The 72,089-nt window shown below is 34.4% G+C and overlaps 1 protein-coding gene, 1 long non-coding RNA gene and 1 other non-coding gene across 8 annotated transcripts; 1 reads left to right on the forward strand and 2 right to left on the reverse strand.

Annotated features, from left to right (window-relative positions):
* Nucleotides 1-15,346: 15,346 nt before the first annotated feature.
* On the reverse strand, nucleotides 15,347-15,420 carry TRNAW-CCA (transfer RNA tryptophan (anticodon CCA)). The gene has a single exon. It is a non-coding gene; the product is annotated as a tRNA-Trp (tRNA).
* A 16,433-nt stretch (nucleotides 15,421-31,853) lies between these two features.
* On the forward strand, nucleotides 31,854-37,280 carry LOC107936083 (F-box/LRR-repeat protein At3g48880). Of its 3 annotated transcripts, none has more exons than XM_016868734.2 (4): nucleotides 31,854-31,969; nucleotides 33,636-33,755; nucleotides 34,564-34,971; nucleotides 36,320-37,280. In XM_016868734.2, the coding sequence occupies exons 3-4, from the start codon at nucleotides 34,613-34,615 to the stop codon at nucleotides 36,876-36,878; spliced, it is 918 nt and encodes a 305-aa protein (XP_016724223.1). In that variant the 5' UTR covers nucleotides 31,854-31,969; nucleotides 33,636-33,755; nucleotides 34,564-34,612; the 3' UTR covers nucleotides 36,879-37,280. The 3 variants fall into 3 exon arrangements, with proteins under 3 accessions (XP_016724223.1, XP_016724222.1, XP_016724224.1); XM_016868733.2 differs by lacking the exon at nucleotides 31,854-31,969 and adding an exon at nucleotides 33,402-33,537; XM_016868735.2 differs by lacking the exon at nucleotides 31,854-31,969 and having other exon boundaries at nucleotides 33,467-33,755.
* A 4,063-nt stretch (nucleotides 37,281-41,343) lies between these two features.
* On the reverse strand, nucleotides 41,344-51,424 carry LOC107936082 (uncharacterized). 4 transcript variants are annotated; one of them, XR_005901725.1, is made up of 6 exons: nucleotides 51,107-51,424; nucleotides 50,577-50,631; nucleotides 48,059-49,770; nucleotides 47,575-47,641; nucleotides 47,398-47,456; nucleotides 41,344-42,601 (listed from the first exon to the last, which is right to left on the reverse strand). It is a non-coding gene; the product is annotated as an uncharacterized lncRNA (long non-coding RNA). The 4 variants fall into 4 exon arrangements; XR_005901724.1 differs by having other exon boundaries at nucleotides 47,575-47,636; nucleotides 50,823-51,347; XR_005901722.1 differs by having other exon boundaries at nucleotides 50,823-51,347.
* Between the last annotated feature and the right edge of the window lie 20,665 nt (nucleotides 51,425-72,089).

A 72,089-nucleotide genomic window follows, 5' to 3' on the forward strand; every position in this document is an offset into this window, starting at 1 on the left:
TTTCATGGCCTTACACAAAATGAATCAAAATGTTAAAGTAAGCCAACACATTTGGTCAATTATCAATGACACAGAACCATAAGGTCAGGGTCCTATACATGTGACAGCCCTAAAGTGACCCTAGTCGGAAAGCGGTTTCGGGACCGCTAAACCGAGTCACCAAATTATTTGAATGTGATATTTATTGTCTAAAATATGTGATTATGAAGGTGTGAAAGTTTTAGGCTTCGATTTAGTAAATTGCATGTGAATTTAGTCAAAAGGACTTATGGGTGACATTTTTGAAATGTGATAGGCTAATCTACAAGGACCTAATAGTGCATGTAATCAAAAGGGAGGACTTGCATGTCAATTTTCCCCCCTAATATGTAGTGGCCAGCCTTGAGCATGGGTGGACAAGATGTTATGGCTAAAAACATGTCATAAACATGTTGGGGTAATGCATTATGTAAGGATTAATAAAATAAAGAGCATGGGCAATAAAATATTAGTGTTAGTAGGATGAGAAACAAAAAAAAAAAAGAAAGGATGTGTGTGATTGTCCCCCCTATTGCCGTGAGTGGAAGAAAAGAAAACAAAAAAAAAAGTGTTCATCCTTTGGTTCATCCTTGGCCGAAAATTCTAAGGAAGAAGGAAGGAGTTCTTGCTTCATGTTTGGTTTGGAAGAGGATTTAGAGGAGGTTCGGCCATACTTGTATCTAGATTAAGGTATGTTGATGTTGTGCCATGAGATTCATGCATGTTTTTAGTTGCTAGCTTGAGTTCTAATTAGCCATGGTTCAAATCTTTGCTATGTCATGGGGATGATATTCGGCCAAGGTGGATTTTGTGTTAATGTCATTGCATGCTAAATGTGAAGCTTGTTAATGATACATGTGATGGTGGATTGATTAACTCTTGGATTTTCTTTTTAGCATTTTTGAGTGAGACATTAAGTTCTTTGTTTAACCATGATCAAAATTGAAATGGTAAGGTGTTGTGATGTATTCGGCCATGGTATATCCATAAGTATGATTTATGCTTATTGCATGGTAGGTAAGATTTGTGTTTTGGATTTATGTTTATGTTTGGTTATAATCAACCTTGCGATTCGGCTCATACACACATATATATATATGTTTGCACATGATGTATTGGCATGACATATATAATATCTCAAGGTATATATTTTCATATGATGGTGTTTCGGTTATGGAGTAAATGATGGATGCGTATTGAGTTATAATATGTAATGCATTAGTTAGTAAAATGTATGCCATTTTTGTGTGGTATTAAGTATATAATTGGCCTCAACATAAACATGCATATTCGGCCACATGAATGAGTACATAGGTTGATGTGTTTGTTCGGCCATAGGTAAGCATATTGAAGGATTTATCTTGACTTAGAAAATTCGGCTAAGGAGAATACTAACTAATGTGTTGAGTTTGATTCATGATTCCGTACATATGTGACTTTGATGTCTAATGAATTATATATGGGCTAAGTACCTTGAGTTCCTCTTTTCGATGCTCAAATGATTAAATCAATTTATTTGTTAAATTAAGCTCAAGAGCAAAGGGGAACTAAATCCGATAAAGGGAAGGAAAAAGTGGTCGAATAGCCATCGAAATCGTTCGACAACATTCGAGGTAAGTTTTCGGGTAATGGAACTTAGATTATGATTTGATTAGATCATATTTTAAGCGAATCAAAATCATGCTCTTTGTATGTGGCTATTGAGCCGAAATTGCAAGTGTGATAAGTGTCTTGTGTTTGGCCTTTGGTAATGAAAATGAAATACGGATGTGTCATGATTTATTGATAAATGTGCATGGTTATTCGAATGATGTCCGGGCTAAGTCCCGAAGGCTTTGTGCTAAGTGACTATATCCGGACTAAGATCCAAAGGCATTTGTGCGAGTTACTAATTCCGGGCTAAGCCCGAAGGCATTGGTGCGAGTTACTAAATCCGGGTTAAGTCCCGAAGGCATTTGTGCGAGTTACTATAACCGGGCTATGTCCCGAAGGCATTTGAACGAGTTGCTATATCCGGTTAAATTCCGAAGGTACGTGATTCGGGAATGAGCGATCTTGCTGTAAAAATTTCAGTTAATACGCTTGTAACATCCCAACATTGAGGTATGTTTCGTATGTGCTTTGAATTAGTTGAGCCCTTACAAATAAGTATTCGCTCAATTGATAAATGAGCTACCGGCCTTTGGCTAAGTTGATCTTTGTGTATGAATATAAGGGTTGGTAATGTGAAGTAAGTATGATATTGAAAATTTGTGCATATGAAATTATCTGTTTAGCTACATGAATGCTATACTTTGGTTGTGTCTAAATTCTTTGCTCAAAACTTACTAAGCATTTAATGCTTACTCCGTTTCTTTGATTCTCTGTTTTATAGATTTTGGTTCTTCAGCTATCGGACTCGGGATTTTGAAGTCGAAGTCGCCCACACTATCAAAGCTCCTTTTGGTATACTTTGGTTGAACTTTGAAATGGCATGTATAGGACTACCCTTTTTGTTGTGGGTCATGGACCCTTTGGATTTGTATAATTTTGGATAGCCATGCGAAAATGGCTTATATATGTTTGAGCATAATGTTATAATCATTTGGTATGGATATGGTTATTGAGAGGTGTGGATATGCTTAACAAGGATTGGCCATGGGAATGGTTAATCACTATCATAATTTGTGCTATTTATGCTAAAAGGGCTAGTTGAATCATGGAAACTATGAAATAGGTAAAGTATACCTTAAAGGCAGATGCTGACAGCAGCAGTGATGTAGATTTGGAAAATCACTAAAAATAGTAGGAATTGAATTAAATAGTGAATAAATTATGTAAACGAACCTTGATGAATCTATTTTCATATGAAAGTAATGAAACGATCATATGAACAGTATGTTAAGAGATATTCAGGTTCTCGTGAGACAGGGCCAGAACGGTTTCTGGATTCTCTCTTCCGACTTTGGAAATTCATTATAAATTAACCAGAGATAATTAGAAGTCATTCCATATATTCATAGATTCCTTTTTGAGTCTAGTTTCTATAGAAACAAACGGCATCAGTATTGAAGCCCTGTACAGGGAGATATCCGAGTCGTAATGCGCAAAGGTCAGTGTAGTCGATCCCTGTAACATGGGAGACTTTGACTAATAAACTGTACTAATTGGCCAGACCAAAAATTCTAGAAAAAAATTATTAGATGCATATATGAGTCTAGTTTCAGGAAAAAATCATAAAACTGATTTTCGAGTTGTGAAACTCAAGATATGATTTTTAAGGTAACAGTGACGCAGTTAGCCAGCTTGCCTGGAAAATTTAAAATGGATTGTGCAAAGAAGTGATTTAAGTCTGCAAACCCCTCGTGTCCGACTCCGGCGATGGACTCGGGTACGGGGTGTTACAATACATGCCATAATCAAAATAAACAGATCTAACTATACCAAGTGCTTCGATTGATAATGTGATTGATGCCTTCGACGTCCGTCGATCCACATGCTAACTAGGTGGCACTATAAGAAAATTGAAAGAAAATAAGGTAAGCATAAAGCTTAGTAAGTTGCATGCAATAAATATAACAACAACTTTCCCATTCACCATCATGCTCATAGTACTTAAGTAGGCATAAGCACAACTTACTCATCACTAGCCAATACATTTTACTTAACATATATTGAGCTCACATCTCATACATTTCAAATAGGTACTTGTACCACTCATAACATGTTTATATTTTCCTTGTTTAACTTAAACTGTGACTCTCACCGTTGAACCACTTGGAATGCTATCGGATATTCATTAAGCCTCAAATATAGGGTGTAATTCCGATGCCATGTCCCAGACATGGTCTTACACTGGCTCATCCAACAAGTCGATGCCATGTCCCAGGCATGGTCTTACACTGACTATCGAAATCGAGGTCGAGGTCATGTCCCAGACATGGTCTTACATTGGCTCTTACATTTCTGTGCCGATGCCATGTCCCAGACATGGTCTTACACTGACACATCTCATAGCTGATGCATGTCCCAGACATGTCTTACACTGGCTTACATATTGAGGCTGATGCATGTCCCAGACATGTCTTACACTAGCTCTCGTCTCAATGCCGTTGCCACGTCCTAGACATGGTCTTACACTAGCTCTCATAATGTGGTCGATGCATGTTCCAGACATGTCTTACACTAGCGCACCAATGACCCAATTGTCATGGCACGAATATCCAATTTGTCCTTAAAGTTCACCCGGGAGTTCTATTATCTCAATTATCATCAAGTATTTTCATTACCAAAATTAAGCAATTTATGCTATATCAATTTAAACTCATGTAATAACAATGAAATTGTATCATTTACATACAACTTACCTCAGTATTCAAAATTTGGAGGTTATCTCGGCTTATTCCGCTAGTTTGGCTTTTCCCCAGTCTAGGCCCAGATTTTGTAATTCTTGATCTTTAATGATAAAAATTCACAAATTTAATCATTTTACTAATCTAAGTACTCAACAATTTAAATTTGGGCAAAATGACCATTTTACCCCTAGACTTTTAAAAAATGACCATTTTACCCCTAGGTCTGAAAATTGATTTTTATCATATTTTCTCACAAATCAAGCCTAGTCGATCACTTTTTATACTAAAAGCAGCCCACAATTCTCCTTATTTCACACATTTATCACCTATTTTACAACTTATACAAAATGGTCCTTAGTTAGGGTTTTCATGGAAACTACTTCACAAAAGTTGTTTATTAGACTACCATAACTCATTTTCTTCCATAAAATTTCAGAAAGCAACATGAACACACTCATGGTAAAAACCTAGACTTTCAACCATTTTGCAAAATAGTCTCCTCATTTGAAAGCTTATGTTACAAGGGTTCTAAAAGTACAAAAATACTCAAGAAAAACCTTCAAAACACTTACTTGCAAAGGCTTTAAGTTGCTGAAAAAATTTTCAAGCTTCCACGGCTATTTTCTTGGAGAAAAATCGGTGGAGAAGAAAGAGAGAGATGAAAAAAAATGTCAACTTTTTACTATTTGTTTTATTTTATTCAATTTCAACACCTAATTTCCCCAAATTTTCACTTTTGACCACCTTTGTCTCCTATGGTCAGCCATGCTATTCTAAAGGGTCTAATTTCCCTTTAAAGGCCACCAATTTAGGTTCTCTAGCTATTTGACACCCTTAGCTATCAAAATCGGACTTTTGCACTTTATGTGATTTAGTCTTTTTTTCACAATTAAGCATGAAATCATTAAAATTACTTCACCAAATTTTTCATGCACTAGTATAAACATGTTTTAACTTAAAATTAATAATAAAATACTTTCTCTGACTTCAGATTAGTGGTCTCGAAACCACTGTTCTGACTAGGCCCAAATTCGGGCTGTTACAATTCTCCCCCTTAGGGATTTTCGTCTCCAAAAATCTTATCGGTGAACAAGTTCGGGTATTGATCTCTCATAGTCTTTTCGGGTTCCCACATGGCTTCCTTGACTCCATGTCTATGCAACAAAACCTTTACAAGTGGTACACTTTTATTCCTCAACTTCTTGGCCTCTCGATCCAAAATCTTAATCGATTCTTCACTATAGGTCATATCCGGACTTATTTCAATTTCTTCCGGTGAAATCACATGCAGAGGATCCGAGCGGTATCGGCGTAACATGGATACATGGAATACGTCATGGATCTTTTCCAATTTCGATGGTAAGGCTAACCGATAGGCTACTGGCCGAATTTTCTCAATCACCTCATAAGGTCCGATAAAACGCGAACTCAGTTTACCCTTTTTGTCGAATTTAAGAACCTTCTTCCACGGGGATACTTTTAGAAATACCTTATCTCTGACTTGAAAGTCAATCTCTTTTCGTTTCAAATCTGCGTAGGATTGCTGTCTATCCAAAGTGGCCTTTAGACATCACGAATCACCTTAACTTTTTCTTCGGTCTCCTTGACTAAGTCGACCCCGTGAATCTGACTCTCTCTAAGCTCGATCCAATACAAAGGCGTTTTTGGCACTTACGCTCATACAACGTTTCATAAGGTGCCATTTTCAAAATCGACTGGTAGCTATTGTTATAAGCAAATTCGACCAGTGGAAAATACTTTTCCCAACTGCCTTGGAACTCCAGGACATAACGACGCAACATATCTTCTAAGATCTGAATTACTCTCTCCGACTGTCTGTCGGTTTGAGGGTGGAAAGTTGTGTTAAAGTTCAACTTTGTCTCCAAAGCTTCTTGCAACTTCTTCCAAAACCTCGAGGTAAACCTCAGATCTCTATCAGAAATAATCGATAAGGGCACCCTGTGAAGTCTCATTATCTCCAAAATATACAAATCAGCCAATTTCTCAAGGGAGTATTCGGTACACACTGGTATAAATGTGCCAACTTGGTGAGTCTATTAACCACGATCCACATGGCATCTTTCTTCCTCAGGGTTACTGGCAAACCTATCACAAAGTCCATAGTAATCAGGTCCTACTTCCACTCAGGGACCATGATAGGCTGAAGTAAACTTGAAGGTAGCTGGTGCTCAACCTTCACTTTCTGACAAACTAGACACCTAGAAACAAATTTAAAAATGTCTCTTTTCATCCCCAACCACCAGTACGTTTTCTTCAAGTCGTTATACATCTTTACGCTACCCGGATAGATAGATAAGCAACCACTAAGAGTCTCTCATAAAATATTCTAAATAAGCTCATTATCCTTTGGTACACAAACTCTATCTTGAAACATCAAGCATCCGTCGGTTCTAATTTGAAAATTTGATTCAACAGCCAACTCACACTGACTTCTCTTGGCTTGCAATTCACTGTCGTTATTATGGGCTTCGCAAATCTCTTGCAGGAACAATGGTCTAGCTCTCAAATCCGCTAGAATTGAACCATCACCAGTCACAGACAACTGAGCATTCATAGCTCTTAAGGCGAACAATGATTTCCTACTCAAAGCATCGGCGACCACTTTCGCCTTTCCCAGATCGTAGTCAATAAATAACTCATAATCCTTTATCAACTCCAGCCACCTTCGTTGCTGTAGATTCAACTCCTTCTGAGTCATCAAATACTCTAGACTTTTATGGTCGGCGAATACCTGACATCTCTCACCATACAAATGCTGCCTCCAAATTTTCAACCAAACACTATAACTGCTAGCTCCAAATCATGGGTCGGGTAATTTCTCTCGTGTGGCTTTAGCTGTCTCAAGGCATAGGCTATTACCTTACCTTCTTGCATGATCATGCACCCTAACCCATTCAATGATGCATCACTATACACCATAAACTCTTTTCTCGGTTCTGGTTGCACTAAAACTAGAGCTTCGGTCAACAAAGCCTTTAGTTTCTTAAAACTCTGTTGGCACTTATCCGTCCATTCAAACTTGACATCCTTTTGTAACAACCTTGTCATCGGAGTAGCTATCATAGATAATCCATTCACAAATCTTCTGTAGTACCCAGCCAAACCCAAAAAACTTCGAACCTCCATACATTCCTTGGCGGTTTCCACTCAACAACGGCCGAGATCTTACTTGGGTCAACTCTGATTCCATCTCTTGAGACGACGTGTCCCAGGAATCCAACTTCTTTAAGCCAAAAATCACTCTTACCGAACTTGGCACATAACTACTTATCTCTCAAGGTATGTAAAATCGTTCTCAGATGCTCTACGTGCTCATTCTCATCACGTGAGTAAATTAATATGTCATCGATAAAGACCACCACGAGCTTATCCAAATCCGGCTGAAAAATACAGTTCATCAAATCCATAAACACTGCAAAGACATTTGTTAAACCGAATGGCATAACAAGCAACTCATAGTGCCCATACCTCGTCCTAAACGCGGATTCGGTACATCTTGTTCCTTAACTTTCAGCTAGTCATAGCTAGACCTTAAGTCAATCTTAGAAAACACGATAGCTCCCTTCAACTGATCGAACAAATCATCGATCCTTTGCAAGGGATACTTATTCTTCATAGTCACCTTGTTGAGCTGCCCGTAGTCTATACATAGCCTCATCGCCCGGTCTTTCTTCTTCACAAAAAGTACTGGAGCTCCCAACAGGGAAAAACTCGGTCTCACGAAACCCTTGTCAGTCAAATTTTGTAGTTGAACTTTCAACTCTATAGGAGCCATCCTATATGGAGCAATCGAGATGGGTGCCATACCGGGGACTAACTCGATTACAAATTCAACTTCCCCCACGGGAGACAATCTAAGCAATCCCTTCGAAAATACGCCCGTGAACTCACATACCACTGGCACTGACTCGATCTTCAATTTAGATGCTTGATTATTCAATACAAGGGCAAGGTAAGCCTTACACCCTTTTCTTAAATAACTCTCTGTCGTCATAGACGATAACACTTCAGGAAATCCACCTAATTTACTTGGATCAACCCGAAGAACATTCCCATCTTCACATTTCAGCTCAATAAATTTTCGTCCACAATCTACTACAACCCCATGAAAAGTCAACCAGTCCATCCCAAGGATTACATAAAATTCATTAAATGGCAATAACACCAAGTTAGCTGAAAAACGATGACCTCTAATTGTCAAAGGGCAATTTCTGTAACACCCCTAATTCGCATCCGTCACCGGTGGGGTTACGAGGTATTATTGAAGAAAAACATAGTACTCGTACAATCACATAATTTCATAGATCTTATTCGTAAAATAAATATATTAAATTATTAATCACACTGTATGCACGAATTATAATTCCCAAGTTCAAATGAATTCAAATCAAATATTAAACCTTTGACTTCATAATTATTTACAAGTACTATTTAACCAAATAAAACATTTCACATAGCTTACTATTCAAATCATGTGAAGCATTAAAATTGGCTATTATAAAAAAATAAATAGAACAAACTTGACAATTCATTTAAAGACCAAACATGCTTATTTGCTAATTACAAAGCTATGTGCATTTGATCATCTTAATATAACCAATTTTAAGAACACATACCAACCACTAGTGTATTCAATTCCCATACCATCTATCATTTTTAGAGTATAACTCAATCAATTCATATAACAACAATGACATATGTGCAAATTCAAAAGTATATATGTTCTGTTAATTAACACCCTATAGCCGAACATATATATGTATCAATTATGCAAATTATAATCTATACTTATCAAATAGATTTAAATCGCAACTAAACCATCAAACCAAACATATCAAAACATCTAACCAAGAAGATTTTAAACCAAACATAACATATAATAACTAAGCCAATTTCGCATGGCTTAAATACACTTCTCATTCAAAATGGATTCAAAAGATAGAATAGCTTATACATGCCATAAGTTTAAACTTAAGCTTTCAAGGGTACCAAATTATAAACGATAGTGTGACGAGCTCCACTGACGATTCCCGAGCATGTAATGATTACCAAAACCTATAAATCAAAAACAATTATCCAAACACAATATAAGCTAATTTAGCTTAGTAAGTTACAAGAAATTAAACTCTAAAAATTAAACTTGATATCTCAAATACCATTTAAGTAGTTCATACTACTAAATCGTATAATCACTAGCTTACCATAGTATAAGGCACTTATTAATTGAATACTATGATTCAACTAAAATCAATATATAATTACTCCACCATAAAGCATTTCTTCAATTCCAAATACAAGGCCGAATACATTATGGCATTCCATCATTATGTAATATATTAAAAAATATATATGCATAATACACTTCTTCTCATTCTGCAATATAACATATATCTTCCAAACACAAACACCATCTTATTCAAACTTCAAAATGATTTTAGCACAAAGCTATTCACACATTTATCATTACATGTTCTGGAATAGCCAAGTCTCCATTGACATTTCATATAACATTCAATATGATATTTGATGCATTTCCACATATCATTTTATTTTCATTTAAATTATACAACTAAATAGCATTTCATCTATTCCCCAATTAATCTTATATATTTGATTTCAAATATAAGCACCACATAGGTTCAAGACTTTCCAAGCTCAATTTCAAACATAAACATAACGGCTATTCCTCACAAACTCAAAATATTTACTCATTCCACTATCCATGATTACTAGATAAAGTCGCACACTTAGTGCTAACAGTTATTCGAAAATATATAGTAAGTTTGCACACTTAGTGCTTAATAATCAAACTCGCACACTTAGTGCTATACAATTAAACTCGCACACTTAGTGCCAATCTCATAATCGTAAATATTTATACCTGCACACTTAGTGTCGAAAATCAACAACTCAATACATCTCACTTCTTTTTACATTCGATAATTTCATCACTACATGCATATATATATATCATTCAATTGGGAAAAATTACATAGATATTATGGTTATTTAAATCAATACAAAATATATGCTTAATAACTTACCTCGGCTATCGACGGACAGAGATTATCGACTATTCAATGATTTTTTATTCTTCCCGATCCAAACCCGATCCTTTTTGTTCTTGATCTTGAATTTTGACTCAACAATGGCCGAATATGCTTGGTCTTTCTTTCCCTTTTCTTTTTCCTAGTTTCAACTTTGATGAACAAAATAATGCATAACATTTTATTTTATGTTTTATTTAATATAATGTTATTAAACATTTACTAAATTAACCTTATTAACAAAATATAAAACCTTATAATATAAGTATTAAAACCATCCATCATTATTATTCATGGACAAATTGCAACATAAAGACTCTATGTTTAATGAACAAAGCAATTTTGACACTTTAATAATTAACCAATCACTTTTCATTTTTTTCGCGAGTAAACCCCTTTTTTATCAAATTGACATCTAAACGATAAAATTTTTAAATAAAACTTTCACACAAGTAAATTCATACATTTTAAGCATAGAAAATAATATTTAAATATTTTTCTGACTCGGATTCGTGGTCCTGAAACCACCGTTCTAATTAGGGTCAAAATCAGGCTGTTACAACTCTCCCTCCCTTAGGGATTTTCGTCCCTAAAAATCTTAGCAATGAATAGGTTTGGATAATGTTCTTTCATCGAATTCTCAAGCTCCCAAGTTGTTTCCTCGACCCTGTGCTTAAGCCAAAGCACTTTCACCAATAAGATTTTCTTATTTCACAACTCTTTCACTTCGCGAGCCAGAATACGAATTGATTCTTCCTCATAAGTCAAATCAGACTGAATCTCAATTTCGGATGGGTTAATCACATGAGAAGGGTTGGATCTATACCGTCGGAGCATCGAAACATGAAAAACATTATGGATCTTTTCTAGCTCAGGTGGCAATAGTAATTTATACGCAACCGACCCAATCCACTCTACAATCTCATACGGCCCAATAAATCTCAGACTTAACTTGCCTTTGCGACCAAATCTAAGAATTTTCTTCCACGGCGAGACTTTCAAAAATACCCGGTCTCCTATCTGAAATTCCATGTCTTTATGCTTCAAATTCGCATATGATTTCTGACGATCTAAAGCTACTTTCAAAATCTTACGGATCACTTTTACTTTCTGCTCAGTCTCTTTCACCAAATCAACCTCGTATATCTTATTCTCACAAAGCTCAGTCCAGTACAAAGGTGTATGACATTTACTACCGTACAAAGCTTCATAACGTGCCATCTTGATACTCGACTGAAAGCTATTATTGTACGCAAATTCGATCAGGGACAAGTATCTTTCCCACTTACCCTCGAACTTGAGAACACAACATCTCAACATATCCTCAAGTATTTGAATGATTCGTTCGGACTGACCATCCATTTGGGGGTGGAAAGCAATGCTAAAATATAATTTAGTACCTAATGCATCTTGTAGTTTCTTCCAAAACCGCGATGTAAACCTTGGATCTCTATCCAAAATAATAGATATAGGTACCCCGTGTAATCGTACAATCTGAGTAATGTACAATTCAGCTAGCTTATCGAGCAAGTAATCTGTACGGACCAGAATAAAGTGAGTCGACTTTGTCAATCTATCAACAATAACCCAGATTGCATCTTTCTTGCTCGGTGTTAACGGTAAACCAGATACGAAATCTATCGTGACTCGATCCCATTTCCATTCAGGTATCATAATCAGCTGAAGTAATCCCGATGATACCTGATGCTCAGCTTTTACCTACTGACATATCAAACATTTAGACACGAAGTTTGAAATATCTTTTTTCATACCATGCCACCAGTAGTACTGTTTCAGATCATTATACATCTTCGTGCTACCCGGGTGAATAGACAACCAACTATTATGTGCTTCATTACAAATCATCTGAATCAACTCAGGATCCTTTGGTACACATATTCGGTTTCTGAACCGCAAACATCCTTCAGCATCAACCTGAAATGGCGAGTTAGCATTCAAATTACAGTGATTCCTTTTTGCTATCAAATCCTCGTCAATACTTTGAGCTTCACAAATTTGCTGAACAAATAATGGTCTCGCTTTTAATTTTGCTATAATCACACCATCGTTAGTCATAGCCATATATGCATTCATTGCATGCAGAGCAAACAGTGATTGTCGGCTTAGGGCATCAGCAACCACATTAGCCTTTCCCGGGTGATAATCAATCACAAGCTCGTAATCTTTAAGCAACTCTAACCATCTTCGCTGTCTCAAATTCAAATCTTTTTGAGTCATTAAATATTTGAGACTTTTGTGATCAGAATAAACATGACATTTTTCACCGAACAAATAATGACGCTATATCTTCAAAGCAAACACTATACCGGTCAATTCGAGATCGTGTGTCGAATAGTTCTTTTCGTGCGGCTTTAACTATCTTGAGGCATAAGCTACAACTTTGCCTTCCTACATTAGAACACAGCCCAAACCATTCAAGGATGCATCACTAAAAATAACGAACTCTTTACCCGATTCCGATTGAACAAGCACTGGAGCTTTAGTCAATAAAGTTTTCAATTGGTCGAAGCTTTTCTGACACCTTTCTGTCCACTCAAATCTAATATATTTTTGAAGTAGCTTTGTCATCGAAGTTGCAATCATCAAGAAACCTTTTACAAATCGCCTGTAGTAACCAGCAAGTCCTAGAAAACTCTAAACTTATGAAACATTTTCGGGGATTTCCAATCAAGTATAGCCGAAATCTTACTCGAATCAACCCGTATTCCCGATGCCGAAACCACATGCCCTAAAAAGCTAACCTCGTGCAACCAGAACTCACATTTATTAAACTTTGCATACAACTATTTATCTCATAAAGTCTGTAATACTAATTTCAAGTGCTCGACATGCTCAATTTCATCATGAGAGTAGATCAGTATATCATCAATAAACACAACCACAAACCAATCTAAGTATTGTATGAAGATCCGATTCATCAAATCCATGAAAACAGCAGGTGCATTAGTAAGTCCGAACGGCATCACCAAAAACTCATAATGTCTGTACCTCGTTTGGAAAGCAGTCTTAGGCACATCAGAATCTCTAACTCGCAACTGATAATAACCCGATCTCAAATCTATTTTCGAAAACACAGAAGCTCCCTTTAGCTGATCGAACAAATCATCAATGCGTGGCAGCAGATATTTATTCTTTATGGTCACTTTAATGAGTTGTCGATAATCAATGCACATTCTCATAGTTCTATCATTCTTCTTCACAAATAGAACTGGCGCACCCCAGGGAGAGAAACGCGGTCGCGCAAAACCTCTATCTGTCAGCACCTGTAACTGAGCTTTCAATTCTTTTAACTCAGTAGGTGCCATTCGGTACGGAGCAATCGAAATCAGAGTCGTCCCCAGTACTAACTCAATGCCAAACTCTACTTCCTGAATAGGCGGCAATCCCGACAATTCTTCAGGGAACACATCCAAATACTCGCACATCACTGGTACAGATTCAATCTTCTTTTCAGTTACTTTAATATCAAGCACATACACAAGGTAAGCTTCACAACCCTTTCTCACATGCTTCTGAGCCCATACAGAAGATATCACTGCGGGTAAACCATTCAAATCAATAGACTCAATTTGGATTATCTCTTCATTCTGGCACCGCAAATCAATAGTCTTTCTTTTACAATTCACCACTACATCATGCATTGTTAACCAATCCATTCCCAGAATTATATCAAACTCATCAAATGAAAATAGAATTAAATTAGCCGGGAAACACGAATTTCGAATCATCAGGGGGCAGTTCTTACACACTTTATCAACTAACACACATCGGCCCAAAGGGTTTGATACCCGAATCACAAACTCAGTAGACTCAACAGGCAAAGTCTTACTAGATACTAATGTTTCACACACATAAGAATGAGTTGAACCGGGATCAATTAAAGCAATCACACTAATATTATAGAGAGTGAATATACCAGTAATAACATCAGGGGATGAGGCCTCCTCTCGAGCGCGAATGGCATATGCTCTGGTAGGGGCACAAGTCTCGAATCGAACTGGTGGGTCCGAAGCCCCTCTCTGAGTACCACTCCTACCTCCCGTGTTCCTGGGTGGTCTACCTCTAGCTGCAACGCCACTCAATCTAACACTCTGAACATTATCTTTTTCAACTGGCTCCGGGCAATCCCGAATGAAATGATCTCGTGGACCACATCTATAACAGACTCTATTGTTATACTTGCCCCAACATTCACCCACATGCCGCCTTCCACATTGCTGACACTCGGGTTTATTCGATCGAGTATTACCAACACTGGCAATCAAAGTTGCTTGTGAACTCACTAGTGGTCGATCTCGTATAGAAAGCCAAACAGTAGTCTTAAATAGAAACCCTCCACTTCAATTGGTATTTTTTCACGAAAAGTAAACATGAGATAACAAATCCAGTCTTTCACTAAGATTTTGAATAGTTGTCCCGAGTTCAAGTTGATTATGTTTCGCCTCTTACTCGGAGAAAGACGATCAAACAATTCCCAAACATGGTCCTTGCGGATCGAAATTAGGTTTATCGTTGGATGAACTGCATTGCTGATATTGACCCCGCGATCCCCCGATTGGATCGGGGGCAAACGCCTACGAAAAGATCGCTTGGATTTAAGAAAGAGTCGTTTGGATTTATCCATGGTCCCTTTTCTTTCTCTTTATGATTTCTTATGATAATAAATGACCTACTTAACTCAGTGGTTAGAGTATTGCTTTCATACGGCGGGACAGTTCTCCACCTTAACGACAGAAAAAAGGATTGATCAAATTCTATTGAGTCTGACTCATAGTGATCATTTTTAGCAGAATGGCGGATATTCCTTGCTCATTATCAGACAATCACTTATTCACAAACTCCGTGTGGGGCTAATAGTTTTCATTTCCCGTCTCGATGTAATTTTCGACCTAACAAGAGCGGAATCACGCTCTGTAGGATTTGAACCTACGACATTAGGTTTTGGAGACCCACGTTCTACCGAACTGAACTAAGAGCGCTTTCTTATCATAATAAATAAGACTGTAAAAAAGAGGATTCTTTTATTTTATAAGCTGGGCTAATCCTAAAGCAGAAGGAGAAATTGGGATATAATAGAAAAACTTTTAATATCCAAAAGTTCTTGGTACTTTGTTTGCTTAAGCTTAAGACCCCTCGTTAGCATAGCACATAGCAGGAGGTCGTTGCAAGAAAGCAGCTCCCCCCCGAACACAGCTTACAACTTTCATCGTACTGTATCGCTATAGCCTGTTTCCAATACTCAGCGGCTTGATCGAACCAAGCCTCCACTATTTCAGAATCCCCCTGTCGAATGGCCTGTTCTCCCTGGTCGAAATAGGCGGTTCAATTCCTTCCCTTAGAACCTCGCGGCCGAACTCAAAAAAAAAATTCAAAGAAAGAATTATATTCTTTATTAAATTCAAAAATGCAAATTAGAAGACAAGAACAATAGAATAATAAGGGGCCATACTTGGGATTCAGGTATCCACTTCAAAGGAAACCTGTCTAAAATTACCTTATCCCACGCAAATCGTTAATGTGTGAAAGGTCAAATGTTTTGGTAATTCCTCATTGGTGGATTGATACGAGCCTTTTCCATATAAAAAGGGAATCTTTTGTTACAATAGAAGCAGAAGTGATGTGGATTATTCAAGAATCGAAGTCGAAATTGAAATGATTGAAGTTTTTCTATTTGGAATTGTCTTAGGTCTAATTCCTATTACTTTGGCTGGATTATTCGTAACCGCATATTTACAATACAGACGTGGTGTCGGATACGAAGATATCAAATGGGATACATAAGGCTGACATGTCCAGTAACTCATGTATGGTATTTGAAACGTCTTCCTAGTTATATCGCCAATCTTTATATAAATAAAGGAAAGAAATTCTTTTGATTGGACCAGGCATCACTTTTTGTATTCGGTGTGGATAAAAGATTGGAGGACATGTATGGTTAGGTTCCATTTGTATATTTGGTGGAATCTGGCATATCTTAACCAAACCTTTTGCATGGGCTCGCATCCCAGCGACTTAAATAAAGATAGAGAAATGTCACAGTACGGTAAGTCTCTTTATCTCGTAGGAAGGTGAAAGAGAAAGAGGCGATCGCAGTGAAGCGACCGGAGGGAGTGGTTTAATTCGATGCAAAGCGAAGAACCTTACCAGGGCTTGACATGCTGCGAATCCTCTTGAAAGAGAGGGGTGCCTTCGGGAACGCGGACACAGGTGGTGCATGGCTGTCGTCAGCTCGTGCCATAAAGTGTTGGGTTAAGTCCCGCAACGAGGCAGTGTGAACAAATAAAAAAGAAGAGGAAAGATAAGCAAATTTTGTCTTTTACTACACGGGTTAAAACAAATTACGATAATTCGTCCCCTCCTACGGATTAGGTGACATTTTTCACAAATTTTACGAACGGAAGCCCTTATTTTCATAGTTGTTATTCCTTAAATTTTTCCGAATTCGCTTATTGAATTTCTGGTAGGATGTCTATGATCAAAAAAGTCTTTGTGATTGTTCTAGAAGAAATGAAACAAAAGATACGGTAGAGCTATCGGTTGCTATCATCTCTGAACTTCTTTGATGCTGGCTAAAAAGTCTTACTCGTTGATCTCTTGCGAAAATCTCTAGCTTCGAACTCAGCTTTTCTTTTCTTTTTCCCAAGCTCTTTAGCTTTGCAAGCTCACTCGACAAGTACTACGAACTCTTTTATTTCAAGTATGCCAACAAGCAATTTTATGTCTTCATTCAGCCCTTTTTCAAATCTTTAACACATAACAGCTTCAGTCGAAACACACTCTCGGGCATATCGAATGAGTCTCAGAAATTTTCGCTCGTATTCGGTGACAGTCATACGACCCTGTTTAAGCTCGAGAAACTCTTTACAATTCTGATCTATGAATCTCTGGCTGATATATTTCTTACGAAATTCAGTCTGAAAGAATTCCCAGGTGACCCGTTCTTTCGGCACAACCGAAACCAAAGTATTCGACCAATGATAGGCAGAATCGCGTAACAAAGACATGGCACACTTTAGACACTCATCAGGAGTATATGATAGTTCTTCAAATACTCGGATAGTGTTATCGAGCCAAAATTTAGCCCTCTCAACATCATCATCATCTGTGACCCTAAATTCTTGGGCCCCATATTTTTGAATTTTATCAACAGGGGGCTTATTTAATCTCACAGGATTAATAGTAAGAGGTACCACAAGCATCGGAGGTGGGTTATTCGGGTTCGGGGGCTGTTGAATAGCCGGATCTGTCCGAATATATTGAGTAAACCACTCATTCATCATATTATAAAAAGCTTGTTTAGCCTCATCATCATGGTTACTTGCATTCGGCCGAGAATCAACCTGCGCTGTCCCTTGCGCTGGAGCAAGCGCTACACTCTCGACATCGTCCGCTACGGCTCAATCGGGATCAGGATCCATTACTATACGAGAAACACATTTCAAGTGTTAGGAGTCATCACACTATCACAATATAATTTATGGCATGTATAGCTAAACTCAAACACGCTACGTTAATCTGAGAATCGACTAAACCGTAGCTCTGATACCAATAAAATGTAACACCCCTAACTCGCATCAGTCACCAGTGGGACTACGAGGTATTACTAAAGAAAAACATAGTACTCGTACAATCACATAACTTCATAGATCTTATTCGTAAAATAAATATATTAAATTATTAATCACACTGTATGCACGAATTATAATTCCCAAGTTCAAATGAATTCAAATCAAATATTAAACCTTTGACTTCATAATTATTTACAAGTACTATTTAACCAAATAAAACATTTCACATAGCTTACTATTCAAATCATGTGAAGCATTAAAATTGGCTATTATAAAAAAATAAATAGAACAAACTTGACAATTCATTTAAAGACCAAACATGCTTATTTGCTAATTACAAAGCTATGTGCATTTGATCATCTTAATATAACCAATTTTAAGAACACATACCAACCACTAGTGTATTCAATTCCCATACCATCTATCATTTTTAGAGTATAACTCAATCAATTCATATAACAACAATGACATATGTGCAAATTCAAAAGTATATATGTTCTGTTAATTAACACCCTATAGCCGAACATATATATGTATCAATTATGCAAATTATAATCTATACTTATCAAATAGATTTAAATCGCAACTAAACCATCAAACCAAACATATCAAAACATCTAACCAAGAAGATTTTAAACCAAACATAACATATAATAACTAAGCCAATTTCGCATGGCTTAAATACACTTCTCATTCAAAATGGATTCACAAGATAGAATAGCTTATACATGCCATAAGTTTAAACTTAAGCTTTCAAGGGTACCAAATTATAAACGATAGTGTGACGAGCTCCACTGACGATCCCCGAGCACGTAATGATTACCAAAACTTATAAATCAAAAACAATTATCCAAACACAGTATAAGCTAATTTAGCTTAGTAAGTTACAAGCAATTAAACTCTAAAAATTAAACTTGATATCTCAAATACCATTTAGGTAGTTCATACTACGAAATCGTATAATCACTAGCTTACCATAGTATAAGGCACTTATTAATTGAATACTATGATTCAACTAAAATCAATATATAATTACTCCACCATAAAGCATTTCTTCAATTCCAAATACAAGGCTGAATACATTATGGCATTCCATCATTATGTAATATATAAAAATATATATATGCATAATACACTTCATCTCATTCTGCAATATAACATATATCTTCCAAACACAAACACCATCTTATTCAAACTTCAAAATGATTTTAGCACAAAGCTATTCACACATTTATCATTACATGTTCTGGAATAGCCAAGTCTCCATTGACATTTCATATAACATTTAATATGATATTTGATGCATTTCCACATATCATTTTATTTTCATTTAAATTATACAACTAAATAGCATTTCATCTATTCCGCAATTAATCTTATATATTTGATTTCAAATATAATCACCACATAGGTTCAAGACTTTCCAAGCTCAATTTCAAACATAAACATAACGGCTATTCCTCACGAACTCAAAATATTTACTCATTCCACTGTCCATGATTACTCAATAAAGTCGCACACTTAGTGATAATAGTTATTCGAAAATATATAGTAAGTTTGCACACTTAGTGCTTAATAATCAAACTTGCACACTTAGTGCTATACAATTAAACTCGCACACTTAGTGCCAATATCATAATCGTAAATATTTATACCTACACACTTAGTGCCGAAAATCAACAACTCAATACATCTCACTTCTTTTTACATTTGATAATTTCATCACTACATGCATATATATATCATTCAATTCGGAAAAATTACATAGATATTATGGTTATTTAAATCGATACAAAATATATGCTTAATAACTTACCTCGGATATCGACAGACAAAGATTATCGACTATTCAACGATTTTTTATTTTTCCCGATCCAAACCCGATCCTTTTTGTTCTTAATCTTGAATTTTGACTCAACGGGGCCTGAATATGCTTGGCCTTTCTTTTCCTTTTCTTTTTCCTAGTTTCGGCTTTAATGAACAAAATAATGCATGATAACATTTTATTTTATGTTTTATTTAATATAATGTTATTAAAAATTTACTAAATTAACCTTATTAACAAAATATAAAACCTTATAATATAACCATTAAAACCATCCATCATTATTATTCATGGACAAATTGCAACATAAAGACTCCGTGTTTAATGAACAAAGAAATTTTAACACTTAAATAATTAACCAATCACTTTTCATTTTTTTCGTGATTAAACCCCTTTTTTATCAAATCGACATCTAAACGATAAAATTTTTAAATAAAACTTTCATACAAGAAATTTCATACATTTTAAGCACAAAAAATAATATTTAAATATTTTTCTGACTGGCATTCATGGTCCCGAAACCACCGTTCCGATTAGGGTCAAAATCGGGCTGTTACAACTTCTACATATTCTGTCAACTAACACATGCTTGCCTAATGGATTTGATACCTTTACTACAAATTCCATAGACTCAATTAGCATTTTCATACTATGCACTAATTTCATGCAAACATAGGAATGGGTAGACCCTGGATCAATTAAAGCAACAACAGAAATATCGTTGATAGAAAAGGTACCTATGATCACATCGGGAGATTCTGCCTCTTTACGAGCACATATGGTATAAGTCCTTGCAGGCGCACGACCCTCGGCCCTCACAGTTGAATCTCTAGGGGCACCTCTACTGTTAGCTCCACTGCCCAAGTTTTTTTGTGATCTACCCCTCGAGGGAGCACTACTCGCCCTCATCTCTGGCTTTTTCTCTTTCTCATTTAATTCAGGGCAGTCTCAGATGAAGTGGTCTAGTGATCCACATTTAAAGTAACCTCTTTCATTCGTTCGGCATTCACCAAATTGGCGTCTACCACATTGTAAACACTCTGGCCTATTTGGCCGAGCACTACCGACACTCGCGATAGAAGTGGTCTAAGCTTTAGAAGCCGTATTATGCTTGTTCTTGCTCTTATTTGAGAACCCTACTAACGCGTTGGATCGGGTAGGAAACTCTCTCGATCTCTTAGATGAGGTCTGCTGTAATTTCCCCATCTATATTTTCCTTGAGTCTCGGGACTCAATATCAGCTTTTCTCTTCTCTTTGGCCAATTCCTTAGCCTTACATGCTCTCTCCATGAGCACCACGAATTCCCTCAATTCTAAGATGCCAACTAACAATCGAATGTCTTCATCCAATCCATCCTCAAATCTCTTGCACATGATGGCTTTGGTAGACATGCACTCCGTAGCGTATTTGCTGAGCCACACGAACTCACGTTCATACTCTGTTACTATCCTACGGCCTTGCTTCAGCTCTAAAAACTCTTTTCTTTTCTGGTCCATAAACCTCTGACTAATGTACTTCTTCCGGAACTCCTCCTAGAAGAACTCCAATGTAATCCTTTCCCTTGGTACAACCGACACAAGGGTGTTCCACCATTGATAGGCTGAGTCTCATAGGAGTGACATTGTGCACTTTACGCATTCCTCAGGCGTGCACGATAACTCATTAAATACCCTAATGGTATTTTCTAACCAAAATTCTGCTCTCTCCTGGTCATTATTAATCTTAGCCCAGAATTCCTTGGCCCCTTGCTTTCATATCTTATCTACTGGGGGTTTCTCTCTCCTAACCAAATCCACTCGTTGTAAAGCTACAGGGGCATACTGAGGAATCGAAGGAGGTGGGGAAGGTGGAGTATTCGGATTTGCACGAATGAACTCCGAATACGACGCGTCCATCATATAGAGGTAAGTTTCTCTAGCTCCTCCGCCCTGACTCATCGTCATGGGCCCACTATCAACTGGCACAGTCCCTTCAGCGGAGCTGGCGCATTACTTTCCACGTCATCTGCCGTAGCTACGTCAGGATCCATTTACTACATGAATAAAACACAATTTATCTCGTGAAGGGTAATCATACTATCAATATACAGTTATGGCATGTATAGCTAGACTCGTACTCACGCTAGATTAGTCCTAGAACAGACTAAACTATGCTCTGATACCATTAAATGTAACACCCTTTACCCGAGTCTGAGGCCGAGACGGGGCACGAGGTATTACCATACTTCACCACATGCATATATTCGTTTGCAAGTCACCAAGACTTGATTAAATTTAAAACTCTTTCGAAGTCTGTTTAAACTCCTTAAAGTGGGCCTACAAGGCCTCAAACTTTCCTTGGAAACCCTTCGGAACCAACCCGGGTCCTTAAACTGACTAAATAAAAATGATTTTTAGAACAGGGCATATGCCCGTGTGCAAGGGCAACACTCCTGTGTGGTAGTTATAACATGGTCGTGTTGATGGCCCGTGTGATACACACGGCCTAAGCATCTAGGGACACACCCGTGTCCCATACCCGTGTGAATTTAATTCCAAATTCGAACCTACAGGGGTTTTCACATGGCCTGACACACACCCGTGTCCATGGCCCATGTCCCTCACACGGCCATGACACACCCGTGTCCTAGCCCGTATCTAAAAACCCTGGCATTTTGTTTCTGACGCCAGCATCTAATAAGAGGATACGGCCAAGGCACACGCCCGTGGCAAGAGGCAGTGTCCTCCACATGGCTGAGACACACGGCCGTGTCTCTGCCCGTGTGTTTACTACTATGCATACTAACTTGAAATTTTTACGTGCAGGGGACACACGGCCAGACAACATGCCCATGGGGCTGGCCGTATGTCACACATGGCCTAGACACACGCCCGTGTGTCTACTCGTGTGGACAACATAGGGTTATTTACCAAGGCCTTTGCCACCCTAAAACACAAAATAACAACATCCATCATGCGAAAGATCATCATAATATGATTCCTCAATCCAACAACCACATCTAAAGCCTTTACATATTTCATATTTACTAAAACAACCAATAAATTACCCATTTACGAAATAACTTCTTGTATTCATATAACAACTTTTAACTTTAGCCATTTTCATGGCCTTATACAAAATGAATCAAAATGCTAAAGTAAACCAACACATTTGGCCAATTAGCAATGACACAGAATCATAATGTCAGGGTCCAATACATGCCATAATCAAAATAAACAAATCTAACTATACCAAGTGCTTCGATTGATAGTGTGATCAATGCCTCCGACATCTGTTGATCCACGAGCTAACTAAGCGGAACTATACGAAAATGGAAAGAAAATAGGGTAAGCATAAAACTTAGTAAGTTGCATGCAATAAATATAACAACAACTTTCCCATTCACCATCATGCTCATAGTACTTAAGTAGGCATAAGCACAACTTACTCGTCACTAGCCAATACATTTTACATAGCATAAATTGAGCTCACATCTCATACATTTCAAATAGGTACCTGTGCCACTCACAACATGGTTATACTTTCCTTGTTCAACTTAAACTGTGACTCTCTTCGTTGAACCACTTGGAATGCTATCAGATATTCATTAAGCCTCAAACATAGGGTGTAATGCCGATGCCATGTCCCAGACATGGTCTTACACTGGCGCATCCAACAAGTCAATGCCATGTCCTATACATGGTCTTACACTGACTATCAAAATTGAAACCGACGCCATATCCCAAACATGGTCTTACACTGATTCTTACATCTCCATGCCGATGCCATGGCCCAGACATGTTCTTACACTAACACATCTCATGGCCGATGCAGGTCCCAGACATGTCTGACACTGGCTTCCATCTCGAGGCTTATGCATGTCCCAGACATGTCTTACACTAGCTCTCGTCTCAATGTCGTTGCCATGTCCTAGACATGGTCTTACAATGGCTCTTACAATGTGGCCAATGCATGTCCCAGACATATCGTACACTAGCGCACCAATGACCCAAATGTCATGGCACGAACATCTGACTTGTCCTTAAAGTTCACCCAGGAGTTCTATTATCTCAATTAGCATCAAGTATTTTCATTACCAAAATTAAGCAATTTATGTTATATCAATTTAAACTCTTGTAATAACAATGAAATTGTATTATTTACATAGAACTTACCTCGGTATTCAAAATTTGGCTGTTATCTCGGCTTATTCCACTAGTTTGGCTTTTCCCCGGTCTTCGCCCAAATTTTGTAATTCTTGATCTATAATGATAAAAATTCATGAATTTAATCATTTTATTAATCTAAGTACTCAAAAATTTAAATTTGGGCAACATGACTATTTTACCCCTAAACTTTTATAAAATGACCATTTTACCCCTAGGTCCGAAAATCGATTTTTATCATATTTTCTCACTAATCAAACCTAGCCGATCACTTTTTATACTAAAATCAGCCCAAAATTATCCTTATTTCACACATTTATCACCTATTTTACAACTTTTGCAAAATGGTCCTTAGTTAGGGTTTTCATGGAAACTACTTCACAAAAGTTGTTTATTACACTACTATAACTCGTTTTCTTCCATAAAATTTCAGAAAGAAACATGAACACACTCATGGTAAAACCCTAGACTTTCAACCATTTTGCAAAATAGTCCCCTCATTTGAAAACTTATGTTACAAGGGTTCTAAAAGTACAAAAATATTCAAGAAAAACCTTCAAATCACTTACTTGCAAAGGCTTTAAGTTGCTGAAATTTTTTTTCAAGCTTCCATGGATATTTTCTTGGAGAAAAATCGGTGGAGAAGAAAGAGAGAGATGAAAAAAAATGACAACTTTTTACTATTTTTTTTTATTTTATTCAATTTCAACACCTAATTTCACCAAATTTTGACTTTTGACCACCTTTGTCTCCTATGGCCAGCCATGCTATTCTAAAGGGTCTAATTTCCCTTTAAATATCTCTAATTTAGGTTCTCTAGCTATCTGACACTCTTAGCTATCAAAATAGGACTTTTGCACTTTATGCGATTTAGTCCTTTTTCATAATTAAGCATGAAATCACTAAAATACTTCACCAAATTTTTCATGCACTAATATAAACATGTTTTAACTTAAAATTAATAATAAAATACTTTCTCTAACTTTGGATTAGTTGTGACACCCCTAAAGTGACCCTAGTCGGAAAGTGGTTTCGGGACCACGAAACCGAGTCACAAAAATAATTAGATGTTATATTCTGTGCTTATTGTATGTGGAATTTGTATGTGTGAATATTTCGTGCCTTGATTTTTATCAAAGCGGTGTTAATTTATAAGAAAGGACCCATGTGATAAGACTTGATAATGTGATAGGTGAAATTTAAAGTGGCCAAATAATGCATGAGTTATTGACATGAGGGACTTGCATGTCAAATGGACCACTTTTAATTAGTGGCCGGCCATAATGATAGTTGATAGATATTATATGCATTTCATTTTAGCATGATAATAGTTAGTGGCTTTATATTATGGAAGAAAGAATAATTAAAAGAGGAAATGGGTGATAAAACAAAGGTGGTTCATCCTCACTCTACCATTGTCGTAACTTGAGATTAGAAAAAAAAAAGAGAACATGCATGTAGTTCATCTTGGAGGCCGAACAAAGGAGAAAGAAAATAAAATTTGTGGCTTTGAAGTTTCGGCCATTTGGAAGCAACAATTCAAGGTGAAATTCAAGTTGTTTTGTTAATTTTTAGTATCATTGAATCCCTTACTTAATTTTCTCTAAAACCCATGAGTTAAATTTTGTTTTGGTGAATAATTGATGTTCGGCCATGAGTTGATGAGCTAAGAAATTTGAGTTTGATGTTAGAATTTAAAAATCAAGTGTTAGATGAATGCCTTTTGTGTTACGATTTTATGTGATTTTTCCTAAATTGTCTATGAATTTTTGGTTGTTGATTTCATGGTAATGGTATATTGAATCCATGATTTGAATTCATGAAAATTTAGTAAGGTTGCATTCGGCAACTTGCTTGGAATTAAGAAATGATGTCTAAGCTTAGGTGATTTCGATGATGATATATATATTCATAAGTATATTTAGCTGATTCGGCTTTGGTATTTGCATAGATAAAATATGTGTGAAGTTAGTTGTTGTGTTTGGTTAAGGTACTATAAATAGCTTATGATTAATTCATCTTTGGTAAGTTTCGTGTATGATATGCTATGGCTTTGAGAATGCATTTTATAAATTAGTTCGAAAAGGAGTGAATTAACAATTATATGTTTGACTATGTATTGGATATTTTGGTTTGGTTTGTCAATGCAATGTATGCGCTTAGGTTATGCTTAAATGGTTAGTGGAAGTAAATGATGTAATGTCAACCATAATTTTATATGTTAACAAATATTATGCTATTTGTTATGATTGGTATGAGTTAAAATGCGGATGTGTATAGATAAGCAAAAGGATATGTTTAGTATTTAGTTAAAGTAACGAAATTGTACTAAAGAGAGTATTAATGCATGTTTGGTACTTGAGATGATTGAGGTGGTGATCTCGAAGCTAAATGTTATAAGGAATAAGTGTATTTCTTGCTAACCGAATTATAATATAATCGAATGTGGTTTTACACAATAGTGATGTGATAAGTTTAAATTTGGTTCATTAGCTCAAGAACTCAAGGAAACAAAGTCGGATCGTGGAAAAAGGGAAATTGGTCGAATAGTCGGAATTGACGTACATTAGCGATCGAGGTAAGTTTTAAGTATTAAAGCCTATAATGTGATTGAGTATGATATGTTAAGCACATATTAAAAGAATCATAACTCTATTGTAAATCTTTATGCATATAGCCTAATGGTTATTATGAAGTATAGGTAAGTTATTGATATGATATGTTGCCAAATGGATATGATATTATGAAGTGCTGAAGGATATGTCAGAAGAGTAAAATTGTGATAAACCTGCTCAGGACAGCAGCAGTAACATGAATTTAGAAAATCACCATAAATTCATGGATTTGAATTAGAGGCTGAATGAGACATGAAATTAAAGCTTAATGAGTCTAGTTTCTTATAAAAGAAACCGTGTAAGCAAAGGAATTTCTGATAATGAGAAATTTGATTCGTAGTGAAGAGTGGTCAGATTAGTCAAGCAGTGAAACAGGGGAAACTTTAAGAAAAATCTGGTATTGATTGGCCAAACCTAAAATTCTGGAAATTTTATGGATGGAAGACATACGAGTCTATATTCAGGAAAAATTTACGGAAAGTGATTTGGAGTTTTGTAGCTCCAGTTATAAATAATTTAGTGACTATTGCTCAGGAAAAACAGCTTGTGCTGAATTTGAGATTGTGTTGTAAACCTTGATAAACTTGTTTTAGTTGCTTATAAGCTATTGATTAAACCCATATGTGAATTCTAAATTGTGATAAGGCCTAATGGCCGATGTGATGAATGTGAAAGTGTATATATGTGAATAAGGCCTAATGGCCGATGTGATGAATGTGAAAGTGTATATATGTGATAAGGCCTAATGGCCGATGTGATGAATGTGAAAGTGTATATATGTGAATAAGGCCTAATGGCCGATGTGATGAATGTGAAAGTGTATATATGTGAATAGGGCCTAATGGCCGATGTGATGAATGTGAAAGTGTATATATGTGATAAGGCCTAATGGCCGATGTGATGAATGTGAAAGTGTATATGTGTGATAAGGCCTAATAGCCGACGTGATGAATGTGAAAGTGTATATATATGTGATAAGGCTTAATGGCCGATGTGATGAATGTGAAAGTGTATATGCGTGATAAGGCTTAATGGCCGATGTGATGAATGTGAAAGTGTATATGCGTGATAAGGCTTAATGGCCGATGTGATGAATGTGAAAGTGTATATATGTGACAGGGCCGAGTGGCCAATGTGATGGATGTGAAAGTGCATAAATGTGATAAGTCCCGAAGGGCATTTGTGTCAGTACTATATCCGGGTTAAAACCCCGCAGGCTTTATGCGAGAATATTATCACTGATTAATGTCCCTAAGCTTCGTGCTCGTACTATATCCGAGTTCTAAGGACCCGATGACTACGTGTGGGGATTTTGTCCAGGTAAGACCCGATAACTTCGTGTGGAGATTATGTCCGGGTAAGATTTCGTAATAAGAATTGCTTATAAATATATTCAATGCGAAAGGTTAAACAGGTATGTACTCCAAGTTTATATGTGAGCTTGATTTGCACTAAATCATAAGGTAGTTATGTGATGCATACGAGAGCAATCTATGAGACTATTCTTATGATTATGTGACATCGGATCAGTGTGAGGGGTGATGTGAAATCATACGATATATCTATGTCACATGAGCTCACTTTTATGTGAAAGTTTATCTGCCTATTGTATATGATGAGATGTGCGTATTCGGAAAAGGGATGGTATGCCCGAAGGAAGAGTGAAATAAAAATACGAACAACTATGTTATAATTTGATTGTTATCTATTGCCACTGCTTAAAACTTACTAAGCATTGTAATGCTTACTCCGTTTACTCTGTTTCCTCTGTTTTATAGATCTCATTGCGAAGCTACAGGCTCGGGGATCGTCAGCAACTAGTCACACTATCACTATCCACTGTTGGTACTGCTATGTTTTGGATTATCTTATGGCATGTATAAAATAGACTAGTGGCGGAGGAATATTTTGGTTAATGTATATAGCCATGCGAAAATGGCTTATATATGTTTGAGCATAATGTTATAATCATTTGGTATGGAATGGTTAATCACCATCATAATTTGTGCTATTTATGCTGAAAGGGCTAGTTGAATCATGGAAACTATGAAGTAGGTAAAGTCTACCTTAAAGGCAGATGCTGGCAGCAGCAGTGAAGTAGATTTGGAAAATCACTAAAAATAGTAGGATTGGAATTAAATAATTAATAAATTATGTAAACGAACCTTAATGAATATATTCTCATAGGAAAGTAACGAAACGATCATATGGACAGTATGTTAAGAGTTATTGAGGTTCTCGTGAGACGGGGCCAGAACGGTTTCTGGACTCCCTGTTCCGACTTTGAAAATTCATTACAAATTAACTAGATATAATTAGGAGTCACGCCATATATGTATAGATTCCTCTCTGAGTCTAGTTTCCATAGAAACAAACGGCATCAGTATTGAAGCTCTGTGCAGGGAGATATCCAAGTCGTAATGCGCAAGGGTCAGTGTAGTCGATCCCTGTAACATGGGAGACTTTGACTAATAAACTGTACTAATTGGCCCGACCAAAAATTCTAGAAAAAAATACGTAGATGGGCATATGAGTCTAGTTTCAGGGAAAAATCACGAAACTGATTTTTGAGTTGTGAAACTCAAGATATGATTTTTAAAACGACTAGTACGCAGATTGGGCAGTGTCTGGAAAATTATTTTTTATAAGGGGTTTAAAGTCTGTGAACCCCTCGTGTCCGACTCCGGCAACGGTCTCGGGTACGGGGTGTTACATTAGTGGTCTCGAAACTACTGTTCTGACTAGGCCGAAATTCGGGCTATTACACTTATATTTGTTTCTAGTATATTTCATCTTTCCCATGTAAACCATACCTCAGAATATCCCACATCCATTAATCGACATTCTTGTAATACTTCTTGAAAAATATACGTTCTCCTTTCGTTCCTTGACACCCCCAACCTTTTAAAACGAGTACATGATTTCATTGAAATCCCTACACACTAGCTAAGGTAGCTTATGCAAACGCCCCAAATTTTTCAATAAACTCCATGTATCATCCCTACTACGTGCATTTGAAGCCCTATAGAATACAATAAATCTCCATTGTTTACTCTCCCCAACCTCTCGAACTTTAACGTTAACATGATGCATCGAGAAGCTTCTAAGAGTGATTGTAATATCTCCCTTCCAAGCCAAACTCAAATCCTCTCTTGTTCCTTCGACTAAAACTTCAATGCCATTCAGAAAACTACATCTCCTGCAAACATTCTTCATTTTTTTTTAGTATTTAATTTGGTCTCCATAATAAAAACAACCTGGGGATTATACATCTTCAGCATATGCCAAAGTTTCCTTATAGCCCGTGGGCTTCCCAAACCACAAACATTCTAGAAAAATATTTTCATTACGACCGGTCGGCTTGCCCCTTGGCAGCCACCAATATAAAGTGAGTCCTCCTCAATGGTCGTTCCTCCCTAACCACCAATGAATCTATCACCCTTGAAACATTGTGACTCCCACAATCCTTTCGTCGTCTTTTCTTTCCATCTCCACTTACAATTGAGCTCTCCTCTACATAATGATCCATATCAACTTAACCCCCTACCTTTGATGCGTTCCCACCCATCCCAAGAGTATACCTCGTATCTCATTCCAAGTTTAGACCCAAGACAGGATCAAATCTCATCCCTAACTCGTTTCTTCCCCTTTCCCAGGATTCCCTTCCCAGATCCGAATGTCCTATGTTACCCCCATTCATCTTTTCTTCCTCTTCTTCTCTCAGCCAAACACTATTCATTACACCCTCTCTCTTGGACTGCGTTTGCAATGACATATCCCACCGCATCTCCGCAAATCTCCTCCCCTATTATCATTCTTACTTGAAAAAAAGAATCATTATGCCCTAAACAATCACAGAAGAAACAAAACGGTGTTAATCACTCATACTTAAAAGTGACATAAGTACAATTTTCAAAAGTAAACATAATCTTCTTCTTTCGCTTCAAAGGGCTCCTGACATCCAACTGGACCCGTATACGCTAGAAACTTCTCAAACCCCTCCTTAAACTTTTAGAATCATATTCCAAAAATTTTCGAACAAAATCCCCAAGTTGTTTTGCGATAGACTTTGAGAACAATCCCAGAGGTAACTCATGCACTTGCACCCAAAATGTGGAGAACACTAGCTAGACCTTTACCGGATCTTTCCCTACCTCCAACCTATGGAACACCAAAAGATGATTGTTAAAAGTCCAAGGTGCCCCATTAATCACCTGATCCATATCCATTTTATGAAAGAATTTGAACAAAATCTTTTCCCCCTAGATCTAAAATCTGAATTCCTCTCACAAATGCCATAAATTCGCCATAATACTCTTTCCAATTATATTTTTATTTTTAAATATTTATTGAACAAGGATTCAAGCTTTTAAGTTGGATCTATTCAATATTTATGGCTATTTTTAATTACTTTTTTTTTGTTTACTTCCAAAAAGTATAAGGACTTAATTACTCTTTTTAGAGAATTTTTAATTACTTTTTTTCTCACTTTCAAAAAGTATAAAAAAAGACTTAATTATTTCTAATTATTTTTAAAAATTGGTATGCAAAGATTTTATACCTTTTTCAAATATAAAATTATATAAATATTGTTAGCATTACAAATTATTATCTATTTATATTATATTCAAATCATCGATTGAAGTGATGTCATGAATTAATAAAATTTCAATTTGATGAAAATTTGTATAAATCTATATTTTAGAAAATTTAAATATTTTTTTATATTTTTATAATTTTTATATTTTTTTAAAATTTTATAGTATTATTTTTTATTTTTTATTAAGTTTTATTAATTTTCGCTACTTATCACAACCATTAAAGAGAACAATAAAGGAAAAATAAAAAAAATAAAAATCCTAAAAGTTATTAATAAAATAAAAAAAGTCAAACAGTTAAGTTAACCAAATAATAAAGAAAAAGTCAAATAGTTAACTTTAACGATCATCCATTAAAGTTAATAATCTAAAGGCTAACTGGTAGGGGTGTTCAAAAATATCTAACCCGTTAACCTAGTAAAAAATAAAACGGGTGTTTTATTAACTTTAAAAAAAAAATTTGGCCGGGTATCCGACCCGCTTTTTTTACGAGTTGACGGGTCAGGCGTGGGCCGCTATTTCTGACTTCCACGAGTACTCGACCCAGTTACCCGTGTGTAATTGTATTTTTATTTTAAAATTATTTACATTTTTTAGTTAAAACTCAAACTGATTTTTACCCTAATTAATAAATCACTATCCCACTCGTTCAATTCTCCCATGCAAATCATCTCTGTCAACCCCACTCCCACCAATCGACTGACCATCTGTGACCACCCGGCACCCGCCGTCTGGCCATTCTCACCATCGCCGGTCGCCGTCATCTCAAAGCCCAGGTAAGTACTATTATTCAATATTTCAGTCTACCCGTCTCTCTCTTTGTCTCTTCTCAAACTTCTCTATTTTGTTTTGTTTTTTTGTTTGTTTTTTCTTTGGTATACTAGTCAGTCAGTTTTAGCTTTTGTTTTCTATTTCACTATGGTGCTTTGCAAATCTTTTGGGTGATAGAAAATTAAAAATTATGGATATTTTGTAACAACCGTAAATGCTAGAGCTTGATATTTACTGTTATTATGTTTAAAGATTCTAAATTATTGCTTTGATTGTTTCCATTTTATACCTCATGTTGTGACCCTATAGAAATGAGGAGATGAATTATCTGCTATTAACTTTGTCTAGTATTAGACAATCAGACTTTCATCGATTGTATTTTGCAGTCTGTTTAATCATATAAGACTACTTTGTACTTCTTTTTTCTGAATGCACTTTGTTCTTGCCTATGTCCTATGGATTGTTTCTGTTCATAAATCATGTTCTTTTTTTCTGATGTTATTTGTTGACTGTAATTTAAATTGTTTTGACGATATTGTCCCTGAGGAAAAACTCATTTCTTAATTAATTGTTTTGACCATCTTAATTGTTCTCTTAGTTCTTATTTAGTCCACTTTTTCCACCAGCTTTGTGAGAATAAGTAATTGAGTTATGATAGTTGAATTATCTAATTTTTAGCTTATTTTTTCCAGATTGGTTTATGATAAAAGTTCAAATTTTCAGCAAATAGTATTTGTTAAAATGGTTTCAGATACACACCATGCCATGATGATTGATGATGAGTTCACAACTATATGTTTTATCTTTAATTGTATTTTTTTTTAAGTATTATCTTTGGATTATGTAATTTGATTTAGAAACTTTATGTTTGGATTTCTAAACTTTATGTTTGAATTATGCTATTATCCACTTTAGTTTGTCATTTTGAATCACTATAAATTGTATGATTTGTAAAACAATTTTCACAAATTTAATCAGGGTACTTTGTGACTCGAAAATACGGGTACTCAATTATTACAGGTACCCAAAATTCTGGGTACCTGAAGATATTCAAGAGTCGGGTCACGGGCCAACATTTTTAATACTCAAAAATTTAGGTATCCGAATCTTTGAGGACCCGAAATTGCGAGTACTCGATTATGAACACCCCTACTAATTTGTTGTATTTTCTCAATTTAAATATTCAGTTGACAGAAAAAATGACCGATTTATTTAAAAAAGAAATAATTATTAATAAAATTATAAAAATAAATGTTATAAAATAAAAACATAAAGAGAAAAAAAAAGATAACAAAGAGATTTATGTTTTTTATTTATCAATAAAAATATTCACAATACTTTTATAAATCTATATTTATAGATGATATAGAAATTTACTTCTAATTTCTATAATAAAATATCAAACTTCTCATTTTAGATAAAAAAAAGTTACCTTTTTTGTTATAAAATTATCCATTATATATGAAATAATCTGTAATTAATTGGAAGCACTAAGCTAATAGACATGTAAAAGGATATTCAGTTTATGGCTGTAAATTGAAATTTCAATATAGAAGATTTATGGTGGTATAAGGTAAGTTGGAATTTCGGGTTTTTGGTAATTCTCTCACATGCTCTTGGCGTCCAGTCCAGGGCACCTGATTGATTCTCTCTCACCTTCTCTTTCCACAGTTAAGAGACTGTAACTGCTTCATTCTCCAGCAATTTAGACAAAACCTATCTCCCGACCGCAACAAAACAAAGCCAATCTCCACGATTATTTAAGGCCAAACCTAGATCAACGTGTACCGGGTAAGTCAAGATGGGAGATCTGGCTAAATTTGATTCTGTTCTTTTTTTTCTTTTAATTATTGCAAAGGCTGCTTCTTCTTTTAACGTCTTTGTACAGAAATTGTTGAATTTTAGATCTTGTAATAGAATTTTTTTTACTATTGACAAACAATTTTCTGTCTTCCTTAGACTGGACAAGGTGCTTCTTTTAACTTCAGGCTGGGAATTGGATTCAATAGTGTCCATTTTTTTTTATTTCATGAATTTTAGTGGGCTAAAGATGTGAAAAGCTTGTGGAGGATAATGTGATGTTGGGTGCTTGTTTATGTAGATTTCTTGGTGTTAAATAGAAGCTGTTTTGAATTCCTTTTAATTGGGTTGTGAAATTTGGACATTTTAATAGACGAAATAGTAATTTTAAAACTATTTAGACACTGCCAAATTTTAGTTAGGAGCCTTCTATTACTGGTATTTGTGATATACATCCATGCTTGTCCTTTTGGTTTCTGCTTTCTTACACGATAACTCGGTAAGAGTAGTTTTGGACCAAATTTCTTTTCACATTCGCATGTAGATTGGCATCTCGTGTTATCATTGCTAGGCTTCTTTGAATGGAAATCATGACAAGATTGTGGAATTCATTAGTGTCAGCTAGGAGTATCTTTTTCGGATTTTGAGTTTACTTAAGAAACATCAAGAAAATGAGTTTCCTTGAGACTTTATTGTTCTTGGCTCAATAGGGGATGTTGCTAATACTGCCTCGATCGTACTGACTGTTATATATCATTGTCAATGTATACATGATGGACTTAACCTTCTGTATGTATAGGTTTGGTGATGCTGTGAAACTCGTTTGAGATATTGAAGAAGCTAGTGGAATGGAAGAAAGTGACCGCGTTGCGAGAAGATGGGAGGACTTGGACATTGATATCTTGGTGAAGATCTTCCAGTCTTTCGACATCATTGAGTTAACTTCAGGCATTGCTACAGTCTGCACTTCTTGGCGTATGGCCTGTTGTGATCCTCTACTTTGGAGAACACTTGATTTATCGATGATGAAGTCGAATTTCATCAAGATTCCATTGGAGCCTTATGTATATGTGGATGCTCGTTCTGACAAGACATTGAATCATTTGTTGAAGACATCTTTGAGTCTCAGCCAAGGAAACATAATGACCTTGATTTTTCACTTCAATCTATATGTCAGCGATGATCTATTGACCTATACTGCTGAAAGGTAATTTTTAGTGAACTTTATTACAACTTTCAAGGTTTTTTTATAGTGTTAACTAGCTCTAGCTCGCCTGTAGAACCTCTTTTTTATTGGATTTGTTTGTTATCTCCATGAAAAGAAAACATAGGTAAAAATACCATGGAGGCCCTTGTACCAGGAGTCAAATTGCATTTGGCCCCCTTTACTCAAAAAATGGACTAATCAGTCCCTGTACATTAGATCAAAAAGCAATCTGGTCCTTTTTGTTAAAAATGTCATCTAGTTTTACTATTAAAAACTGGCATAGCTGATGGAATAACCAGACAATTACATCTGGCGTACCACGTGCACGTCATGTTGATGTACATAGACCAAGTTTTAACAGTAAGAATGGATAGAATTTTTAATAGAAGGGCCAGTTTGTTGTTTGATCTAACATATAAGGACTAATTTGCCCATTTTATTAGTAAAGGGGGCAAAATGCAATTTGACTCCTAGTACAAGGGCTTTCATGGTATTTTTATCTAAAAGCATTTCAAGATACATCATATAAATGCTTGTAGGGTGCCTGCTATCAAGGATTAATTGCTACCGGTATCATGATCGTATTTAATGCTTTTGTTTGAATTTCAACAATCAATTGGCATGCTTTATTTCTCGTATTAGTCTCTTAGCTTGTTTTTAAAAAGGCATTTGCTAATGGTATTTTATGTATCTCGTCTGTGTCTTTTCTTGCTATTGTGCTGATCAAATTGTCGGTAAAAGTATTGTATAGGTCCTAGCAAAATGATCATTTTTGTAATAGTTGAAAAAGGAAAACTATTAGTTTTATGAGGTGAAGTTAGTTAAATGATGTGACATGTTTAACGGACCCATTATAGCTTAAAAAACTTAAAATATAGAATTTAACCAGTGAATAAAGTAAAAAATCAGATCGACTTAAGTGCAAGGGTTTGAGCTTTTTAAGCTACAATGAGTCAAGTGAACATGACATGTCATTTATTAAATTAATGCTATATCATTTAATTAAGTAGTGAACATGACATGTCATTTATTAAATTAATGCTATATCATTTAATTAAGTACATATTATAAAATTAATAGTTATTTTTTTGTTTCCCCAATTGTTACAAAGTTGACCATTCTGCTTGCTTTCCTAACATACGAGGACCTTCTTGCACTTTTTAAACATGCAGGGTTCAAAATACACTCTGCACTATAGTACAGGGACCTTTACAGTACTTTTACCTCAAATTGCGCATTGTTTGTGTTTGCATTTTTGTATGTGAAGTACTTATTCTTCGCAGGAGGGGTTCTTGAAGACCATGATATTACAATTCTCTTCTTAATTATCTTGTTTTTCTTACTGCAGGTGCCCACGCCTCCGACGGCTTGTAATGCCAGCTTGGAACAGAATAAAGAAAACAGGAATATGCAAAGCTATTCGCATCTGGCAGGATCTCAAATCTCTAACAATGCCTAGCATAGCAAACCCTCCATATCTCTTGGAAGAAATTGCCAATAATTGCAAGAATTTCAGTGAACTCAAAGTGATGGGACCTTTCGACAACTTCTTTGCGGCTACAATAATAACGTATCTACCAAAGATAAGGGTTTTAAGTCTCCGTTGCTCAATGCTTGTGAAGGATACCTTGATCTCCATCTTGGATGAGTTGCGAAACCTAGAAGTGCTTAACATTTCTCACTGCCTTTTGATTGAAATACCGCCTCCTCCTGCCCCAAGAAGAATTATGAGGGAGCTTGATCAGTGTGTTCTTGACAAGGCATCTCGGTTACGTGAATTTCTAACATGCATGAAAGATTCATGCATCATGTGTCAACGGACTAGAAACGATGAAGGGCTTATGAGGTGGTATAAGTATGAAGAAGGGGTATGGAAAGCTGATGAGGTGAGCTCACTTTCCCTTTGATTTGAGCCGTTTTGAGTTTGTATTGACGAGGATGAGATATGTACAATTCGATAAAAGCTCGTTCTCATTTTCGTGATGGATAGCTCTCGTGCGCTTATGTGGTTGGGTAGGAAGCATAGCTTACTTTCCGTCTTTGGTTAATGTATTTCCTTGTATGCTGTAAACAAAATAAGTTGTTGAATGCAGATAGTTGAGAAGTGTCATTTACCATGCATAATGTTTCGTTTGGAAGGTTGTAGGTCTAGCTCGCGGATTAGGCATCTATATCTCATTACTGTATATATGGTCCGCTTTTTTTCGATTTACATATGATAGGATCTTTATTTAGGTAGATTCCGGAATGTGGATTTGTAGACAGTTGAAAAGGAAAACATTAATCAATATTCATGGATTCTTATTTTATTTGTTGGTTTATGGTGTTATAAATATGTTTTTTTTCATAGTTTGAACCTAGGATTTATTAAACTACCATGGAGGCCCCTGCGGTAGGTGTCAAATTACATTTTTTTCCTTCTATTAAAAAAATGGACAAATCAATATATGTACATTAGATTAAAGAGCAAATTAGTTTTTTTTTTGTTAAATTTCTATTTATTTGTACTGTTAAAAAGTTGACGTGGATGATGGAATAATAGACAGTAACACGTGGCATGCTATATATACCTCATATTGGAGTACAAGAATCGGTTTTTAACACTAGAAATGGGTGAAATTTATAACAGAAATATTAGTTTGCTCTTTTATCTAACATATAAGGATTGATTTGTCCAACTTTTGAGTAGAGGGGAAATAATGTAATCCGTTATCTAGTATAGGGGTTTTCATGATACTTTTACTAGATTTCTTGTATGCTTGGACCAATGGGTGGGTAAGGGTGTAAGAAAGAAAGGGGGAATTAAAGGGTCCTAGACCTTATGTCATCCATAAATTAGCTCTCTTACAATGGGATTCTGCTGTTTATACCAAATATGAAGCTGGTCCAAACTGGTGGGAAAGAATTCTATATGTTCTCAACTTTTTTAAGGATCACGTTTTTCTGTCTTCTTTGGTTATTTGGCCCATGCAGATTCATCTCTCAAACTGTGTCGGTGGTTTGTGATAAAACTATAAAATTTTGAATGAGATATTAAAAGCTAAATATTTTATATTAAAGGGGCTAAAATTAAATAATTAATTTTTAAGAGGATTCAAAAGTAGACTTTTTCCTGTTTATTCAAAGGTTTAAATTAAATTATTAATATTTAAAAGACTAAAAACCAAGTTTACCCATTTAACCAAGAGGCCTAAGCTCTTAACCTTAGGGGCAACTTACAGTAGGGGTGTGCAAAATTCGGGTAAAACTGAAAAAATTCGTTTAACCGACAGAATTTTGTTAATCGGTCGGTTAATCGAATTAATTTGGTTGGGAGTCGGTTAAAATTTTTTTGAGTTTTCGGTTAACGGTTAATTCGGTTTGAAACCGGTCGGTTAACCAAAAAAAATTAATAAAAAAATTATAATATATAAATAGCCCACTATTCACTCAAACCTAATCCAACATATATTAACTCAAGTACACAACCCAACCCAACCCAATTACCCAACCCAATCATAAAAATTACAAATAATTTAATAAATAAAAATAAAAATCTAAAACTAAAACTAAAAATAAAAATAAAAATAAAAAAACATATAATTTTATACAAATAATTCGGTTAATTAGGTTAATTCGGTTAATTTGGGTAATTTGGGTAATTCGGTTAATTCGATTAATTCGGTTAATTCGGTTAATTTTATACTTATTTTAACCAAAAATTAAAAAACATATAATTTTCGATTAATTTTTTTGAAAAAATTTCGGTTCGAGTAACGGTTAAAAATTTTGAAAGGTCGGTTAATTCGGCTAATGTTATTTCGGGTCGGTTAACCGATTGAACACCCCTAACTGACAAGCAAGGCCTTGGCTTCTTTGTTTAAACAGTATAATATCATTTTTAATCCTATTTTTGATTTAATCTTTTTTAACACTTTGAAATGGTAAAAGTATAACGGAGACGCTTATATAAGGTATATTTTGCCCTTCTATAAAAAAATGAGTAAACTTGTAACGACTCGAATCTTACAGTTATAAGAAAAGTTTATATTCAGGTCTCAGTTTCTGAAAAATAGATTCGTAAATATTTATTAAAATATTTACGAAGTTAAGTGGGTAGTTAATTAGAGTTTAATGAAGTGAATTATGATTAAATTAAGAATAATTAGATAAAAGGATTAAATTGAATAAAGTGTGAAAGTTTAATTATAGAATAAAGAAAATTGAAGGGACTAAATAAGAAATAAGCCAAAATGAGTACCAAGTGTATGGTAAAAATAAAATACTTATTATACATATATTTGTAATACATGTATGTATTTACTTATTATTTAAGTAAATATTATTGTATTAACATTATTTTATATTAATTAAATAAAGTAAATTAATTAATTAATTAATTAAAAGTTGACAAATGTATGGTGCATATAATGACATGTGTAATACTAATATACATACAATTGTGAAATACGTGTATGTTTAGTTATTATATAAGTATATTATTAAATTATATTATTGTAATATATATATATAAAGTAAATGAAATAAAAGAAAAAGAAATGAAAAGAAGGAAAGAAACAGAATAGCATGAAACGAAACAGAGAAGGAAGAAAGGAAAGAAAGAAAAGAAAAAAAAAGAGAAAATTGAGGATTTGAAGCTTTAAGCTTTAATAGATAAGTCAATTAAGTCATTTTCTTTTAATTTTGATGTTTTAGAAGTTTTAGAACAAAGTTTTGTAGAAATTAAATTGAGATTTTGAAAGTTCTTAGGTTTTTGAGTAAAGTTCATGTTGAACAAATGATTGAATTAGGGATTAAATTGATAGAATTTTTAGTTAGAATTGATTAAAGGATTAAATTGTAAAAGAAGCTATTAGTTTTACATAGTAGGGACTAAATTGCAAGAATTTTGAAATTAGGATTTTATGATGAAATTTAGATAGTTATGCCTAAGTTTGGTTGAAAATTGAGTAGAAACAAAGTATGAATGGAGATAGAAAAAGTAAGTGAATTTAGTTAAGATTAAAATTGAAATTAAAGTAGAAATTGAGTAACAAATTTAAATATTAAATGTAAATTAGTACTGTATTAATGATTATGAAAATTATCTTAATTTTTCATAGCTAACATTGCACCCGAGGCATCTACGAAGAATAATTCGAGAAATTACGGTTTGTATTTCAATAATTCGAATTTAATTATTAATTGTTATATTTTTATTTAAATGTTTATGGTAAGAAAATTAAGGTAAGTGTAGTATATTTGATATTGAATTGAGTATTTGTGAAATTATAATTTATATGATATTTGAGCATTGGTATTGAATTTAAATTGAGTTGGTAATTAATCTAAATTTTAATTATTAACTGTTATATTCTGATTTATATATTATTGTAAGAAATTAAGGTAAGTATTAGTATTTGTTATTGAATTGAATTTTTATGGATATATGTGGTTGATATGAAAATTGAATATTGGATGTATGTAATATTTGAAATATATATTGATTGGGAATGTGATGAAATTAATTATGAATATGTGATTATTGTGAAATTTAAATATTTGTTATTGAAAAGTAAAGTGAATTGTATTGATTTGAGAATATATGTGATTAATTGAAATGTGTATTGGTTGAAAAAAAAATTGAAAGTGAGATTGAAAACCCTATTAACAGTATTCAGGCTAAGTCAGATATAGTTGGCATGCCATAGGATTAGAAGTGTTCAAGGATACTTCGACCTTGAGTCGATAAGGCACTATAAGTGTCGTACTGTTACTTCGACTTTAAGTCGGTGAGGTACCTTATGTATCATACTATTGCTGTTACTTCAGATTATTCCGATGAGGTACTCTGTACCGTACTGTTACTGTTTACTTCGGCTTGGCCTATGATGCACTATGTGCCGTACTGTACTGGTGTAATGGTTGGATCCGTGTATCCGTCAGTGTCCGAGTCATGTTAATAGGGGGTAAATAAAAGTATCGAATGACTGACTGCTACTAAATAATTGATCGTTATTGAATAACTGATTGCTACTGAGCAAATGATTATTACTGAATAACTAATTGCTACTGACACTACAGCAAAACTGACTTTTAGCGGCGTTTTTTTAGGCCTTAAGCGCCGCTAAAACCATTTGTCGCACTTTTAAGCGCCGCTAAAACTATTTGTGGCACTTTTAAGCGCCGCTAAAACCATTTGTCGCACTTTTAAGCGCCGCTAAAACTATTTGAGGCGTTTTTACAAGCGCTGCAAAAAACGCCGCTATAGGAAACGCCGCTAAAGTTTGCGGCATTTATCTAAAAAAACAGCTCTAAAGGTCATAAAATTTAAATATATATATTATAAAAGTCATGAAAAATATAAAAAAATTAAAATTCATTATCAAAATATTGAGAAGAACAATAATATCTATGATATAAATATATATCCCACCAAACAGAAGTTTATCAATAACAATCAAACAAAATACATCACTTATCATACTACACCAGAAATTTAACAAAATACAAATAGAACAAAATAATGATAGAATGCACACTTTAAGATCAGCAGTTAGCTTAAACAAGTCATCACTATGCATGAATTCAGCTAATCCTGGACCATGCATCCAATAAAAACTCAAACCTGAGAACAAAGAAACAAAAGTTAATGAATGACATATGAAGGCAAGAACCAACCAAAATAACAGAATCAGATTCCAGTTATTATGAAAGTAGATAACTTATCTTAAGATAAGGTTCTTCTAAATTCAAAACCCTAAATCAGATTAATAATAAAATATACAATTAACAAGTCAACATTAACGCCACATATAACATCAAATTGCACAACTTAATATACTCAATACATTGGCATAAATAACATCACATTGAACAATGAATTTAACACATTCGAATAGATCAATTTTAAGCTCACTAATGGTTAATTAAATGTTTTGCATTTACAGCATGGTTTAATCAACTTCAAGCAGGAAATTAAATGCTGCAAATTTCCAGCATTCAAAATCATATATGGACAACATTAATATGACATTTTCGAGCACCTTAAAGACACATTTGGAAAATTTGAGGAACCATTTGAACAACCACATTCGAACATTTTAAAGACAACTAAATTTTGTCTTGTTTTGGACAACCTTATAGGTCAGCAAGACATGTATTAAACCACGCCTAACATGTAACACCCCAAACCCGGCCTAAAAGTTAGGCCCGAATTCGGCGTGTCACATTGAAGTGTTTTTCGAAAACCTTGTTTCCATTGAAATCCCTTCTTATTTATTTAAAACTTAAGTCTCAATTTGTGTTTGTTAATTTCGAAATATGGCTTATTGAAAAGTTGTATACTTTTAAAACCTTAATTGTTGTTATAATCTAAAACCAAGTAAGTTGCGGAAGCTCTATAAAAGTTCGTAGTTTGCGAAAACGTGTTGATAAAAAAAAACAATTAATGTTTTTAGAAAACCGAGTTCTACTTAAAGCAGGTAATAAATGTAACAACTAAAAATCCCCAAACTAAAACAAAATCCAAAGAGGCCTTATTACAAAATTTAAAACCCAAATCAGAATTTAAAACAGAATTAGAGTCCAAGTAATCGTATGGCCATCTCCGAGTCCCTCGCAGCATCAATCCACTAATGCTGGGGATTACCTGAAAAAAATAAAAGACGGGGTGAGTTTGGAAAACTCAGTGTGTAAAGTATCCCAACCAGAGCCCAAATTAGTTCAAGCTTTACTGGGCCTAAGCCCTATTCAGAAATCAGAGTTAATTAGGTCGTAGCCCTATTACAAGTCGAGATATATTGGGCCTTGCCCATATTAACACAGTTGGGCACATTTCAATACAATTGGCCGATAACAAAACAGTCTCATATGATTAATGCATGATAACCCCATCCAACCCTGCACTTGCCTCCGTCCATCTCTACACTTCCTGTGGGGAATAAATCACCCACGCCATCTCTACACTTACAGTGTTAGCACCAGTTGCGGCACTAACTATAATCCGCAGCAAAGCTGCTTATATCAGAATATGTGGCACAGCCACCGGAACGGGTTCTTCCTCCATAACAAAACCCAACCCCATGCAGTATGACATGTATGCAGAATATATATATATAATTAACAAGGCATGCTTCAGAAAGACAGTCAGATTATAACGTAAGAACAGTTATTTACCCTTGATGGGCGTAATCGTAAACTTGCCCCTTTAGGGGTATTATGGTAATTCTACCTTACAAAGGTATTTCAGTAATTTTACCGATCTTTTTAGGGTTTCATGCTCATTACAGTTATTAACGCGTCTCCAGAATACTTACCGGACGTTTTTACCGAAATAGACCCGTTAGCCCATTACCCAATTTCGGCCCATCGAAGCCCAAATTCACACTGTTGAAGATACCAAAATTATCAATACAAACAATCTCACGAGCGCTCGCACGCTCGCAAGTTCTTGAAATGCCGGCTTTTCGGCATTTCGGCTTTTCGGCTTTTACCGATCTAGTCTACTAGTGGGTGTCGTTTACACACCTGCTTTACGACGAAACATTGACGAGTTCCACACACGAGCAACCTACAATCAGTTACTATAACATTAGATTAAAACTCGATAACAACTTAACACATCAAACCCTTACCATATTCGGCCATAGTCCATATTTTTAACCCTTACCTTTATCGATCTCCAACTACCAGATCTAGATGCTCCTTGATTGCTTGTCCTTAAATCCATACTAATTACATATGAAACCAAAACAAAAGGCTATTAAAGCCTTCAGTCTAAAACGACAGTCTCCCTAAGTGATTAAGGACTTGTCGGCTTTTCATAATAAACCCGAAATAACGAATGGACAGAAAGATCTGATCACTTACCGAGGATCTACATGCCAGAAATGTTCTGAAGTACGTTCCTATTCCAGATTTGTTGTAGATCAAATCCCCAAAATACAAGGAGAGAACAGATCTAATGATTTGGCTTCTAGAACCTATTCTGAGGTATGCTTAATTCGGTTTAAGAAGAAAATAGAAGAATAACAAAGAAAAAGAATAGAGGATTCGGCTAAGGAGTAAAGCCGGCTATCACGTAGTGTGGTTCGACTTTTCGAAGGGTAATCAGTTAGCAATGGTTTGAGAGAGATTGGTGGAAGAAAAAGAAAAGAGAAAGAATTTTAAGAATAGCAATAGAAGATTTAGGCTTCGGTGAAGAAAAGAAAGATGGATCAAAAGGAATGAAAGTTGATAAAATAAAATAAAATAAATATGATAAGAGAATTTGAGCTGAAAAAAAAAATAAACAAACAATTCATCCTAGCTAAATTTTGAGAGCTATTTCGGCATCTAATTGCCCAAAGCCGAATGAGTTATATTTCGGCACCACTGTCCTTCCCATATTCAAATTCCTTGTTTTGCTCATTAATTTCATTCAAACTCCTTCCCACCGTTTAGCAGCCGCCTTATCCACCCCTTGCACCGCTTCAGCACGCTGCTAAGAGAGTCTTGATCAGACTCCAACTTCTTCCCCACGCGAGCAGAAAATTGATCCTTCGCGCGTACATCAACTCGAACTCCAGACCTCCTCCTGTCCCTGCGCTCTACATCCTGCTGCTGACCACTGCACCAATCTTTCCTTTATACCATAATAGGGTCACAACTAATCTTAATCTATTCCTGCTGAAGCCTCGGTTACTTGCGAAATAAAAAGGAAATTTTGCCTGCTATCCTCTCGGCATGCCTAGCACGCTGCTGCCACTACGCCACAGGCGCTCCTTGTGGCATACTCCGTTCGCGAATTCCTTTAAAGCCTATTTTAGTGCAACCCGTTTACTTAAAAAAATAAACGTCTCACGCGCCCTGTGCCTCGAACTAGGGTCCCTTTCAGCCTTCTAACGTCCCTTGCCATTGGGCTGAGTTCCTTATTGTGACATGAGTTAGCCCCAACAACTCTTAAGGCCTGCCTGCAATAGCCCTTGACTTAAAAACATGTTTGCGCACGCTAGAAATCGAACCCCGGCCTTCCTTCCTGCTGCCTAGGTGACTAACCACTGGGCCAGGCGTTCCTTTATGCCCAGCTTCTGCCCAACTTATTTTTTAGGCCTTATGCCCAGATTTCCTTAAGAGGCAAAATTTAAGAATGTTGCTAAAGCTATGGGTCGAGCCCTGAACTTTTTCCCATACCATAAACCCTTCGTAATTTATTTTCTTACTAACTAAACATACTAAATATTAATAATAAAAATTAAAATATCCAAATTATTCGGGCCGTCTTCTACCCGAACCCAGACTCAAGGACCAATACTTTTAGGCCCGAAAATCGGGGCGTTACATAACATGTTTATTTCATCATGCTTTGAACAACAATAAACAACCATTGTCCTATTAAGATACAGGGGCCTTTAATGAAAAACAAGAAAAACCTTTATGCATGACCAAGTCCCAAGATAATGAAGATGATGCTATTGGATCTTTCCACCAATTCCCCATTTCAAAAGCAGCTAACAAGGAAAATAACCAAAACATTGATAGAAAATGTTGTCTAGATATAAGAAAGAAAAAACAACAATCTAAAAATAGTAAGGCAAGGAAAATGACTTAAAGCCTATAGACTCTAAAGCTAAGGTGACCAAAAACTTGAAGGAAGTAAATAAATCTGAAAATGATTTGATGTTCTAAGGGGGGAAATGACTCATAGCACAAAAACTCTTTGTGCTCAACAAACATACAACCTGGACATTCCTTACATGTATATATATTGCAAAAAAAAAATGGCTGGATGCATGCTTTTTGCACAACAGACAGTTTCGTGTTTTAAGAAAAAGATATTATTTCAATAACTTCAAATTAAAATTTATCGAAAGTAATCATTATTGATGCTTTGAAACATGCATCCGATAAATGACTGTCAAAAATCAGGAGAAAGAGATTTAGGCTTAATTTGGATGGGCGGTGTGTTTACCTCCGGTGAGGTTAAAAATAGTGGTGGCGGTGAGATTAGATACTGTAGCGGTGAGATTAGAAACAATGGTAGAATGTGTTTGGATTCAAACGTAGCTGTAGCGGTGAGAATAAAAAATGACTATTAAGGACATCAGATTAGAATTGATATATAATAGAAGTTTTTTAAATTATTTTACTTTTTTTAAATTATTAAAATATGTGAATTTATAAATTCATTTAATAAAATATTAAAATGTATCTTCCAATATTTTATTATAAATATTTTAATGAATTATATAATCAATTTAAATTATTTATTAGATAAAATGATAATTATTTTTAAATCAAAATAATTAAAAATATGTGAATTTATAAATTCATTTAATAAATATTAAAATGTATCTTTCGATATTTTACTATATAAAGTAAAAAATTAACATTTTTAAATCAAAATAATTAAAATTTAAAATAAATAATCTAAAAGTTGTTAATTCAATGAATGGTAAATTAAAATTTCTTTTGATAATAATGTATATTAGTTTGTTATAAAATAATAGGGAAAATGTTTATTATTTTAAATTAATAAAATTATCTCACAATGAAAATACAAAATTATTGAAGTAGAAGGTAAAATAAAGAAAGAGACAAAAAAAAGAAGAGTAAAATGGAGAAAAAATAAGAGTAAGGGTGTAAAAGGAAAAATGACCACCAATGGGATGTTGGAACATTTGACTGGAGCATAAAGCTCCAGTGGAGAAATTGGTGTCCAGTGTGTTGAGTGATGCTGCAATCGTTTTGTTCTTTACAATCCAAACGGATTGGTACGGTGCGATTTAGTCAAAAAGTACTCCAAACGCACTGAAATGAGATCAAACGGGCATCCAAAGGTAGCCTTAATAGGTTTAAGCTAGATTAAAGCAAGACATAAACAAGCTTCTTATGAGGCTTGATAAGAAAAAAAAAGTGTCAATAGTCATATCAAAGGTTTAGTAATGAATATAGGTGTTATAAATAGTTTAATGGCAGAGCTTTGAGGTATCAAGAAAGAGGCTTGGTTTTTTCTTTACAGTTAGGATTGAATGTATCATCTTTTAATCAAATCAAAGCATTTTAATTCCATAAAATTGCCACACCACTTTTCCTTTAAACTAAAGACATAAATAAAATCCCCAAAAGCTAATTGATTCTAGAATCAAAGTTCAGGCAATTATAATCAAACTAAACTATTGTAGCTAACTACAAATGCTGGAAACGATATAGAAATATTCCAGCATCAAACATGTAGGAGTTATAACCACCTCAAAAACTTGAAAGACCCGAATAAGAACCATAATTGATAGATGACATATGACGATATTTGCATAAGTGGGAATATAATCATATATATATATATAGCTTTTTCAAGTTGACATATGAAGATATTTGCATAAGCAGGAAAATTTTGTACCAAGCTGTCAGTATATCTGAATGAGTAGAGGGAATAAACTGTACAAAGATAGAACCTTGAGTACATACCCTGTCCAGTTTTGTGGAGGCGCTAATATCGGCATATAAGGAATGACCATGTGCTTAGCCTGCTTGCACAAGCGATATTAGTTTATCCATATGCTTTCAAGTAGAGAAATTTATTCAAGGGGGTTACTGTTTATGAATGGAATGCTTGTTAAGTGCCATCTATTAAAGACTACTTACAGTTTTCTCAAGTCCTTTGCGAACTAGTGGATCACATTCAAAAACACCATATCTTCTACTACCTTTGCTAGTAAAAGATAAATACAAAAAATAAAATTATACTTATATTTTATATAACACAGTAATCTATTCGATTTATTTCAAAATTTGAAGACATTGATTCAAATCACATTTTGTTACCCACTTCTTTCAATCTCTTTTTTTAAAGGATTTAAATATAAAAATCATAGTTATAATGGAGTGATAAAAATATAATTTTTTAAAATACAGTAAAAGCATGGAATCGAAGAATAAATTTGGTGGAAGGGTTTGATAATCTAGAAGCTCAAGATAAATATTATTTCACTTAAACAATGCATGAGCACAAGGTCATTAATTTTTCAAGTTCCAGAAAAAACTGTCAAAATTCAACAATACTACAGCAAGAAAAAACAGAAAAAAAAAAGACTACAGCAAGAATGCTTAAATTCAAGAGAACACTAACCTTAATAAGCTTCCCTAAACAGTAGGTTCAACACCAAGCTTCAATCCAAACGTTAAATCTAGCTTCACCCTTGTTCTTTCTCTAGCTTCAAGCATATACCTAACCTTCAAGCTTGAATATGAATGAATTTAATCAAACTTGAACTCAAGTAGCTCGATTATGTCTCGAGCCAAAGCTCGAGTTTAAAATTGTTCAATCAAACTCAAGCTTGAATATGAACAAACTTAATCGAGCTTAAGTGCAAAAATTTATAAGCAAGCTTAATAATCAAGCTAGAACTCAAGTAGTTTGATTACGTCTCGAGCTTAAAATTTGGTGTTCGATCGAGTACAAGTCGAGGATCGTATCCATAATCAAGGGAAGTTCAAGAAGAAAGATAATGAAATACGAGTTATATTTATTTTGAATTAAAAAAATTGCAAATATTGAAATTACATACCTATTGTCACATTTTAAACATCTTTGTGACTTTACCAATAAGAAAAACTATCAAATTATAGTTTCATCTACCAAATATTTAAATGTTTCATCTACCAACACAAGTTCATGACTAACAACCAATTCACTGAAACTCTTGAAATTCATGTCTTCCTTGAACATATGGTTACATGCTTCTGGCTCATGGGTTATTTGTCTGTTCAAAAACACATCAAAGTTTTGAGATAAATCAACAGCAAAAATCTGGAATTCCTCTTTTAAACACTGCAGATCTTTTGCATCAGTTAGCTTTTTTTATATGTTCTTTTTCTTCTTTTCAACAGAATCAACTGAATATAAAACTTAAAACTTTGCTTTGCTTTTCTTTCTTTGATCAAAATAAATATAAAACTTGCATCCAATTTTCAACCAGGTAATACACGAGCCAGATATGACTAAAGTTGCATGTAAGAAACAAGTGTAAAAAAAGAAGCCTATAGGACATGTGGAGAAACTGCATATCCATCAGCATACTGAGCAAATTAAGACCAATCTGGAGGAGTTTTTAAATGTTAAATTAAATATACAAAACCTCTCTAAAGCACTGAGGTAATCATTAAACTTGATCTGTATACTTACTTTACGCAAATTAAAAAGAAATGAATTTTAATATTCAATATAACTCGGCCTAAGATTAGTATCTATTATTCTGCATCCATGAGGAAAAACGCTAAGCCTAAGGAAATTGTAAAAAGACTGGAAAGTCCGATTCTAAATACTATATAAGACTGTTTATAACAGCAGCAGCAAAACTTTTTATAACAATTTTAAGCAGATATCAAACTGTTCATGGATTAACACAGTTTCTCAACATTGTTTTAGGCAAAAAAGGCCAACAAATTCATAGTAGTCTTTACATCACTGGAAGATCATATGAAGTTAGAAATTGAAAATATTTAACCAAAAAAATATTCATGTCACATATAAAGACTGTAGTTCTATGAGTGTAAGAATATCATCATAGATTTAGATGTGAGTATCAAAAACTGAGTATGAGCATGACATTGGTATGTATGTGTGTGTGTCTATATCTAATGCAAGAGACTAAACATCAACAATTCGAAAAAAACAACTTTCAACTTTATCTACCTAAACAAACTAGAATTTAACAGTCATTGCCAAGAATTTTCCCTCCCGAGTTCAGAGACCGGTAATAAAAAGGTACCCGACTACTACTGTTTGACTTCGGCTTTCTTCTTCTGCCAAAGCCTGTGAAGAGCGCTATCGGCATCACCCTGTAAAACCAAACAAAGTAGATAAAACTAGATGTCTTTATAAAGAACAAACTACAAGGTATGAACACAGAATCTAAATTCTTAAAGCAACCCTATGAAATAGCTTCCTGACTGGAACTACCTAGACCTTGCGCTAATCTGCAGGCAACTGGATATTTAAAACTAATGTTTCTCTTAACAAATTTGCAGATTAAAATAGATAAAACACATCGACTTAAAGTCTCAACACAACAATGTAACTGCAAGTGTATCATTAACTAAGTTGCAGCCTAATGGCTTCTAGTCTTTTACGTGAACTTAAACATGACACAGATACAACTATGTGGGGCTGATCCGAAAATAAAATATCACAGTAATAACAAGTAATAGCAACAAGCAGAAACCTAAGAACATCCAAATACTTGTACAAATCAGCAGGCAACCAGACCATAAGCTATGATACATTGTCTATTTCAACACTGTAAACATGAACGTTGCGACGCAAATTTAAAGCTAATGTTTCTCTAAGTGAACTTGCAGATTAAATGGATACAAAAAAACAGCCTTAAGTTAAGCCATATCTCAAATATTTAGTCAACATAAAAATGTACCAAGACATAAGCAACGATAATAAAATTTGCGTAATAAAATATTTGAATTTAATAAGTTATACATTTTTAATAGATTATTTTCATAAAAAGTAAACAAATTCAAAGAAAGATTTGTATCTGTCGCAGACAATAACTATAATATTCAAATCAGAATATTATTATACAAATTTAGAAAAATAAATAAGAAAAAGGATTAAAAATCCGAACTTGCATTACCTTATATCTAAAAGGAAATCATGAACCCGTTTCTGATCCATTGATTTAAGGGCATCTTAAAGGAAACAAGAACATTGATCAAGTTAAAAAAAAGATAATGAAGAAATTAAGGATCAAATTTTAGCTCCAATAATTGTTCAAAATTTAAGATAGCTACATTCAAATAGAAACTAAATAACAACTAAAGCATCCAATGGAACATAATTTGGTACGTTAACTATAATGCAAAGTTGTTTGAGCACTAACTCTAATTCACAATCTTCGTTACCCGGACTCGTCAGGTTCGGAAAAAACTAGCGGACACGGCGGCAGGTGAGAACTGAGATGAAAAGAGAAGAAAAAGAAACTGATTTGCAGAGACGCGAGAGGGAGAGAAGGGGGATGATGGTAGGAGGAAGATGATGATGGACGAACAAGAAAAGACTCTTCAACTAAACGAACAAAAGTAATTAGGGTGTAATAACAATAATTGGGAGCCCTTTTCCAGACCTAGAAGCAACAATAGAAACCAAACTATCGAGCCCTTTTACCGATTGGCTATGGCAGTAGAGACCGACGGCGACGGCGACGCAGCAGAGGGGTTAGTCAGTCGAGCGCGATGCACTAGGTGGTCCGGTCGGCATCTTCGGTGGCAAATGGGTTGGGAACTTGGGGATGAAAATTTAGGGATTAAAGGAGAAGAGAGGGAATTGGGGAAATTTTGTTAAGGGGAAGAAGAACAGCTATCGAGAGCAATTGGAATAAATTGGATGAACCTAAAACGATGGAGTTTTGGTAAAAAAAAAAAAGACAGTTGTGGCATTTATCACAAAACGCCGCTAATTCCACTCCTTGAAATGGGAATGTTTAAATTCAATTAAATTTTTTGCGGCCTTTTTTAAAAAAGTGCCGCTAAAGGTGGTCTATTGAAGCATTTATATGCTAGCGCCGCTAACTCATTAAAGCATAAAAATAAGACCTTATTTAATTTGTTATAATTTGGTCCTAGTCAAAATAGATAATTACCTATTCATATCAATCTGTTACTTCTTTTATTTATTTTTCAATAAATAATTTGTTATAATTTTAAAATATTAAAATTAAAATTATCTCTTTTATAATTATATAAGAGATTATTTAATATATAAATTAAAAAATACTAAGTAATCTAAACCTTAAACCCTTAATTATAGTCTCCAAACCTTAAATCATAAAACATAAACCATCAACCTTAAAAGAATAAAAAAACACTCTATAAAACAAGTTGGAACTAAAACAACACTTATTTAGAAAAAAAAACAAAAAAAGAGTTGCAACTTTTTAATAAGAAGATTGATTTACGAATAAAGGAAAATTTACTGTTTTATAAAAAGAAAATGAGTTACAATTAAAAAACGTGGAGACACAAATGAGTGCAGAGGATTTTCGTTCGTATAAATAAATATATATTTTAATTAATCAGTATAGATAAATATTAAAATAGTATAAACAAAAAACTATTAATAAAATTTAAAGGTAAACTTATCATTTAAAACGTTTTCCACAAAATATCCCTTCAATCCATTAAACAATATAACACCTTATAATATATAAAAAATATTTTTTTATCAAAATCAAGATATCTATTATCGATAACAATAATTAATTTAGGGTTTAGGATTTAATTATTGAATATGATTCACTTGAGATTAACATACTATATACCCATGGTCATTAAACCTTAAACCATAAAAACCTAAACCATAAACCTTAAACCTTAAATATTAAACCCTAAACCCAAAAATAAATTTAATCAATATTAAGTACTGCTTCCATAATTTATTATGAACATAAGCTTTTACATTAAGATTTATGTATATACACATCAACATCCATATGATGTTTTTTAGGGTTTAGGATTTTAAGGGTTATAGTTTAGGGTTTAGGGTTTAGAGTTTTTAAGGTTTAAGGGTTTAGTGTTTTAGGGGTTATAGATTAGTGTTTATGATTTTTTTGTGGTTTAGGGTTTTAGAGGTTATATGACTTTTAGCGGAGTTTTATCGAAAGCGCCACTAATGCTCTAGTTTTTAGTGGCGTTTTATCGAAAGCGCTGCTAATGCTCTGGTTTTTAGCGGCGTTTTACTGAAAGCGCCGCTAATGCTTTGGTTTTAGTGGCATTTTACCGAAAGCACCCCTATTGCTCTATTTTTAGCGGCGTTTTAGCGAAAAACGTCGCTAATGCTCTGGTTTTTAGCGGCTATTGCTCTGTGTTTTACAATTTTTGCGGCGTTTTTTGATAAAACGCTGCTAAAAACGCCGCTAAAGCCCTATTTTCCTGTAGTGTGAATAATTGAATGTTACTAAATGAAACTGATAAATTGAGTGACACTGAAAAATATTGACTGATATTGAGCTTGGATTATACGGGTTACTGAATGAAATGTAATAGTTGAATATTATTTACTGAAATTGAATAGTGAACAGAAGTGTAAGTGAGACATATAAATGAAAAATATTATTGTTTTTAAATGATTTGTGAATTTATTTTGAAAAGCTAATCGGGTTAATAGATGATAAAGATTGAATGAGTTATAAAGAATTTATCCATGAAATGAATAATTGAATATTTATGATCATTATATGATTTTAAGTGTATGTTAAGTTATTAAGTATTCAGATTATAGAAATACCACTGAGTTCATACTCAGCGTACGGTTTGTTTCAGTGCGCAGGATAAGTTAAAGTCAGATCGTTGAATCAGTATCCCAGGCTGATCCCAAACTGTAAGTGGAGAAGTATGTTCATTATTGATAATGGCATGTACCTAGGATGTCAAAAGTGGTTATTTTGGAAAGTTATTGTAAATGTTGTTATAAATGATAATGGTTGAGTACACAGCTTAATTAAGTTTGGTATAAAGATGCAAATTTGAGAATAATTATAAATAGGTTTGATTAGTAAATTATTGCTAGGTTTTGTTGATAAAAATTGTGGTACCAATGAAGGTACATTGGCTAGACACATAATATGATCGATTTTATATGTTTTAAATATGTATGATCGTAATTTGGGTAAGTTAAAAGATTAGAAATTTGTTGTTTGTGGTTTATGATTTGCAAGGTTGGTAAACTTGAATTGTAAGACTCATTTTGAGTCCACACGGCCTGTCACACGGGCATGTGTCTTGGCCTTGTAAAACTAATTTGTTCATAAGTAATAAGTCAGAGAGTTATATGGGTAAAGGACACGGGCGTGTCCCCTAGACCACACGGGTGTGTGGGTACTGTTTGATAAGAAAATTTTGAAATTTTGAGAAAAATTTTTAGTGATTTTAAATCAGTCTCGAATTGATTTTGCTATTCATATTGGACTTCGAGGGCCCATTAAAGGGACGATACATTAAATTTAGGATAAGAATAAACAATTATATTAAATAATGTCCGTAATTGAACTGTATTGACTGGTAATGCCCCGTAATCCTATTCCGGGGACGGATAAGGGTTAGGGGGTGTTACAAAACTAGTCTTTATACGTTAGATCAACGAGTAAATTGGTCTTTTTGTTAAAAATTCTAACTATTTCTGCCATTAAAATTTGGTCTCTGTACTTTAGTGTGAGGTACACATGGCAGGCCTCGTGTCACCGTCTGATAATTCCGTCAGCCACACCAGTTTTTAATAATACAAATAGACCGAATTTTTAATAAAAATGATCAGTTTTCTCTTTCTATACCTAAAGACTAATTTACCCAATTTTTGTAGAGAGAGAAAAATGTAATCTGGCTCTTAATATAGAAGCTTCTATAGTACTTGTACCTACTTTAAATACATAAAAGAATTCACAATTCAATTTAAGTCAAATTTAAGATAAAATTTTAACTTTACCCATCTAATCTTTTTTAATTTCATTAAAACTCAACAAAATTTCTACTTTCTGAATCTTATTAGAGGTAAGGCACTATTGCCTAGCTTGTAAACCACTTAAGCTAATCCAGATTGGTCCATATAGTTATTATTATTGTTTACTGCTATTTCTCTATTTCAATATTATATTTGCTGTAAAAGAAATAAAATTTGTTTGCAGTAGAGATGATAATATCACATATATAAAAATTAAAATACAATATGGTATGAAAGATAATAGAAACATTATATATGAATGTAATAATATTTCTATAAATAAAAGATATTTAGATACATAAGCATAATATTAAATCTAGTAATATCTCATTCAAATCATAATATAAAATACGACAAGAAAAAATAATATAAAAATACATGAATATCCTAAGAAGAACATAATATGAATTATTAATATTTCAAAATCTAGAAAAATATAAGATACAATAAAAATACAAAAATTAAATAATTTAAATATTTGAATTATTATTTAGTGTGATACTTATATAAAAAAATTATGATAATTGTAATTAAAAAGTTAAAAATCTATAATTTATATGTCTATAATCTAGATTAAAGGGCGGGTTTAGAAAAACTTTTGAATTGACAAGAATTTTTTTCTATTATATTACTAAATTAACATCTAAATAAGATTATAATTTAATTTAAAATGTTTAGTTATGACCAACTCCTAGGAAAGTTTTCAATTATTGTTGCCGAGTTATGAAGAATTTTGGATGGGTTCCTCCTACTTAAAAAGCAATGTTATGATAGAGTAATCATTTTGTCAGATAATCTAGAAGCAGTCAAAGTCATTTGTGATTGTAATTCAAATGTCTCAAGTATCTCTCTCGTTAGGAGAATTCAACATATTTTATCTCAAGAAGAAATGTGGTTCATATGTCACATTCGTAAAAAGGATAATCAAGCAACAGACTCTATAACTAAAATGACCTTTGCAAACGAAGAAAATATATACTTACTTGAAGACTCACCGTTGAAAATTCAAAAAACTTTAGAAGGGGATATTGCTAATGGTTTTTTATTCCCTAGTTCTACTCTCTAATCTCTTGATTTTACTTCAGACTATCTTTTCAAAAAAAATAAAATAAATTATAATCCCGTCATATTTTTATTAATAATCATTTATTATTATTATTAATCATGTTAACGTTTGAAGGCATAGGCTATATTTTTAATGGTAAACATGTTAGCTATTTTTTATTAATACTAAACATGTTAATGTAATTTAAATAATAATATAGTAAAAACAAAGTTTGAGTCTATTTCTATTAATTAATTCATATTTAATTCAAATAGAATTTTAAGCATGATAATGTAGAAAAAAAATATTAGAGTTATATACCTGTTAAAATTTAAGTTTAGTTTTATAAATAATCTCTGATATTAAGATATTTAATTAAGTTGCATTTAATAAATTTTCAGTAAACATAATAGAGATTGTTAGTATGCATTAAATTATCATATTATCTGAAAAAGAATGAAACATTAAAGTAATAGTTCTTTAAAGAAACAATATTGAATCACATTCAAATAATAATGACATTGAAGAGATAAAAAATTATTTTATTTAATGATGAGGTAACATAAAAGTATGTCTATTTATTTATTATTTTTATTTTAATATTTCAAACATGCCTCGCTTTGTGGGACCTTTCATAATCAATATGATTTTCACCATTAAAAAGCTCAAATTTTCTATTTTTTATTTAAGTTTTTTCTATTAATTTTACGTTTGTTAATTTTTTTATTAATTTAAATTATTCTAGAGAACTAAAAATTTAACAATAAACCTCAATAAATGAATATTCGATAAATTAATAATCTTAGTTAAATAATAATTCTTTTAGGTCCCTGTACAAGCCCATTTTGACCCAGGCTAAACCCAACAAGCCCAAAACAAAAATTAAACCTACCCAACAGACCCACTAAAAACTTGAAGCCCATTAAACCACCCCAAAACCTTAACACACAAAACAAATCAGAAAATCCTAGCCCCCCCTAGCCGCCGCCTCTATCCCATTGCCCATGCCAGTCGGCCACCTGCTCTACCGCCCTTGTCATGTCGCCACTTGCACCTGCAGAGTAGATGAAGAAAAGACAATAAAAATAATAAAAAAGCATGTAAAATGGCTTTAAAAAGCCAAGCCAAATAACATTTGAGAGATTCGGCAATTTCTTTTCTTTGCAAATACAAAATATTCGGCAGCCTTTTATCAACAGAAAACAGATTTAAACACGAACATAAAATCGCAGCAGGAAACACAAAAGAGAGTTCAAAGGTTTCAAAATAAAGGTTTATCTATTTTCTTTTTATTTTTCTTTCTTTTTCGGACCTATTTATACATATCTTTCTTTATTTTATATTTTAAAAACAACATATACGTACATATTTATAGACAAATAAAAAATACACGAAAATTTTACCCTTTTTCTGTTTTCGGCCACCGTGTACGATGGCCTGCATTGTGGACATCGTCGTCCGATGACCGGACCCATGATCAGTGCAGGAGCCCTAGCAGAGAAAAAGAAAAAGGGCCCTCTTGAGCTTTTTTTTTTTTATTTTCAGCAGAAATGACCCTTTTTTTTTGTTAAATTTAGTTTATATAGAAGGATAAAACGACGTAGTTTTAATGGGATTTTGGAGACCACAAAACGGCGTCGTTTGGCCCTCAACCAGTGCAGGCGACCCGACCCGCTAGGGGATCCGCGCGTTTTTGTCCTGATGGGATATTTTCCCAATAAGTCCTTCCGCTTTTTATCACTTCACAATTAAATTTTTTTTGGATTTTAATTTCGCCTCGAACTTGCGCTTGAATTTCAATTGGGTCCTTCGTGGTGCTGCGTGTTTTAGAGGGAGGGTTTATTGCCCGATTTGGTCCCTCCTTGTTGTTTGCATGTTCGATTTGGTCCTTTCCTTTTTCATTTATTTTCGAATTCGCCCTGAACTTCTATTTGAGGTTCAATTTAATATAATTATTACTATTATTATCTAATATATTTTTATTATCACGATTTTTATTATTTAACTATTATAACTTAACGTATTATTATTACTATTATTTTTATTTTTATTACCATTATTATTATACTTGTATTTATATTTATTTTATTGTAATACCATTATTATTACTACTTCCATTATTTTTTATTTCTAACTATTATTATTTTTATATATATTATTATTTGTATTATTGTTATTATTACTATTATTAACATACTTATTATTGTTATTATTATTATTACTATTTTATCTTTTACTTTTATTATTATTGATATTATTATTATCATCTTATTTTATTACTTTTATCATTGTTGTAATTACTATTACTAGTATTATTATTTTTTAACTATTATTATTATTGGTAGTAGTATCATTACTATCATTATTTTATTTTGTTTTTACTTATACGTCATTATCATTATTAAATTAATTAATTTTACATTATCATTTCTATTTATTTCTTTTTATATCTATATACCTAATGTCTTTAAGTATATTTATTTCATCTTATCCCATCATTTTATTATTTATTTATCCATATCCTTTTATAATTATGAACTTTAGATTGTTGATAACTCCTCTTATTATTAAAATTATTCTCATTATTAACACTTTTTTTAATTTATTTTAACACAATATCTATTTGCTCATTCGTTTAATATTTTCAGTTTTAAATTTTCAAATGACTTATCATTTTTCCTTTTTATTTTCGCCTTGTTCGTTTATTTTATTTTATTTTCGATCTCATATATTGTCGTTTATATAAACGCATTTATCATGTTGTGCATGTTAGTACCGCAATTTATTTTATATTTTACTACCAAATTGTTACATCTTACCCGATACTTTAATTTTTATTTTTTAAAATAATTGATATTCTGTGTTTCGAGATTTGAGAAAATCATACCCTAACTTACTAGGTTTCGATTTTTCTCATTTAACCTAAATAACAGAATATTCTTTTAAAATCACAATACGAGTTTTGAATAAAATGCTTATTCTCAGAGATACCAGGTGTTGTGCCCTAACTTACTGGCTATGACATATTGTTACCTCGAAATAAGATTTTTTGCAAATAAAGGCAATATTCGGTGTTTGAGAATTCGAGAAAACATGCCCTAACTTACTGGGTTTCGATTTTCCTCGTTTACCCTAAATAATCGAATATCCTTTTAAAAAAAGGGGTTAAAATACACGAATTTTAAATAAAGGCAAGCTCATTCTCAAAGTTTGAGATGTCGTGTCCTAACTTACTGGATGTGACATTTTATTACTTCGAGACGAGAAGGTCATTAACATTCGAGTGTTTTTATAAAAAGAGGGATTGTATTTTAAAGCATTTCAAGTTTTCAAATTTTTGACACTAAGACACTAATTAATCAACTAGGTACCAATTTTGGGGTTACGAGGGTGCTAATCCTTCCTCGTGCGTAACCGACTCCCGAACCCATCTTTCTAAATTTCGTGGACCAAAATCGTGGTTTAAATAAATCAAATCATTTATTAAAAATAACCACTTTTACGAGGTGACCCGATCACACCTCATCAAAAAGGATTGGTGGCGACTCCCGTTTTTTCGTTTTCACTTCTAAAATCAAGTCGACCCCCGTTTTTCCTTTAAAATGGTTTCGACAGTCCCAACTTGGGTCAAGGGAATAAAATAATAACCTCGCTAAATGCATAAGATAATAATTTTTAGAAAAATCCTTAAGGGCCCAATGAAATTATAAAATAATAATTCATTAAATATATTGAAAATTTTATATACAATACATAAAACTAAAGTGCTTTCTAGACAACTCTTTTTTTTTTCAATTTTATTCTTTGCTAAGATTTTGCATGTGAAACAAATATAATTTTATTTTAAGTTTTAGAAGGGCATAAACCAAATCTGGTATATTCTTCTTGTGTTGTATTAAATAATTCTTCAAGGTATCCATAGCTAGAAAACCCTCTTTTGGAAAAACATGTGGTAAAACACTACTGTCATCTGGATCTTACTCATCATCGGTTGACATATCCATTATGTAATAGTCCGTTTTTCAATGGTGACGAAACAGTGGTTTCGAGACCACAAATTTCCATCGTATCAACTCGTAATATTATTTATAGAATACTTATGGAGTCTGTAACAGTCCGATTTTGACCCTAGTCAGAATAGTGATTTCGGGACCACAAATCTAAGCCTGAAAAATATTTTAATATTATTTTCTGTGTTTGTGATATGTGAATTTATATCTGCGAAATTTTTGTGATTTAATTTGTCTGTTTCTGTGCTTAATTATGAAAGAGGATTTAATTGTTTAAAGTGCAAAAGTTATGTGCTAGATGTTAAAGCACCTATTTGGCTTGGCTTTTAAAATAAAGGTCCTTGCATGTCAAATGTACCATTTGTTTACATGGTAGACAATTATGGACATTAGTAGGTGAAATTTCACATGTATTAATAAGGGCAAAGTTGGTAATGGCATGTAATGTTTAACATAATAAAACATATCATAAAAAAATGGCCATTATCCTATTGTTATTGCCGAAAATTAAAGAAAAAGAAGAAAGAATAGAGCTTTAAGTTCGACACTTGTTTTGGTTGATTAAGGTATGTACTTTGGTCCGTTTTTGATAATTTCTATGTTTCTGTGATCGTTGCTTCGTGTTCTTCAAAACCCATGTCTGAATTTCTGTTTCTATTAAAGATTTCATATGATGTATACACGCCCGGGGCTACCTCAAGTGCATATCAAGATTCAATTGAGCTTCCAAAAACACCCATAACTCGAGCTTGTGCTAAACATTTCCTAGAAGCTGCTTTAGCTTCTAATGCAAAACCTTCGTTTGAAACAAAGGCCAATGCTCACAAAATCAGCTCGAAGCAACTATCCAAAGAACCCGTGCATTGTTGGCAAGCTGATCCTAGCTCATTTCCAGCTCCTTAGCTCCGTCCAGCTTAACTCAGCTTATTCGAGCTCATTTTAGCTCGTTTGAGCTCAACCGAGCTTACTTTCAGCTCATTCTTTATTTCAATAAATTAAACTAAGTTTTAGTTTTATACTAATTAGTTTGCTACAGCTCATTAACGAAAATCCTAGCTCAAATAAGTTCATTAAATGTTTTCACTTAGTTTGAGCTAGCCGAACTTAATGCTGCTAGCTAGTCTTTAATTAATGTGTTTAGTTTAGCTTAGCATGATGTTTATGATGCTTAGTTCATGCTCTTAACATGTTCAGCTAAATATACATTGGGATTTAATGTGTTCATGATTCTTGTAGGATCAGCCGAATGTATTGAGTACATTTAATGAGATTCATGCACGGCTAGGTACATGAAATAAGAGTTCATGCATGAACGAATTTATGCATGGTGGGCTGGCTATTGGTGATCCCTAAGCAACCTTTTGGCCAAGAGTTAAGTTCCAAAAAGTGATCGAATACATGAAGGAGCCATTAATGCAAGTACATGCATGGCTTAATATATCGTATGGAAGGATGCATGCACAACTAGTGTTCAATGGATGGCATTTGAAGGAATTCATGTATTGGGGATGTTCATGCAAGTGGGGGCTATTTTATGTACATGTATTTGAAGATTCATGGACAGTAATTAAGGAATAACATACATTGGGATGTTTCATGTATGTATCATGCATATCTAAGATGTCCTTTCAAGTATTCAAGGTACATTCAAGCCTCATTTGGCCAAAGGAGATGTAGGAGTATTAAAGGGCTGCACATTCATGAACTATGGCTTGTCTTCTAGGCTAAGTATGCATGAATGCATCAAGTGAAACAATATGATGGTTTGGCCAATTCATGCACCATCTTCAAGCATGAATCGAATTTTAATGCTTTTGTGTGAACATGTTAAATAAAAATGTGAACAGAATTTAAGTTAGTGTGAACATCATAAATACCGAATATCGATAGGCATCTTAGGCTTATAAATAGTTTGCTCATTTCATGTAAGAGGGACTTTTGCCAATTTGTTAATGAACATTGTTCTTGTGAGGTTGCTTCCTCTCATATCTCGTACAAGTTTTGAAAGACTTATTTAGTTTGTGCTAGTGGCGTCAATCGACCTTGTTTGAACTTATCACCATTCTTGGTGTGGCGTTCACCTATCTTTCTATCCATCTTTCAACCTTAACAATATAGGAATCGGGGTGACACTTTTTAGTGTTGAATCATTCCTGACGTTAAGTTCGTTTTCCATCTCCATCTTTCGAATTTCTTTCTTATTATGACCAAACTCGAACCAGCTATCTAACATCCAACTTTACTTACCTTAGCCGAACCTATTTCTTTTCTTACACTTCTTTGAACCCCTTCCGCTTTAATCAACCCTATCCATCCAACTTCTATTCCAAGACCGAGGCACAAACGACTCTCTCGTCTACGATCTGGCAACTATGTGAATTCGACTCAACCACCTGAGTCGGATCACATCATTTGGTATCAGAACTTGTAAAACGAGAGGTGTCAACGTTCGTATCAAGATTGAAATAGGTTCGTGGTGAAAAAAATTCAAAAAAAGAATTCGAATTAAAAAAAATTTAAGTTGTATTTTTCGTTTCTCCCTATTGTAATACTACTATCTTGAAGTATTAAAACAAAGAGGAAAAAAAAAGAAAAAAATACGAAATTAAAAAAACAAATGAAGAGCTCAAATTTTTCTCTATTGTTTATAACTTGTTCCGATCATCTCGTGTTCTTTTCATCAACTTTCAACCCCCCCATCTCCAAAATGCCACACTATACCAAAATTTTTCTTTTTAGCCTACCTGTTCACCATGACATCTTATCCCTTATAACCAACTTTGAAGTCGACCCCAAAGCACCAAGACGAGTCAAAAGAAACAAAATACGAGGTTACGAGAGTAAGTTTGAGTGGTAAAAGGCTAGAGAGTGTAAGAGCATTCGAGTGTTGAAAAAGCCTAAAACGAGTGCAAACACGAGCGGAGTGTTCATCAATTACTTTTCTTTTCGAGTGAAATAGTGAGGTTTGTGGTGAGGATTTCATCTTTCTATTTTAATTTTTTTTTGTTTCTAAATCATGTTGCGAGAAGAAATTTTAGAATTTGATTTTCAGTATTTGTTGAAAGAGATGGAGTGCATGCTCGATCAAAAAATCAAGCCCATCCAAGAAAAGCGAGATCATCGAGCAAGAGCCCAATGAGAACAAAGTCGAGGGACGGATTCAAGACTATCAAGAAAAAAATCGTCCAATGACTATTTTGGAAAAGACCTATATCGTGATTCTTTTTCATCAAGGAATTCGAGACGAAATCAAACAAATTTCGAGTTTGAAGCCTATTATGGTGGCAAACGAGAAAGCACAAGTCGATCTTCGTGTACACCAAGTTATTCATCCATGAAGAATCAATCTCGAAGAGATGATCGTCGTTTGTATGAAGACCCCTCTTCTCATTCTCAACAAAAAGTCTCTCATTCTAATTCCTTTTTGTATTCTTCCTCTTGTAATAAAATCGAAAAAGCAAATGACAAAGAATTTGAAAGAAAAAAAGAAACAAAAGAAAAAGAGTTTGAAAGAAAGTAAAAAGAGAATAAGAAAAAGAAAAATGAAATTGAAAAATAAAGTGAAAAAGAAAAGGAGAAGGAAAAAGAGATCGAGATCGAGAGTGAAAAGAATGTGAGAAGAAAAAGAAAATTGAAAAAGAGAGTGAGTATGAAGAAAGAAAGAAAAATGATCAAGAAATGAGTGTTTTTAAAAAAGAAAGTGAGTTCGAAAAAGAAGCGAGTGAAAATGAAGAACAAGAGCAAGAAAAAGCGAGGAGTGTTTCAACTAACCGAACTACAAGTTCTCTTTGTATTGCTTCTTCTTTTCAGGTTTCTGAAGAATTGATTAATAAGTTCCATCTACATTACCTCCCAAAGGAGAGACGGTTCACATTGGTTGGTAAAGGTAATCCTAGTCCACCCATGCCGCAAGGTAAGGAAGGTAAGTGTTATAAAGCGTTTCAGTCTCCACCGACCTATTTGAATGTTTGTGATTATATTGATGATATGGCCAACTGCCATTCTTTAATTAATGGAGATGTGATTATTTTAAATGATGGCAAGGAGAGCGTTACTCATGAAAATTGTGGTGTTGACGAGCATGTTGGTGAAGTAAGTATAAATCAGCACAAACAATTTTTAAATTTGTGTGTTAAAAAGTTGCCTTGTAAAACTCCCAGTCCGATTGTTTGTGATGGTAGTGTAATGTTACTACCTTGTCGTATAAATTTTGCATGCTTGTATAGGTTTGATCGAGTGAGACTTGAGTTTAATGATTATTGGAATGATTGCTTTATCCCATCTTCTTTGATTAACATGAGTGGGACATTGAAAATCAAGAAATTCTTGTTGCATGTTGAATCGAGTGACCAAGCTCGTATGTTCAAACCTAGAATTTGTTATTTTGGTTCGATATGTGGGGAACTCAAGCATCCTAGATTTTGTGCGAATAATTTATGTTTACTTGATGCTTGGACTATGACTAAGGAAACAAAATTTAAAGATTCTAAATATAACTTAAAATTCTTCCTTGTTCATTCTATGTTGCTGGTTATGAATTTCTTGCTTCATTATGATAAGGTGAGACCCACTTTTATTTTTGAACCCGGCAATGGTTTACGTGCTCTAATTTGGACTAAGGATTTGACGCGAGTCTGTAAGTTCATAATTTGATATGTCCCTAATCCTTTTTTGTATTATGACAATGATACTGTGAAAAGGTCCATTATTAAAAGCTGGGTCTTTGTGACTAATATCTTGTCTTTTCGAGTCTTGTGTGACTTTCAGGTTATTGTGAGCCTTTCTACCACATTCAACAATCAAGGGCCTTATGACGACGAACGTTTTTTCATGAGCAAGTGGCCCAACTTGAGGACAAGTTGCTTTGAAGATGGGGGGAATGATGTATGCACACCCGCGGCTCCTTCAAGTGCATATCAAGATTCAATTGAGCTTCCAAAAACACCCATAACTCGAGCTTATGCTAAGCATTTCCTAGAAGCTGTTTTAGTTTCTAATGCAAAGCCTTGGTTTGAAACAAGGGCCAATGCTCAAAAATCAGCTCGAAGCAACTATCCAAAGAACCGTGCATTGTTGGCAAGCTGATCCTAGCTCCTTTCCAGCTCTTCGAGCTTCCTCCAACTCAACTCAGCTCATTTAAGCTCGTTTCAGCTCGTTTGAGCTCAACCGAGCTTACTTTCAGCTTGTTCTTTATTTCAATAAATTAAACTAATTTTTAGTTTTATACTAATTAGTTTGCTACATCTCATTAACGAAAATCCTAGCTCAAATAAGTTCATTAAATGTTTTCACTTAGTTTGAGCTAGCCGAAATTAATGCTACTAGCTAGTCTTTAAATAATGTGTTTAGTTTAGCTTAGCATAATGTTTATGATGCTTAGTTTATGCTCTTAACATGTTCAACTGAATATACATTGGGATTTAATGTGTTCATGTTTCTTGTAGGATCAGCCGAATGTATTGAGTACATTTAATGAGATTCATGCACGGCTAGGTACATGGAATATAAGAGTTCATGCATGAACGAATTTATGCATGGTGGGCTGGCTATTGGTGATCCCTAAGCAACATTTTGGCCAAGAGTTAAGTTCCACAAAGTGACCGAATACATGAAGAAGCCATTAATACAAGTACATGTATAGCTTAATACATCGTATGGAAAGATACATGCACAACTAGTGTTCAATGGATGGCATTTGAAGGAATTAATGTATTGGGGACGTTCATGCAAGTGGGGGCTATTTTATGTACATGTATTTGAAGATTCATGGACAGTAATTAAGGAAGAACATGCATTGGGACGTTTCATGCATGTATCATGCATATCCAAGATGTCCTTTCAAGTATTCAAGGTACATTCAAGCCTCATTTGGCCAAGGGAGATGTAAGAGGATTAAAGGGCTGCACATTCATGAACTATGGCTTTTCTTCTAGGCTAAATATGCATAAATGCATCAAGTGAAGCAACATGATGGTTCGGCCAATTCATGCACCATCTTCAAGCATGAACCGAATTTTAATGCTTTTGTGTGAACATGTTAAATACAAATGTGAACAGAATTTAAGTTAGTGTGAACATCATAGATGCCAAATATCAATAGGCATCTTATGCTTATAAATAGTTTGCTCATTTCATGTAAGAGGGACTTTTGCCAATTTGTTAATGAACATTGTTCTCGTGAGGTTGCTTCCTCTCATATCTCGTACAAGTTTCGAAAGACTTATCTAGTTTGTGCTAGTGGCGTCAATCGACCTTGTTTGAACTTATCACCATTCTTGGTGTGACGTTCACCTACTTTCTATCCATCTTTCCACCTTAACAATATAGGAACCAGGGTGGCACTTTTTAGTGTTGAATCATTCCTGATGTTAAGTTCATTTTCCATCCCCATCTTTCGAATTTCTTTCTTATTATCACCAAACCCGAACCACCTATCTAACATCCATCTTTGCTTACCTTAGCCGAACCTATTGCTTTTCTTACACTTCTTTGAACCTCTTCCGCTTTAATCAATCCTATCCATCCAACTTCTATTCCAAAATCGAGGCACGAACGACTCTTCTCGTCTACGATCGGGCAACTACGTGAATTTGACTCAACCACCTGAGCCGGATCACATCATCATGAAATGCCATTTTTGATATTATGAGTTTTATGATGTTTTTGGATGAATTATAAAGGCTTGGTAGATGATTTATAAGTTTTGTCTTTGAATTTCGATGAAATAGAGCTATTTGGGCTAATTTGTGAAAATGAGGTTTTGAAGGACTAAATTGTGAATTAAATATGTTATCTGGGCTAGTATGAAAGCCATGTATATTCGGCCAAGATATTGTCTTGGTGAATTTTGCATATTTGTGATTTTGTAAAAAAATGGACTAAATTGTCAAAGTGTAAAAATGTAAGGGCTAAAATGCAAAGTGCCTTAAATATGTGTTCATGGATTATTTTGAATGAAATGAATGATTGAATGGTTGAATTTGAATTGTAATAGATTAAGAACAAAGAAAATCAGGCTTAGATCGGGGGAAGTCCAAAATAGTTGAATAGTCGACTCGTTTCGTCTGAAATCCGTACGAGGTAAGTCAAAATACGATTACGTGTTAAATTGATTGAATGTTGCATATACTAGTTATAGTCTATATTGGACGGTCGTGAGAGCTTGATGAGTGAATTCCAAATAAATACAGATAATATGCTAATATTAGAAAAACTTTGTATGTTCTAAAGAAATGTTGACATTGATCGAAGATATCGTGTAAGACCGTGTCTGGGACACAGGCCTCGATTTGAGATTTACGTGTAAGACCATGTCTGGGACATCGGTATCGTATCTGATTTTGTGTAAGACCCTGTCAGGGACAGAGACATCGATACTGAATTACATGTAAGACTACGTCTGGGACGTCGGCATTGTACTCCATTATGAGTATTTGTATGACTTCTGAACCGCCCGATGATAGAGTAAGAGATATGAGAATGTATATATATGAAATGTATAATCTTTACAGGTACGTTTGTATCGTACTAAATTTTTGAATATAGAAGACCCTGTTGCTGTGAATTGGTTATGAATTCATACTATGGACTTCCATTTTATATGCTTTAATAGTTAGAATAATTGTATTTGACTTACTAAGCTCTTTGTAGCTTACTCTATGTGATTTCTGTTTGTTTTACAGTTATCATAGCTACTGAAGGCTCGGGATAATCGAGGGTCGTCACCACACTATCTATCTCATTTTGGTACTTTTGAAAGTGTAAATTTTAAAGTATGACATGTATAGGCTAGAATGTTTAAGTATGTAAGTTTTGAATTGTATATATGTTAGGCAATGAGAGTTGGCTAACAAATGATAAGTTTGTGCATAGTTTTGGTGTATGTTTGTAATGTGCTATGTTCTAATATGATTTGGCCATTTTGAGCATAGAATTGGTTGAAAATTTTGGTATGATTGTTGTATATTATTGCTTGTAGGATTGAACCTAAGAAGGGGTGGCAAAATTGGCTTAAACCAAGCCTGCATTGTGCCACACGGTTAAGACACACGGGTGTGTCATATGGCCGTGGGCTTAAGTCAGTATCTAGCTAAGTACCACACGGTCATGGCATACAGTTGTGTCTGTTGGCCATGTGAAAAAGTCTGTATAGGACCTTTTTTTGGGCACGGTTGGATCATCTGGGTGTGTTTGGTGCTGGTGTGTGTCACACGGCTTAGCCACACGGGCGTGTGACTTTAACAGTTTTGAAAGATTTGGTTAAGTTCTGAAAATTCTGAATGTGTTTGTTTTATTCTAGTCCTTTCTTAAAAGTACGTTTTAGGTTTCGTAGACGTTCTTAATAGATGAATTGTTGATGTATACCTAAGTATCATTGTTATATAATATCTGTGATTCTATATTGTTCTGAAATGTTCTGTTCATCCGGTGATGCCCTTTACCTATTCTAGCAACGGTTAGGGATAGAGGTGTTACATTTTATTGGTATCAAAGCTATGGTTTAGTTTGTTCTAGGACTACGATAGTGTATGTGAGTCTAGCTATACATGCCATATATCTGAATCTGTGATAGTGTGATGACCTCTGATATTGAAATGTGTTTTTATATAGCAAATGGATCCCGATAGAGCTGTAGTTGATGATGTAGAAAGTAATGTGTCTGCTCCAGCGCAAGGGATAGTGCAAGCTGATTCTAGACCGGCTATGAGTAGCCGTAATGGTGAGGTTAAGCAAGCCTTCTATCAGATGATGAATGAATGGTTCACCCAATACATTAGAACCAATTCGACTGTACAATAACCTCCACCCCCGGTTAATCTTCCCCAAGCTTCTAATATGCCACGAGTGAATCTGGTATAGTTGAGTAGATCACCAGTTGATAAGATTAGAAAGTATGGAGCTAAAGAGTTCCGAACCACAACAAATGATGATGCTGAAAGAGCCAAATTCTGGTTAGAGAATACGATAAGAGTGTTTGATGAAATGTCTCTGAATCTTGAGGAATGTGTGAAATGTGCCCTTTCACTTCTGAGAGATACGGCGTACCATTGGTGGAAAACCTTAATATCTGTGGTTTCGAGAGAACGAGTTACTTGGGATTTCTTCCAAACTGAATTCCGGAAGAAATATATCAGTCAGAGATTCATTGATCAGAAATGTAAAGAATTTCTCGAGCTTAAATAGGGCCGTATGTCTGTTACTGAATACGGACATAAATTTGTGAGATTGAGCCAGTATGCTTGTGAATGTGTATCAAATAAAGAATTAATGTGCAAAAGATTTGAAGATGGACTAAACGAAGATATCCGTCTGCTAGTTGGGATTTTGGAGACTAAAGAAATGGTAGTGCTCGTTGAGCGAGCTTGTAAAGTTGAAGAATTAAGTAAAAAGAAAAGAAAAGCTGATTCTGAAGTCAATGATGTTAGAAAGAGATCTACGAATAGATCATTTCAGCCTGTGTCAAAGAAATTCCAGGATGATTATAGCCGTTCAAAGGCTGATGTAGGACATTTGAATCGAGATCGAGCTAGATCACATTCGAATTTCAGAACTCTTGCTACTTCTGTTGCAAGTGTCGGGAATGTCTGATCTGAGAGACCTGAATGTAAACACTGTGGTAAAAGACATCCGCAAAATTATAGATTGAATGACTGAGCCTGTTTCCTATGTAGATCTCTAGACCATTTTGTAAGAGATTGTTCTGAACCTACTGAGCAAGAGAATGTACAGAATCAGAGACCGAGCAACACCTCAGCTAGAGGTAAACCTTCTAGAAATACGGGAAAAGTTAACGGTGGTCAAAGAGCTACTAGGGATACTGCTGTTAGATCTGAGGCCAGAGCACCTGCCAGAGCCTATGCTATCCGAGCTCGTGAGGAAGCCTCGTCTCTAGACGTGATTACTGGTACTTTTACTCTTTATGATACTTTTGTGATTGTATTGATAGACCCTGGATCAACGCATTCTTATTTCTGTATGAATTTAGTGCACAGTATGACTTTGCCTGTAGAGTCTACTAATTCGTAATTAGAGTATCAAACCCCTTAGGCAAAAGTGTTTTGGTTGATAAAGTTTGCAAGAATTGCCCGTTATTGATTCGAGATATATGTTTTCCTTCTGATCTGATCCTTTTACCTTTTGATGAATTCGAGATATATGGACTGGTTAACTTTGCACGATGCTATTGTGAATTGCAAACGAAAAGTCATTGATCTAAGGTGTAAGAATGATGAGATAATTCGAATTGAGTCTAGTGATCTGAATGGACTACCAGCTGTGATATCTGCAATGAAAGCACGGAAATATGTGAAGAAAGGCTGTGAAGCCTACTTTGCTTATGTGTTAGATTCAAAAGTGAATGATAAGAAAGTTGAATCAGTGCCTGTTGTCTGTAAATTCTCTGATGTGTTTCCTGAAGAACTACCTAGTTTGCCTCTGATTCGAGAAGTTGAGTTTGACATTGAATTAGTACCTGGTACTACTCCGATTTCGATAGCTCCGTATAGAATGGCTCCGACCGAGTTAAAGGAATTAAAATCTCAGTTGTAAGAATTGACTGATCGAAGGTTTACTAGACCAAGTTTTTCACCATGGGGTGTTCCTGTTCTGTTTGTGAAAAAGAAAGATGGCACAATGAGAATATGTATTGATTACCGTCAGCTTAACAAAGTGACTATAAAGAATAAATATCCTCTGCCCAGAATTGATGACTTATTCGATCAGTTGAAAGGTGCTACTTTATTTTCAAAGATTGATATGAGATCGGGTTACTATCAGTTGCGGGTAAAGGACTCTGACATTCCAAAAACTACTTTCAGAATGAGGTATGGGCATTATGAATTTTTAGTTATGCCTGTTGGATTAACGAATGCACCTGCTGTATTTATGAATTTAATGAATAGAATTTTCAGACCGTATCTAGATCAATTTGTTGTTGTATTCATTGATGATATATTGATTTATTCACGTGATGAATCTGAGCATGTCGAGCATCTGAGAGTAGTGCTACAAATTCTGCGAAATAAACAATTGTATGCAAAGTTTAGTAAATGTGAATTCTGGTTGCGAGAAGTTGGTTTTTTGGGACATATTGTATCAGCCTCCAGTATTCGGGTTGATTAGAGTAAAATTTCAGCTATTTTGGACTAGAAAGCTCCGAGAAATGTATCTGAAGTCTGTAGTTTTTTTAGACTCGCTGGTTATTATAGAAGATTCGTAAAAGGTTTCTCGATGATTGCAACTCTGTTGACAAAGTTACTCCAGAAAGATGTAAAGTTTGAGTGGTCTGAAAGATGTCAGAACAGTTTTGATAGTTGAAGACTTTGTTAACTGAAGCTCTGGCATTAATACAACCTGAATCGGGTAAAGAATTTATAATTTACAGCGATGCTTCGTTGACTGGTCTGGGATGTGTTCTAATGCAAGAAGGAAAAGTTATTGCTTATGCTTTGAGATAGTTAAAGCCGCATGAAAAGAACTATCTGACACATGATCTTGAGTTAGCTGCAATTGTGTTTGCCTTGAAATCTGGCGTCACTATTTGTTTGGTGAGAAATGTCACGTGTTTTTTTTATCATAAAAGTCTGAAGTATTTAATGACGTAAAAGGATTTGAATCTGCGGCAGAGAAGATGGTTAGAACTGTTAAAAGATTACGAACTTGTGATTGATTATCATCTGAGCAAAGCTAATGTTGTTGCTAATGCTCTGAGTAGGAAATCGTTGTCTACGTTGCGTGCTATGAATGCTCATTTAGCACTGTCTGATGATACCTTGGTTTGTGCTGAACTAAAAGCAAAACCTTTTTTTATACAATAGATCTGCGAGGCTCAGAAATACGACAATGAATTGATAGCAAAATGAACTCTGTGTGATTCTGAATTCCGGGTTGATGTTGATGGTTGTTTGAGATTCAGAAATAGACTTTGTATTCCAAGAAATCTGGAGTTGATTCAAATGATTTTGAGTGAAGCTCATAGTAGTAGATTTTCTGTACATCCGGGGAGTATGAAAATGTATAATGATCTGAAGAAGAATTATTGGTGGTCCGGAATGAAAAGAGATATCTCTAATTTTGTTTCTAAATGTTTAATCTGTCAGCAAGTTAAAGCTGAACATCAGGTGCCATCTGGGTTATTACAACCAATTATGATTCCGGAATGGAAATGGGATCGAGTGACCATGGATTTTGTTTCGGGTTTGCCCCTGTCTCCGAGAAAGAAAGATTAGGTCTGGGTTGTAGTTGACAGATTAACGAATTCAGCTCATTTTATTCCAGTACGATCTGATTTCTCACTCGATAAATTGGCTGAGTTATATATTTCTGATATTGTAAGATTTCATGGTGTGCCACTGACGATAGTGTCAGATAGAGACCGAGATTTACATCGCGATTTTGGAAGAAGTTGCAAGATGCTCTGGGTACTAAATTGCATTTTAACACTGCTTTTCATCTGCAAACTGATGGTCAATCTGAACGGATTATTCAGAGACTCAAGGATATGTTGAGATGTTGCATTCTTGAGTTTGGAGGTGCCTGAGAACAATATTTACCTTTGATTAAATTCGCTTATAATAACAGTTTTCAATCGAGCATTAAAATG

The sequence above is a fragment of the Gossypium hirsutum genome, chromosome A09 (genome assembly GCF_007990345.1).
Source record: "Gossypium hirsutum isolate 1008001.06 chromosome A09, Gossypium_hirsutum_v2.1, whole genome shotgun sequence".
Lineage (NCBI taxonomy): Eukaryota > Viridiplantae > Streptophyta > Magnoliopsida > Malvales > Malvaceae > Gossypium > Gossypium hirsutum.

Excerpts from the sequence above, each read along its gene's own strand:
- LOC107936083 (XM_016868734.2), top strand. The coding sequence starts at position 34,613 with ATGGAAGAAAGTGACCGCGTTGCGAGAAGATGGGAGGACTTGGACATT. Across the intron at positions 34,972-36,319 it reads TTGACCTATACTGCTGAAAG|GTGCCCACGCCTCCGACGGC; the intron begins GTAATTTTTAGT and ends TTCTTACTGCAG.